Raw genomic sequence first — 60,948 nt, 5'->3', positions numbered from 1 at the left:
AAATACCCAAAGAAGATGGTACTCTGGCCGTAGCTACAGATGGATATGACTCAGCAGAAGTATTGGTTGTTTCTAAAGGTGATCAGAACCACGAATGAATATTGGATTCAGGATGCTCCTTTCACATGCGTCCTATAAGATCTTGGTTTGAAAAATTGGAGGAATCGGATCAGGGCATGGTACTGTTGTGGAATAATCAATCATGCAGGATAAAAGGCTCTGGAAATATTAGTATAAGGATGCATGATGGGATCGACAGAGTACTCACCAAGGTGAGGTATGTGCCCGAGTTGAAGAGAAACTTGATATCATTGGGAACACTTGATGCTCAGGGATATTCATTCAAATCAAGAGCAGACAGTATCTCAGTGTCAAAAGGATCTCTGATTGTGATGAAGGCTATCAAGAGGAACCTCCTGTATGTACTACAAGGTGAAACGATTATTGGAAGTACATCAAGTATTCAGGAACAGGAAGACAGAACCAAGCTATGGCATCTGAGGCTTGGACATGTAAGTGAGAAGGAATTACATGAGCTGTCTAAAAAGGGTCTGTTAGGTGGAGATAAGATTGAATCACTGGAGTTATGTGATAGTTGTGCTCTTGGGAAATCAAAAAGAGTATCGTTTGGTCAAGGAAGTCACACAACTGAGCAACCATTGGCCTACATTCAATCAGATCTATGGGGTCCTTCTCGGACAGAAACTCATGGTGGAGGCAGATACTTCATGTCTTTGATAGATGATTACTCAAGGAGAGTATGGATATTCATCTTAAAGACTAAGGATGAAGCATATGACAAGTTTAGAGAATGGCTGCTGGCAGTTGAGAACAAGAGTGATCGAAGAATTAAACACCTGAGAACAGATAATGGGCTGGAATACTTATCAGATAAGTTTTTCAAGCTATGCAAGGAAAAAGGCATTACCAGACACAGAACAGTGGCAGGAACGCCACAGCAAAATGGCCTGGCAGAGAGAATGAACAAAAATCTTCTGGAAAGGGTCAGATGTATGTTGATCAATGCTTCTCTTCCTAAGTCCTTCTGAGAAGAAGCATTATCTACTGCGTGCTATTTGGTCAATAGGTGTCCATCCAGTGCGATTGGTTTCAAGACACCAATGGAAAAGTGGAGTGGAACACCTGCAGACTACTCAAACTTGAGGGTATTCGGATGTCTTGCATATGCTCATATGAAACAGGACAAGTTGGAAGCAAGGGCGGTCATATGTATATTCATTGGGTATCCGGATGGTGTGAAGTGTTATAAGGTTTGGAACCTGGAATCAAGAGGCCCAAAGTGCTTCAACACCAGGGATGTGAAGTTTGATGAATCCAAACTGGGATATAAAATGAATACAGAGGAAAGGACAGTCAGATCAGTGTGAATGATAAACTACCGATTGAGGTGGAGTCTTCTGTGCCAGATGAAGGGTCAGAAGAGATGCAAGATGAGATTGTGACAGCAAGAGATCAAACAGAGGATTTGAGCACTTACAATCTTACAAGGGACATAACCAGAAGGGAGATCAGAGCTTCTAAGAGGTTTGGTGAAGCTGATCTGGCTTGGTATGCAATTACAGTAGCTGAGGAGGTGGAGCTGTAGTGACCCTTACCTGGATCACCTACTAAATAGAACTTAGGCATGCAATTAACTTAATTAAACAGATATCAGAATAATCTTGCGGAAACCATAAACATAAACAATCCCAAGGAAAGGAATCTGTAATTTATCCAAATATTATAAACCCAAATCGAATAGCTGTATCAACCCAAAACAACAGAAATAAAACCTAGACGAAGCTCCAGCTGGCCAACCACTGCCTAGCCCCTCTTGGATCCACCCGCCTCGTCCAATCGCAAACCTGCCCCATGGAATAGGGTTTCCAGAAACACAGAGTACGAGACGTGAACATAAAACGCTCAGTACGAGAGTATGAGTATACATGCATGCAAAGTGAACTCCCTATAAACTCGAGGTCAAGGATCAGATAAAGAGATAGACCGGGCCCTGGTATGTAGCACGCTGTGCCGTCGCTTCAGGAGGTGGCTCTCATACCATAATTGTAGTAGCCCGTAACCAAAATCAGCAATTAAGGAATTAATCATAATTACTTGAATAGAGTTCGGAAGCTCCGAAGGTAGGTTCGGAAGTTCCAAACAGGATCGGAAGCTCCGATGCAGGATCGGAAGCTCCGATCATATTACGTCAGGCATGACGATTGGCTAGATCAGAAGCTCCGATCAGGATCGGAAGCTCCGATCACCCCTATCCGAAGTCAACAAGTGATATTTTGACACGTGACAGATCAGGATCTTCGAAAGCTCCGATGGCAGGATCGGACGTTCCGATCGAGGATCGGAAGTTTCGATCATTGTTTATAAATAGAAGGCCGAGAATTCATTTTCAATTGCCAATTTCGGATTTTCTCTCTACTCTAGTCGTATTCGAGTTTGTTCTAGCCTTCCTAGGCTTGACCCGGGAGTCGTCGAGGCGTTCGATAGTCGTAGCGGAGTTGTGCCCAAGTTTTGAAGGCATCGACATCAAAGGGCTAACGACAGACGAAGGTATAGCTTTTGCTTCCTATAAATATTTAGGAGTATGCAATAGCTTAGTTAAGGCTTTTAGAGCACTTTAATGATAGTAGTATCATTTGGCAGTGTAGAGCAGACTATAGGCGTGGACCTAGAGTTGGTAGAGCTTGCACTTTTTTGAGGTACGGAAGTACTGTTCGAGATATCCTGACTGAGTATGCATGTATTATGTGACTGCATGGTTTATATGTCATTGATTTATGTTGCATTCATTTGCATACTGAGCTATCTCCTTCGAGATGTCTGTTAGTAGGGTTTTTCCCTATCCTGTTAGTGGTTGGACTTCCATCGATTTGGGTCCGGCATATCCACTTGTATTATGGTATGGGAGCCACCTCCTGAAGCGACGGCACAGCGTGCTACATACCAGGGCCCGGTCTGTCTCTGTTATCTGATCCTTGACCTCGAGTTTATAGGGAGTTCACTTTGCATGCATGTATACTCATACTCTCGTACTGAGCGTTTTATGCTCACGTATCGTACTCTGTGTTTTTGGACACCATATTCCATGGGGCAGGTTTGCGATTGGACGAGGCGGATGGATCCAAGAGGGGCTAGTCAGTGGTTGACCGGCTGGAGCTTCGTTTAAGTTTTATTTCTGTTGTTTTGAGGTTGATACAGCTATTCAATTTGGTTGTATATTATTTGGATAAATTACAGATTCCTTTACTTGGGATTGTTTAATGTTTATGGTTTCCGCAGTTTATTCTGATATCTGTTTTATTAAGTTAATTGCATGCCTAAGCTCTGTTAGTAGGTGATCCGGGTAAGGGTCACTACATTTATGGTATCAGAGCATGCATAGTATTCATGGGATTTAGACTCTGCATAAGGTAACCGTGAGGTACTTTTGTAGATGGCAGATCGTGACGACCGGAGTTCTCATGGCAGTATTGGTGGGCGTTGGGGTGATGCCGACCGGGAGCCTCATCGAGAACGGCGTCATCGTCATCATGACGACGAGCGTTTCACTGTGCGTCGATTCTTAGCTATGGGTCCTAAGCCCTTAGTTGGAGGGGAGTCTCCGGAGGATGCGGAGAACTGGTTAGACCGCATGGAGACGACTTTTCAGACTTTTCAATGCACCGAGGAGAAGAAGATGGAGACCCTGGGTTATCTTCTAGATGGACGTGCGCGCAGGTGGTGGAGGTTTACTTCTGCACCTTTTGTGGCGGCGAGAGGAGTGGCCACCTGGGCCGATTTCCGCACAGCTTTTCAGAAGGTGTATTTTCCTCCTGCACTCCGACAGTCGAAGGAAGGCGAGCTATTGAGTCTGCGACAGGGAGCCATGTATATCGATGAGTATCAGCAGAAGTTCTTTGATCTGCTATCCTATTGCCCCGAGATTGCTGACAGCTCTGGGATGAAGTATAATCTGTTCCTTCAGGGCCTTAACCTTGAGATCCATGACCGTGTGACAGTTGGCGACGACATGTCCTACGAGGGTTTGGTGAGCCGTTGTCACCAGGCGGAGGACAGCATTCGACGGAACAGGTCTTTCCCTCAGTCGAGGCCTGCTAGTTCTTTGGGTCCCCGTGCCCAAACTTTCAAGAGTTCTGGATCTACTTCTTCCTCTGGTTCTGGAGGTGTTGTCCATTTCGGTAAGAAGGACAAGTGTGATCACTGTGGGAAGAACCATCCATCCGACAAGTGCCATAGAGTTTCTGGAGCTTATTTCCGTTGTGGAGAGACTGGTCATATCCGGAGAGATTGTCCACTATCTGGGGGAGGTGATTCTGGTTCTGGTTTAGGATCTGGTTCTCAGGCCACCATTCAGCAGAGGTCGCAGGGACAGCCTGTTGGGAGTTCTCATTTGAGACCACGAGCTTCTGGCCAGGTGTTTGCCCTGAGACATGATCAGACAGTGGAGGAGAATGAGAAAGTCATCGCAGGTACATTTTTGCTTTATGGTATACCTGCTCTTGTACACTGGTGCATCTCATTCCTTCATTTCTGCACGTTTTGTTAAGAGGCATAAGTTACCATGCATTGCACTAGACGTAGTGATGTCTGTTTCTACTCCGACGGGCCAATCTGCTTTGGCTAAGCGTCTAGTGATGGGTTGCCCTTTAGAGTTCAAAGGAAACATTCTGTTAGCGAATCTCATGGTCCTGGCGATGGACGACTTTGATTGCATTCTGGGAATAGATATGTTGACTACCTATCGAGCTTCAGTGGACTGCTATAAGAGATTAGTACGCTTTCATCCGGAGGGGAGTGAGAGCTGGTTTTTCTATGGTAAGGGAGCGCGACCTCCGATGCCTTTGGTATCAGCTTTGAGAACCTGTCGAGCTCTAGAGTCTGACGGGGAAGGCTACCTTATCTATGCAGTTGATTTGTCCGCTGAGAGTATTGGGATAGAGAGCATTCCTGTTGTGGATGAATTTCCAGATGTATTTCCTGATGAGATTTCGGGTTTTCCTCCTGCTAGGGAATTCGAGTTTGGCATAGAGTTGATGCCGGGTACTTCGCCTATTTCTAGAGCACCGTATCGTCTGGCTCCGTCAGAGATGCGTGAGTTGAAGAATCAGCTACAGGATCTTTTGGACAAGGGGTACATTCGTCCTAGTGTATCTCCTTGGGGAGCTCCTGTTCTTTTTGTAAAGAAGAAGGATGGGTCGATGCGGCTGTACATTGACTATCGGCAGCTGAATCGAGTCACTGTGAAGAACAAGTATCCATTGCCTCGTATTGATGACTTGTTTGATCAGCTGCAGGGCACGTCAGTTTACTCCAAGATTGACTTGAGATCTGGGTATCATCAGTTGAGAGTCCGTGATCAGGACGTAGCCAAGACTGCATTCCGTATTCGCTATGGGCATTACGAGTTTCTAGTAATGCCATTTGGTTTGACTAATGCGCCGGCTGTATTCATGGATCTGATGAACCGTGTTTTCAGGGAGTATTTGGACAAGTTTTTCATGGTATTCATTGACGACATCTTGGTGTATTCGCGTAATACGGAAGAGCATGTTTCTCACTTGCGGTTGGTACTGCAGACTCTTCGAGATGAGCAGTTGTACGCCAAGCTGAGCAAGTGTGAGTTCTGGATAGATAGAGTGGTCTTTCTTGGCCATATCATATCCAGGGAGGGGATTTCTATTGATCCAAGCAAGATTGAAGCGGTACTTAATTGGTCGCGTCCGACGACAGTTGCTGAGATCCGTAGTTTTCTGGGTCTAGCAAGGTATTATCGTCTCTTCATTCTGAACTTCTCTCAACTAGCTCGACCTTTGACGCAGCTTACCCGCAAGGGTGTGGATTTTGAGTGGTCCTCCGAGTGTGAGGAGAATTTCTGTGAGCTTCGACGGCGGTTGACTTCTGCGCCGGTGTTGGCATTACCGTCAGGATCTGGAGGGTATGTGGTATACACGGATGCTTCTCTTCAGGTGTTAGGTTGTGTTCTGACTCAGAATGGGCATGTGATCGCATATGCTTCTAGACAGTTGAAGCTTCACGAGGACAACTATCCAGTCCATGATTTGGAATTGGCAGCCATTGTGTTCGCTTTGAAGATCTGGCATCATTATCTGTATGGCGAGAAATTTGAGATCTTCACCGACCATAAGAGTCTCAAATATTTTTTCACTCAGGCGGAGTTGAACATGAGGCAGAGACGTTGGATGGACTTGCTTAAAGACTATGATTGCGAGATTAAGTACCATCTGAGAGCTGCTAATCTCACCGCTGATGCTTTGAGTCGCAAGGTGCGACTATCCGCACTTCAGACTTGTTCGATGCCTAGTGCGATCAGTGACTGTTGTACTTCAGGTTATACCTTCAAGCATAAGAAAGGTATGCAGAGTATCCAGATGTTTGCGATATTATCTGAACCAGCCTTGTATTCGCGGATCCGAGATGCTCAGATGTCTGATTCGAAGACCCAACGTTTAGCTCGTCTAGCTAATGAGGGTAGCTCGTCTGGATTTCATTATCAGTCAGATGGCTTTCTGTGTTTGTCTGGTAGGCTTGTGATTCCGCAGGATGAAGAGTTGCGAGAGGAGATTTTGTCTCCGGCACATCGCACTAAGTTGGGTATTCATCCTGGGAGCAACAAGATGTACAAGGATCTACGTACTCGTTTCTGGTGGAAGGGTATGAAACGCAGTGTTTATCAGTTTGTTTCGAGATGTTTGGTGTGTCAACAGGTCAAGACAGAGCACCGACAACCTGGAGGATTGCTTCACAGTCTGCCTATTCCTGAATGGAAATGAGAGTTTATCACAATGGACTTTGTGACCCATTTGCCGGTATCCCCGAGGAACTGTGATGCTATCTGGGTTGTAGTGGACCGACTCACCAAGTCAGCGCATTTCATTGCCTATAGCCGAGAGTACTCTGTGGATCGCATGACACGGATGTACATTCAGGAGATCGTTCGACTTCATGGAGTGTCTGTAAGCATTGTCAGCGATCGGGACCCCAGGTTCACTTCTAGATTCTGGGGGAGTGTTCAGCGTGCGATGGGTACTACTCTCAGTTTGAGTACTGCCTATCATCCGGAGACTGATGGTCAGTCAGAGCGCACTATCCGTACTTTGGAGGATATGCTTAGAGCATGCGTCATGGATTTTGGTTCAGCCTGGCAGGATCATTTGCCGTTGATCGAGTTCGCGTACAACAACAGCTATCATACTAGTATTGGGATGACACCTTTTGAGGCGTTGTACGGGCAACGTTGTCGTACTCCACTCTTCTGGGAAGAAGTGGGGGAGAGACAGGCTGAGGGACCGGAGTTTATCCAGCAGGCGATAAACATTGTTGATCAGATCAAGAAACGGATTAAGACTGCACAGGATCGTCAGGCCAGCTATGCTAATATCAAGCGTAGGCCTTTGCAGTTCGATATCGGGGTGAAAGTGTTTCTGAGAGTGTCACCTTTCCGCAAGATTCTCAGATTTGGCCTTAAGGGCAAGTTGTCTCCCAGGTTTATCGGTCCGTTTGAGATCTTGGTGAGCATTGGCGATTTGTCTTATCGACTAGCTTTGCCACCGCATCTATCCAGTATTCACGACGTGTTCCACGTATCTCTGTTGCGACGGTATGCGGCGGATGAATCTCATATTCTGCAGCGGTTTGAGGTTCAGGTGAACAAGGATTTGACTTATGTTGAGAAACCTATTCGTATCCTGGATTTTAAGGATAAGGTTTTGCGGAACAAAGTCATTCCTCTGGTTTTAGTTCAGTGGCAGCGCCGAGGCACTGAGGAAGCTACTTGGGAGCTTGAGGACAGGATGTGTGAAGACCATCCTGAGTTGTTTTGATTTCATTCTTAAGTTGTATTCAGTTGCAAACTCTGTAAATGTTTGATTTGAATAAAGAATGTTTCTGATTTCTGTATTACATTCAGTACTTAAGATCTGATTTCGAGGACGAAATATCTTAAGTGGGGGAGAATGTAGTAGCCCGTAACCAAAATCAGAAATTAAAAAATTAATCATAATTACTTGAATAGAGTTCGGAAGCTCCGAAGGTAGGTTCGGAAGTTCCGAACAGGATCGGAAGCTCCGATGCAGGATCGGAAGCTCCGATCATATTACGTCAGGCATGACGATTGGCTAGATCGGAAGCTCCGATCAGGATCGGAAGCTCCGATCACCCCTATCCGAAGTCAACAAGTGATATTTTGACACATGGAAGATCAGGATCTTTGGAAGCTCCGATGGCAGGATCGGATGTTCCGATCGAGGTTCGGACGTTCCGATCGAGGATCGAAAGTTCCGATCGTTGTCTATAAATAGAAGGCCGAGAATTCATTTTCAATTGCCAATTCCAGATTTCCTCTCTACTCTAGTCGTATTCGAGTTTGTTCTAGCCTTCCTAGGCTTGACCCAGGAGTCGTCGAGGCGTTCGATAGTCGTAGCAGAGTTGTGCCCAAGTTCTGGAGGTATCGATATCAAAGGGCTAACGACGAACGAAGGTATAGCTTTTGCTTCCTATAAATATTTAGGAGTATGCAATAGCTTAGTTAAGGCTTTTAGAGCACTTTAATAATAGTAGTATCATTTGGCAGTGTAGAGCAGACTATAGGCGTGGACCTAGAGTTGGTAGAGCTTGCACTGTTTTGAGGTACGGAAGTACTGTTCGAGATATCCTGACTGAGTATGCATGTATTATGTGACTGCATGGTTTATATGTCATTGATTTATGCTGCATTCATTTGCATACTGAGCTATCTCTTTCGAGATGTCTGTTAGTAGGGTTTTTCCCTATCCTGTTAGTGGTTGAACTTCCATCGATTTGGGTCCGGCATATCCACTTGTATTATGGTATGGGAGCCACCTCTTGAAGCGACGGCACAACGTGCTACATACCAGGGCCCGGTCTGTCTCTGTTATCTGATCCTTGACCTCGAGTTTATAGGGAGTTCACTTTGCATGCATGTATACTCATACTCTCGTACTGAGCGTTTTATGCTCACGTCTCATACTCTGTGTTTCTGAACACCCTATTCCATGGGGCAGGTTTGCGATTGGATGAGGCGGGTGGATCCAAGAGGGGGTAGTCAGTGGTTGACCAGCTGGAGCTTCGTCTAGGTTTTATTTCTGTTGTTTTGAGGTTGATAGAGCTATTCGATTTGGTTGTATATTATTTGGATAAATTACAGATTCCTTTACTTGGGATTGTTTAATGTTTATGGTTTCCGCAGTTTATTTTGATATCTGTTTTATTAAGTTAATTGCATGCCTAAGCTCTGTTAGTAGGTGATCCGGGTAAGGGTCACTACAATAATACCAGTAGATATGCCGGACCCAAATCGATGGAAGTCCAACCACTAACAGGATAGGGAAAAACCCTACTAACAGACATCTCGAAGGAGATAGCTCAGTATGCAAATGAATGCAGCATAAATCAATGACATATAAACCATGCAGTCACATAATACATGCATACTCAGTCAGGATATCTCGAACAGTACTTTCGTACCTCAAATACTAGGCAAGTGCTATCAGCCCTAGATCCACGCCTATAATCTGCTCTACACTGCCAAATGATACTACTATCATTATAGCGCTCTAAAAGCCTTAACTAAGCTAAAGCATACTCCTAAATATTTTTAGGAAGCAAAAGCTATACCTTCGTCCGTCGTTAGCCCTTTGCTGTCAAGTGCCTCAAAACTAGGCCACAGCTCCGCTACGACGCCTGGATCGCTATGCCACTACCAGATTCTCGATGGGACGCCTGGAATTCCCTAGATCGGAGTTAGAAGGCTAAGGAATCGAGAGAGAAGAGGTGATTGGTGCGTCTAAATCTGAATCTCGGCCCTCCTATTTATAGACGGAGTTCGGATCGTCCGAACTGGACTTCGGGTCGTCCGAATACGTTCGGGTCGTCCGAACTGAGCTTAAGGTCATCCGAACCCGATATTACGTCATTGCTTATGTCAGCATGATGACATCATCCATGACGACTGTCGGCAGGACGTTCGGAGCGTCCGAACCACTCTTCGGATTGTTCGAACCCTGACTTCGGACCGTCCGAACCTTGACTTTGGAGCCTCCGAACTCGATGACCCTAAAACCATTTTCAAGTGTTCTGAATCCAATTCCGGACTCCGTTAACCCATTAAGAGTTCCCTTAATCACGTTTACTCTTAATTTGTAGGATTAATGAATTGATTAACATTTAATCACTGATTTCGGGTACGAGCTACTACATTCTCCCTCACTTAAGATGTTTCGTCCTCGAAAACGGATCTTAAGTACTGAATGTAAAACAGAAATCAGAAAATTCTTTATTCAAATCAAACGTTTACAGAGTTTGCAACTGAATACAACTAAAAGAATGAAATCAAAACAACTCAGGATGGTCTTCACGCATCCTGTCTTCAAGCTCCCAAGTAGCTTCCTCAGTGCCTCGGCGCTGCCACTGAACTAAAACCAAAAGAATGACTTTGTTCCGCAAAACCTTATCCTTATAATCCAGGATACGAATAGGTTTCTCAACATAGGTCAAATCCTTGCTCACCTGAACCTTAGACCGTTGCAAAATATGGGACTCATCCGCCACATACCATCACAACAGAGATACATGGAACACGTCGTGAATACTGGATAGATGCGGTGACAAAGCTAGTCGATAAGCCAAATCGCCAATGCTCTCCAAGATCTCAAACGGACCGATAAATCTGGGAGACAACTTGCCCTTAAGGCCAAATCTGAGAATCTTGCGGAAAGGTGACACTCTCAGAAACACTTTCTCCCCGACATCGAACTGCAAAGGCCTACGCTTGGTATTAGCATAGCTGGCCTGACGATCCTGTGCAGTCTTAATCCGTTTCTTGATCTGATCAACAATGTCTATCGCCTGCTGGATAAACTCTGGTCCCTCAGCCTGTCTCTCCCCCACTTCTTCCCAGAAGAGTGGAGTACGACAACGTCGCCCGTACAACGCCTCAAAAGGTGCCATCCCAATACTAGTATGATAGCTGTTGTTGTACGCGAACTCGATCAACGGAAAATGATCCTGCCAGGCTGAACCAAAATCCATGACGCACGCTCTAAGCATATCCTCCAAAGTACGGATAGTGCGCTCTGACTGACCATCAGTTTCCGGATGATAGGCAGTACTCAAACTAAGAGTAGTACCCATCGCACGAACACTCCCCCAGAATCTAGAAGTGAACCTGGGGTCACGATCGCTGACAATGCTCACAGGCACTCCATGAAGTCGAACGATCTCCTGAATGTACAACCGAGCCATACGATCCACATTGTACTCCCGGCTATAGGCAATGATATGCGCTGACTTGGTGAGTCGGTCCACCACAACCCATATAGCATCACAGTTTCTCGGGGATAACGGCAAATGGGTCACAAAGTCCATTGTGATAAACTTCCATTTCCATTCAGGAATAGGCAGACTATGAGCAATCCTCCAGGTCGTCGGTGCTCTGCCTTGACCTGTTGACACACCAAAAATCTCGAAACAAACTGATAAACACTGCGTTTCATTACCTTCCACCAGAAACGAGTACGTAGATCCTTGTACATCTTATTGCTCCCAGGATGAATACTCAACTTAGTGCGATGTGCCTGAGACAAAATCTCCTCTCGCAACTCTTCATCCTGCGAAATCACAAGCCTACCAGACAAACACAGAAAGCCATCTGACTGATAATGAAATCCAGACGAGCTACCCTCGTTAGCTAGATGAGCTAAACGCTGGGTCTTCGAATCAGACATCTGAGCATCTCGAATACGCGAATACAAAGCTGGCTCAGATAGTATCGCAAACATCTGGATACTCTGCATATCTTTCTTATGCTTGAAGGTATATCCTGAAGTACAACAGTCACTGATCGCACTAGACATCGAACAAGTCTGAAGTGCGGATAGTCGCACCTTGCGACTCAAAGCATCAACAGTGAGATTAGCAGCTCCCGGATGGTACTTAATCTCGCAATCATAGTCCTTAAGCAAGTCCATCCAACATCTCTGCCTCATGTTTAACTCCGCCTGAGTGAATAAATACTTGAGACTCTTATGGTCGGTGAATATCTCAAATTTCTCGCCATACAGATAATGACGCCAGATCTTCAAAGCGAACACAATGGCTGCTAACTCCAAATCATGGACTGGGTAGTTGTCCTCGTGAAGCTTCAGCTATCTAGAAGCGTATGCGATCACATGCCCATTCTGAGTCAGGACACAACCTAACCCCTGAAGAGAAGCATCAGTGTACACCACATACCCTCCAGATCCTGACGGTAATGCCAACACCGGCGCAGAAGTCAACCGCCGTCGAAACTCACAGAAATTCTCCTCACACTCGGAGGACCACTCGAAATCCACACCCTTGCGGGTAAGCTACGTCAAAGGTCGAGCTAGCTGAGAGAAGTTCAGAATGAAGCGACGATAATAACCTGCTAGACCCAAAAAACTACGGATCTCAGCAACCGTCATCGGACGCAACCAATTAAGCACCGCCTCAATCTTGCTTGGATCAACAGAAATCCCCTCCCTGGATATGATATGGCCAAGAAAGACCACTCGATCCATCCAGAACTCACACTTGCTCAGCTTGGCGTACAACTGCTCATCTCGAATAGTGTCTGCAGTACCAACCGCAAGTGAGAAACATGCTCTTCCGTATTACGCAAATACACCAAGATGTCGTCAATGAAGACCACGACAAACTTGTTCAAATACTCCCTGAAGACACGGTTCATCAGATCCATGAACATAGCCGGCGCATTAGTCAAACCAAATGGCATCACTAGGAACTCGTAATGCCCATAGCGAGTACGGAATGCAGTCTTGGCTACGTCCTGATCACGGACTCTCAACTGATGATACCCAGATCTCAAGTCAATCTTGGAGTAAACTGACGTGCCCTGCAGCTGATCAAACAAGTCATCAATACGAGGCAACGGATACTTGTTCTTTACAGTGACTCGATTCAGCTGCCGATAGTCAATGCACAGCCGCATCGACCCATCCTTCTTCTTTACAAAAAGAAAGGAGCTCCCCAAGGAGATACACTAGGACGAATGTACCCCTTGTCCAAAAGATCTTGTAGCTGATTCTTCAATTCACGCATCTCTGATGGAGCCAGACGATACGGTGCTCGAGAAATAGGTGAAGTACCCGGCATCAACTCTATGCCAAACTCGACTTCTCTAGCAGGAGGAAAACCCGGAATCTCATCAGGAAATACATCTTGAAATTCATCCACGACCGGAATGCTCTCTATCCCAACGCTCTCAGCGGACAAATCAACTGCATAGATAAGGTAGCCTTCCCCGCCAGACTCTACAGCTCTACAGGCTTTCAAAGCTGATACCAAAGGCATCGGGGGTCGCGCTCCCTCACCATAGAAAAACCAGCTCTCACTCCCTTTCGGATGAAAGCGTACTAATCTCTGATAGCAGTCCACTGAAGCTCGATAGGTAGTCAACATATCTATTCCCAGAATGCAATCAAAGTCGTCCATCGCCAGGACCATGAGATTCGCAATCAAAATGTTACCCTCGAACTCTAAAGGGCAACCCATCACTAGACGCTTAGCCAAAGCAGATTGGCCCGTCGGAGTAGAAACAAACATCACTACATCTAGTGCAATGCATGGTAACTTATGCCTCTTAACAAAACGTGCATAAATAAAGGAATGAGATGCACCAGTGTCAATAAGTACAAGAGCAGGTATACCATAAAGCAGAAATGTACCTGCAATGACTTTCTCATTTTCCTCCACTGCCTGATCATGTCTCAGGGCAAACACCTGGCCAGAAGCTCGTGGCCTCAAATGAGAACTCCCAGCAGGCTGTCCCTGCGACCTTTGCTGAACGGTGGCCTGAGAACCAGATCCTGAACCAGAACCAGAACCTCCTCCCCCAGATAGTGGACAATCCCTCCGGATATGACCAGTCTCTCCACAGCGGAAACATGCTCCAGAAGCTCTACGGCACTTGTCGGATGGATGGTTCTTCCCACAGTGATCACACCTGTCCTTCTTACCGAAACGGACAACACCAGTAGAGCCAGAGGAAGAAGAATTAGATCCATACTTCTTGAAAGATTGGGCATGGGGACCCAAAGAACTAGCAGGTCTCGACTGAGAGAAAGACCTGTTCCGCCGAATGCTGTCCTCCGCCTGGTGAAAATGGCTCACCAAACCCTCGTAGGACATGTCGTCGCCAACCGCCACACGGTCATGGATCTCAGGGTTAAGGCCCTGAAGGAACAGATTATACTTCATCTCGAAGCTGTCGGAAATCTCGGGGCAATAGGATAGCAGATCAAAGAACTTCTACTGATACTCATCAATAGACATGGCTCCCTGTCGCAGACTCAGTAGCTCGCCTGCCTTCGACTGATGGAGTGCAGGAGGAAAATACAGCTTCTGAAAAGCTGTGCGGAACTCGGCCCAGGTGGCCACTCCTCTCGCCGCAACAAAAGGTGCAGAAGTAAACCTCCACCACCTGCGCGCACGTCCATCCAGAAGATAACCTAGGGTCTCCATCTTCTGCTCCTCGGTGCAGTGGAAAGTCTGAAAAATCGTCTCCATGCGGTCTAACCAATTCTCCGCATCCTCCGGAGACTCACCTCCAACTAAGGGCTTAGGACCCATAGCTAAGAATCGACGCACAGTGAAATGCTCGTCGTCATGATGACGATGACGCCGTTCTCGACGACGCTCTCGGTCGGCATCGCCCCAACGACCGCCTCCACTACTGTGGCTACTCTCATCATCGTAGTTTGCCATCTACAAAAAATACCTCATGATGAGACTAAATCCCAAGAATACTTTTGCATGATCTGATACCATAAATGTAGTGACCCTTACCTGGATCACCTACTAAACAGAACTTAGGCATGCAATTAACTTAATTAAACAGATATCAGAATAATCTTGCGGAAACCATAAACATAAACAATCTCAAGGAAAGGAATCTGTAATTTATCCAAATATTATACAACCAAATCGAATAGCTGTATCAACCCAAAACAACAGAAATAAAACCTAGACGAAGCTCCAGCTGGCCAACCACTGCCTAGCCCCTCTTGGATCCACCCGCCTCGTCCAATCGCAAACCTGTCCCATGAAATAGGATGTCCAAAAACACAGAGTACGAGACGTGAGCATAAAACGCTCAGTACGAGAGTATGAGTATACATGCATGCAAAGTGAACTCCCTATAAACTCGAGGTCAAGGATCAGATAACAGAGACAGACCGGGCCCTGATATGTAGCACGCTATGCCGTCGCTTCAGGAGGTGGCTCCCATACCATAATACCAATGGATATGCCGGACCCAAATCAATGGAAGTCCAACCACTAACAGGATAGGGAAAAACCCTACTAACAGACATTTCGAAGGAGATAGCTCAGTATGCAAATGAATGCAGCATAAATCAATGACATATAAACCATGCAGTCACATAATACATGCATACTCAGTCAGGATATCTCGAACAGTACTTCCGTACCTCAAATACTAGGCAAGTGCTATCAGCCCTAGATCCACGCCTATAATCTGCTCTACACTGCCAAATGATACTACTATCATTATAGCGCTCTAAAAGCCTTAGCTAAGCTAAAGCATACTACTAAATATTTTTAGGAAGCAAAAGCTATACCTTTGTCCGTCGTTAGCCCTTTGCTGTCGAGTGCCTCAAAACTAGGCCACAGCTCCGCTACGATGCCTGGATCGCTATGCCACTACCGGATTCCCGATGGGACGCCTGGAATTCCCTAGATCGGAGTTATAAGGCTAAGAAATCGAGAGAGAAAAGGTGATTGGTGCGTCTAAATCTGAATCTCGGCCCTCCTATTTATAGACGGAGTTCGGATCGTCCGAACTGGACTTCGGGTCGTCCTAACACGTTCGGGTCGTCCAAACCCAATATTACGTCATTTCTTACGTTAGCATGATGACATCATCCATGACGACTGTCGGCAGGACGTTCGGAGCGTCCGAACCACTCTTCGGATCGTCCGAACCCTGACTTCGGACCGTCCGAACCTTGACTTCGGAGCCTCCGAACTCGATGAACCTCAAACCATTTTCAAGTGTTCTGAATCCAATTCCGGACTCCATTAACCCATTAAGAGTTTCTTTAATCACGTTTACTCTTAATTTGTAGGATTAATGAATTGATTAACACTTAATCACTGATTTCGGGTACGGGCTACTACAGGAGCATTCAGAGCCAAATACTTATGATGAAGCTATGGCGAGTAAACAGAAAAACAAGTGGATTGAAGCTATGAATGAAGAGATGAACTCACTTGAGAAGAATCAAACCTGGAAGCTAGTAGACAGACCGAAGTATCAAAAGACATTGGGATACAAGTGGATCTATAAACAGAAGGAAGGAGCTCCTGGTACAGATCAGATCAAGTATAAAGCAAGATTGGTTGCAAAGGGTTTTGGTCAAGTAGAAGGGATAGATTTTAATGAGTTCTATTCTCCAGTGGTCAAACATTGTTCCATCCGGATTATGTTAGCACTGGTGAACCAGCTCGATTTGGAGCTTGAGCAGATGGATGTGAAAAATGCGTTTCTACACGGTGACCTGGAAGAAACCATTTATATGGAACAACCAAAGGGCTTCATACATAAGAAAACCCAGAACAAGGTCTGCTTATTGAGAAAATCATTGTATGGGCTGAAGTAGAGTCCAAGGCAGTGGAACAAGAGGTTTGATGAGTTCATGATTGATATTGGTTTTGTGAGAAGCCAATATGATAGATGTGTCTATCTGAAGAACGATGAAAGGCAGGTTATCTTGTACCTACTGATTTACGTTGATGATATATTGATTGCAAGTAAAAGTAGAACAGAGATATCATCCTTGAAACAATAGCTCAATACAGAGTTTGAGATGAAAGATCTGGGCGAAGCGAAGAGAATTCTGGGCATGGACATAGTGAGAAACAGGAAAAGGCAGGAGATTCATCTGAGTCAGAAGAAATATTTGAAGAAGGTTGTTCTGCGGTATAACATGAATCAAGCAAAATCTGTCTTGACCCTTCTGGGACAGCATTTGAAGCTATCTGCGAATCAGTCACCTGAATGTGAGGAAGACAAGATAAAGATGACTGGTATACCATATGCTAGTAGAGTGGGGAGTCTCATATATGGAATGGTGTGTAGTAGGCCTGATCTGGCATACGAAATCAGTGTGGTGTCAAGATTCATGGCTAATCCGGGAACATATCATTGGGAAGCTCTGAAGTGGATTCTTCGATATCTTATAAACACAACTGGGTTGGGGTTGAAGTTTGAAAAACAGCAAGATGGGATTGATCCGGTAGTTGGATATGTGGATTCAGATTTTGCTGGGAACTTAGACACGAGAAAGTCGTTGACTTTGGCACAGCGATCACCTGGAAGTCAAATTTACAGTCAGTGGTTGCCCTTTCTACCACTGAGGCAGAATTCACAGCTGTTACCGATGTCATAAAGGAAGGATTGTGGTTAAAAGGGATGATAGCGGAGTTCGGTGTAAAACAAGATCAAGTTGTAGTATACTGTGACAACCAAAGTGCAATACACTTGACGAAACACCAAGTCTATCATGAACGATCGAAACACATAGATGTGAAGATACATTTCGTGAGAGATGTGATTGAAAAAGGAGATGTGATCCTTGTGAAGATAGCATCAGAAGAAAACCCTGCAGATGCTATGACAAAGTCACTGCCGTATGCTAAGTTCAAGAAATGTTTGGACTTAGTTAATGCGGTGATTGGAAATTAGCCAAGGAGGCTAGGATGGAGATCAGCATTCAACCTGAAAGAATCAAGGTGGAGATTGTTGAAGTATGCTTCTATCATATTGAATGGGAATAGAAAAGAGATTGGATCGAATAGTACAGATCAGATGAGCTCGGTGTTCAGATGAGTTCATGGCCCAGATCGTATACTGGGATCAGATCGATGTGATGGTCAGATGAGTCTTCGGATGAGTTCATGCAGATAGATTGCTCGAGTATTGTGACTTGGTTAGAAGTCAGATGAAGTGTCCGAGAAGCTATACGCTTGCAGGCAGATCGATGCAGATCGAAATACGAGGGCAGATCAGACTGATGAATGAAAGCTTATCGGGCTGGACCAGGTTGACTTTATATTTGGGTCGTAAGTTACTGTTGACCTAAAGCCCAAGATGAAAGTCGGTCTAATTCTCTATATAAGCAGATGGAAGCTGGCCGCAACGAGAATAACAGAAAATCAAAATTCTTCAGAATATATTGTGAGAGAAGAAGGAGAGATTTCGGAGGAGAAAACTAAGCGTAGATTGTGACGGGAAGATTCAAGTATCAATATCTTAAATCGTGTCTGTATCTAGCTTGATAGTTTGTCTGAGTCTATCTCTGTAATAAGCTCTGTTCTTGAGCTTGGGTTGTTCTGTTGGTGATTAATAAAAGTGTTGTGTTGCTCTCCCGTGGACGGACGTAGGCAAATTCATTGCCGAACCACGTAAATACTTGCGTCGTTTAATCGCTTACGCGTGAGTTGGTTGATTGATCTGTGTGCGTTGGTTTTATCTGCTTTCTGGGATTATTGTTCTTATCTATGTATTTCGTTTGCTTGGTGAATTCTCGATAACCAAATTTCGGATTGATTCCTAACAGTGATGAATTTAAAATTCAAACCCAGTTTTATTTTTTGGTGATCCTGAAATTTGAAAAGTGTTATTTTTGGTTGACTATATTTTTGTGATATATTTTTATGATATATTTTGGTTCAAGAAAATTAAAAATATTTGATTATAATATTTTTGTAGGATTGCGAAAAGATTTATCATTACTTGTTGAAAGTATTTGAAGATTGTCGAGTTTGGCAGGGTCGATGAGCTCTCGTTGTCAAATATTTCAAAGTGTATTTGGGTGTTGATTGGTGGTCGTTTCTTGTTGTTTTTATGCAGTACTGCATTCATTTAGACATTCTTCAGACATATATTATGTTGTTAACTTGCCAGGTTGTATATGGGCAAATTTTTTGGAGAAAAACATATATTTTCGTGAGACAAAGTTTCATTTTCGAGCCACGAGATCATATTCAATATGTGTTTATGAGCAATATGTATCCAGTGGTGGTACAAAACTTAGATTTGTAACATCTTGATTCATTTTTTTATGATGTGATTTATAAAATTGTTTTCTTGACGTTATATATGCAATTGGTCAAACGTTACTTATGAATACATGGCATTGGGATCTCTCGGCGACCATATATACACTCGATCAATAAATAGAAAATGCATGTTTTTTATACGACAAATTAAAGACAGATACTAAATTATTATAGAACTTCGATTTCATTCAATGTATTAAATATAAAAATGAAGTTAATGAAAATAAATGTATTCGATCGATCGTTCTACATAACAAGAATGAATATAACAATCAAAAGGTGGATCATAAGATACTATTTTAAAGATAGCTTCGAAGAACATATATGAATCACGAAGTGCCAACAATTCATTTGAATCTTGTAAATCAATCGTCAGGGGCAAAATGTCGGAGTCCCATCACCAGTTTTCTTTGAGTCATAACAAGGGCAACATTCACGGTCGTGTCCGATAGATCCCGGCGGCACACACTTGCATTCATTACAACATTTGACACAGCTATCTATACAAACCTGCATATGGTTTTGTGCATATATGCATCTCCACTGGCATTTGAAGTTGCATTCTGAATAATAATCACCTTTTTCATCAGATTATTAGGGGGAAAAAATCAAATATCTAACATTTTACATATCTTCCATCCCATATATAATTATTTATTGATAATTGGGGAATTAAAAAAATGGATGAAAAACTCACGATCTGGATGCGCGAATCCACATGCACTGTTAACCTGATTTACGTACATAATATAAAACTAGAGTTAGTAAATATATTTAAAAACCAAATTAAACACGTAAAAAAAACGGGAGATAGAATTAAGCATGAAATTATGGATGTAATTAAATATATACGTACAAGTAAAATTCGACATGAAGAAACGCACAAGAGAAGTAAAATAAATTGAAATCTTAAAGAAAAAGCCATTCTTAGATATGAAAATTATTAAGTGAATATTCAAATAGCGAGCTTATATAATATATATAGAGGACACAGGTCAAAACTATCGTTGACTAAATATCAATCTAATTACTGTTATCGAATTTAAGGATTAGTTATTCAAGGAAAGAAATTCATTCATTGATGTAACATGCATGGAATATTTTTACATGCATAATTTTGTTACAAAATATATTTTTCCGTTGTTCAAAGATTCACTGTGTCTAATGAATATATATTATTTTTAGGTATTTTCATTATTGGTAGCTTCGTTTAAAATAGGGGTGGGATCGGATCGGGACCCGTCCCGTAACCCCCTTACCCGATTCCCGTCCCGATAAAAATTGAAATTATTTTTTTCATCCCGATCCTGCACCCGAAAAATATCGGAACCTTTATGTTCGGGATCCCGTCGGATCGGGAAGCTAAATCCCGAATAAATATTTTTTCATAATTTTTTAAGACTCTCAAACAAATTATTAGTACATTATAAATAAATAAAAAAAGTCATTAAAAACTAAAACATCTTAAGTACATTACAAATAAACCAAACATAATATATTTTTTAGAAATAAAATATCTCGGTACATTACAAATATCTTAGTACATTACATCAACGAGCTATTCTTCCACCATGAAACCATTTGAGCATGCATTTGAGGATGATGGATTACTTTTCCTTGTGCATAAGGGTACCTACAAAGAACAAATTAATATCAAGTAATCATAAATCATAATCTTTAACAAGATTAAAATTTACAAATATATACTTGCATCTGAAACTACATCTTTCAATAAAAAACATCTACATTAAATTTTGAAATTTTAGAATTGAACCCAACATTTTCACTCTTAAAAAACAAGTCATATATAGGTAAAGTGACAAGTTTCATACTAGATTATTTTGTAATAATACATCAGCTTATTTTTGAGTTGGGGCTTAACTCCTAGAATGAAACCCCATAAGAAATCCTTCCTCAAAATCTTAACTAAAAAAAACAGATAGGAAATCAAATGACCCACAAACTTATAGCAACAGAAAAATATTAAAAAAAGAAACACAACGACAAATATTTAGTTATCTAGGACTGTGTTATGAGTAGCTATAAATGCAACCATTACATAAAACTATAATTATATTAACCATTACATAAAAACATAAATATATATCAGACAACAACTTACCCAACTCCAACTTATTGAGTCACATTCTTTCCCATGAACATCGATGACTAAAATAAATACACGCACTTTGGTTAAAAAAATCCTCATTTTGTAAAAATTAATTTTTCTTTTGATACATAAAGAATGATACACAAAATTCAAAGTATTCATAAAAATTACTAAATAAATTATATATTAACTTACTTGTGACAATTCTTCACAATCCTTATAAAAGTTGAATTCTTCTTCCGTCGGCTCCTTGTATAAATTAATTTCTTCACCTCTAAGCCAGTCACTAGTACACACAAGTGCCTCCACCATTTTAGGATGCAATGATGCCCTAAATGAATCCACAACCCTCCTACCCAAGGCTAAAATCATTCTCACTAGCAATAGTAGATGCAGGGATTGAAAAGACATCCTTGGCAATCTTTGAAAAGACTGGAAATGTCGTTGTATTCCCTTTCCAGTACCACTCCAAAACATCAAAGCTTGAGCTCCATTTCACAAAAGGATCTGACAAGTACTTGTCCACTTCATTGGTTATTTCAACTTGATTCTGAGCTTTTCTTACTTGAGCCGTTTTCAAGACAATCATATATTGAATAAAAAACATATTGAATAAATACAATTTAGTGTATTTAGTAGCACAGAGAATGAGCATATAATTAGATTGCATGAAAAGAGTCGAGAAATTGGTGTAATTTTGTTTTCTCTTTAACTAATTTTCTTGTGAATCAAACATGCATATATAAATTTGAACCGAGCATATACCACATATCAATGAGTCTTCGTATTTCTATTATTTTTTTCAATACAATTGTAAATTTATCTATTATTACTAGATTATATATATATATATATATATATATATATATGATAAAGGTTAAAAATGCCTAATTAATTAATTTGATCTCCAAAGACCAAATACACCATTTTTGTAACCTAAAAAATTCATAAGCATCCACCGTAATGTGTTAATTGACCAACTTTAAAAAGAAATAAATTCCAATAAATTCAAATGTAAGAATATAACGAAAATATATCCATAATTGTATTATGTAATCAAAGAAATAGTTTTCAAACAATATCATCTTTCACTTTCAGTCAATACAAAATCAACAGATAGTAGTCTAATAGATAAATACCCAAAACATGTAAATTTAAATCTCAAAATAATCAAAACAGTGAGTGTACAACTAGATGACAATTAAAAAAAAAAATCATCTACACGCAATTTATAATGTACATTTAACTTATAAAGAGAGATTTTGCAAATTCATGAAAGTATTGTTTGTGTCGATGCGTGTAACTAGAAATTAAAGACCGTATAGTGCAATATAATCTCAATCCTAAATGACTCGGGAGAATGGCAAATTTTTACAACACATGGCTTTCGAAAAACAAACAAGAATAACCAAAAATCCCCTAAAAAAATTCACCCATGAAAATTGAAAAACACCGATTCAAAATATATATATAATCACGTACCTCAACTATGACTTGCTTCGCTTCAATCAAGAATTGTTGTAATTCTTGAGGAATATACCTCGAAACAGGCTGCAGAATCACTCAAAAGAAAACAAGAGAATCAATCGTAATCCCAATTGAATAAATGTATGATTTGCAACCCCATTAAAATTTAAATAAGCAAAAAAAGAGAAAAGCTTAATAGATGGATTACCTAAAAGTCTGGAACCAACAAGATTTTCAACCGTGAAACCATTAGCTGAAGGCGGCGAAAGATTTAGATTTGAAAGTGGAAACAAGAAAGAGGTAAGGTAACCCTAATTTGACTAATAAAAAAATTAAAAATAATATTATTAATATAAAAAATAATATTATTAATATTATCGGGTCGGGTCAGGATTCCCGTCGGGTGATATTTATTTTCCCGATCCCTCTCCCGATTAGTATCGGGACGGGAGAAATCCCGACATTTCGGGTCGGGACATTTTTGGGTCGGAAAATTTTCAGGTAGGGTTCGGGATGGGAAGCGGGAAGGGTCGGGATTTTTTGTGTTTTTTCCAGCCCTAGTTTAAAATTCAAATCTAGTACTTTTATTTTGGTGATCTTCAAATCTTTCAATTAGTTTTAATTACAAATTATTTTTTTTTTTCTGTAAAAGTAAGATTTTTTCAAATAATTAATCATGGAAATAACTTCAAATTCAATATTCTTAACGACTTCTCCAACAAAAAATTCCAATGCATGTAATTCAATGCCAGCTTCAGGTCGTACGCTGTTTAGAGATATTTCAAATTCTGTATTCAAATATATTTAAGAAGTGTTTGAGATAAATTTTAATTAAAAAATAGTACTTCTTTCTAATTTGATGAATATTTTCGATTTAACTCTATTAATTTTAACCAAAAGCTTAACTTGAGTCAATGTTGTTATGTTTTCTTTCTTTTTTTCTTTTTTTTTAGCCGCGTGTATGTGTCTATATGTGTGTATGTATATGTCTAGTACATGTTAGCATAGACGGATCTAATAATTTTATTGAGGGAGAGCAAAATTAGAAAGAAGAACACACATATATGTTATATATATATATATGATTATATATAATCATTGATAAAAAAAATTCAAATATAATAAAAAAAATTCAAATCTAACTAAGAATGTATCTTACGATGACATGAAATTTTTCGAAAATAATTACTACTAACTATATCAGACATGATACAAAAAAAAAAATTATGAATAATTACATTATCGATCATTCAAATATTCATTTTTTGTTCGATTGGTCGATGAAAACTTTGGCTGGAGTAACAGTAAAATGAATTAAATGAATGACGATGAAAAAATTTATTGTCACTCTTCAAACACAGGTTATTGGTTAATTGTATAAAGTTTTGAACAATATTTTAATGGCTTATTAATAATAATTTATGTGTACGATTTTTAAAAAAACTAAGGAAACATGGAGCCACCCGTTTGTGTGTGTGTGTCCGTCTTGGAAAAGTTTTTGTGAAATTTATATAGATATATCTGTGAAACTATGCCACAAAAGGCCTAGTACTATACACACACATACATGTGTATATATATATATATATATGTATGCGTGTATGTGTCTACATGTGTGTATGTTTCTGTGTACTATATATATGTGTGTGTGTCTATATGTGTGTATGTACATGTGTAGTATGTAGAACTGTCAAACGGGCCAACCCATGGCGGGGCGCACCGACCCACCATCCTGGCGGGCTAAAAATCCTCAACCCAACCCAACCCAAGGTGGGTTGCGGGATAAGCGGATCGGCCCGCGTGTTGGCTCATGACAAATAAAAATAAATAAAAAATATTATAATTAATTATAAATACCATTTCATAAATAAATATTAATAGAAACATATTAATAAAAATTTTAATTATTGATTCATGTGTGCAAATTTTATGTAAAGTAATTAATACAAAAAAAAATTCACAATTTTTATTAAAAAATACATATATCACAATAAAAATAAAAATAAATTATTAATTCTCCAGGCCCGCGGGCCAACCCGCGCGGGTCGCGGGCCTAGGCGGGTTGGCTCATATAGGCCCACCTTTTGTTGGGTTGAAAAAATATCAACTCAACCCACTTAAATTATGCGGCGGGTCGGACCGACCCGACGGGCCTAACCCAAATTGACGGCTTTAGTAGTATGTGTGTGTGTGTCTCCATCTTGAAAATGTTTTTGTGAAAACGTGTGTGTGTATAGGTCTCTTTTGTGTGTGTGTGTGTGTGTCTATATGTGTGTATGTATATGTGTAGTATGTGTGTGTGTATCCGTCTTGCAAAAGTTTTTGTGAAATTTCATATAGATATATCTGTGAAAATACGTCACAAGAGACCTACTATACACACACACACACGTGTATATATATATATATGTATATATATATGTGTGTGTATCTATATGTCATGTGTGTATGTATATATATGTGTACTATATGTGGTTTCCTCTTTGTCTTGAAGTGGATTAATCTATGGCAGATTTAAATGTCGTTGAGGTAAATACGACTAGTTGGGAGTTTAGTCACATTCTTATCCGTATTCAACATATTCTTCATGCATTTAATGCACGCAAATCTCATGTTTTCTCATGATTTCAGAGCGGCGAATGCGGCGACGGATGAATTGGCGAATCGAGGTGTCACGCCCCAGGCCCGCGCGACTGCACACGATGGGCCCCTATAGCAAATAATTCGTATTCGTCCTCGCTTTACGAAAATGATTAACTCAAGTTGCTATAGAAGTCCATTGTAGCCCATTATAACCTTATTTTAACTCCTTCATTTTTTCCATTTAGGACAGGGGTATCATAATTACCACTATTTCAGAATGTGACGTGCTTGTCGCGACCTGAACTCTCGATCCACCAGCAACGAAAATCTAGAGGTGGCTCCTACGGGTTCAAGAAGTGGCTCTCATCATGTTGCACTTTCTCTTGTAGGTTCAAGAGGTGGCTCTCACGCACGTAACACTTTGCCCCGTATATACTTATTTCCCGAGGTCTGTCGGCTGGTGACCGTCTCTGATACCATTCTGTCACGCCCGAGGCGCAGGTCCACGCCTATGCAAATTCACACAATGGGCTCCTATAGCAAGTAATTCGTATTCGTCCTCTCTTTACGAAAATGATTACCCCAAGTTATTATAGAAGTCCATTGAGCCGATTATAAACTCATTTGAAATCCTTCATTTTTTTCCATATGAGACAGGGGTATCACACAAGATCTTGAACTTGGGACTGCGAGCCTCAAGAATTCCAGAGACAACTAAAAGGGATATGTCGGTTTGATAGAATGATTTACCTTATATTAGAAGCAGTTGGAAAAGTTTGTAATTGAATATTTCCTGTTTAAGGTTCTTGTTATTTATTCTTGTAATTTTTCCGAGACGTTTTGGTTTGGTCTTTCTCTCATGTAAGTTTATTTTCTTTTAATAAGCGGGTAGGGATATGCCTAATCCCGCCACAACAGGTGAATTCTTGGGAAAAAAAAAGAAAAAGTTTGTATGTGTCTGTAATTTGTGTACTATATGTGTGTGTTCATTCACTTACAAGCAATACTTCAACAATCAACAATGAAGCAACAAAAAAAAGAGTACAAGGGAGAAAAATCTTAGAGAGGAAGCCATTGTCAAAGTTTCAATTCCTCTTACAAATTGTATAGATTTTTCCTAATTATATGTAGAGAAATCTATGTCCAAAAGTTATTTCTTATGCTTATAATCTATTCCTATACTTAAAGCCAGAATAACTCAAATTGGGCCTGTTTTCTTCCGGTATCCGGTAACCCAACATACACGCGTTTCATTTTGACTCAAGAAGAGGATACGTGTTCATTGCATATGAGTTGAGGCTGTCGGTTGTTATCTCTTTCCAATCTTATTTGTTTTCCTTTCGGTTTTGCACGTTCATTTATTTACCTTTCTCTACTCCTCCTTCACTGTTCTTCCGATCTCTCCAACTTGTTATGTTTTTTGGCTTTTTTTTTATCCCGGTTGCTTCTGTTGCCGTTTTTCTTATCGTTTCTGGCTGATCGATCCCTGTTCCATCGGTTTCCCGATTCGGAAATTGCAAAAGGTATCGATTTTGTGTCTGTTTTTTTCCCTTATTTAGTTTCTGATTTGTTTTCATTTATTTTTCTCTTTGTTTTGCTTACATATATTTCAAAATATTTTCAGATCTGTTTTGTGTTTGGTATATTCACTGGTTTCCAGATCTTCGACTGCTTTCGCTACAGGTTTGGGCTACTCAACTTTTTTTAAAAAAACTTTTCTTTGTTGTTTTCAGATGCGATACGTAGATCTTCTTCTTGTGTTTGTAGATCTGAGTTTTGGCTTGTGTAAGAAAAAAATAACGGCGGGAGAAAAAATGTTATTTGGCTTTGCTACTATGCAGCGTTCTTTTTCATCAAGGATGGTCATTTGATGCAGCTACTTAATTGTATGCATTTTTCAGCTCGAAGTTTAAATGTTCATCGTAATTTTGTTCTGTGAATATGTTAAGACTATCATTTTTGCTTTAAGATTACATTGAACTTGGTTATTCTGTTTTTTTTTTTTTTTTTTTAGTTTTCAGTTCTTCACTTGCTGCTATAAAAGATGGAGGCTTGTGTTTTGATTAAAATAATGTCTTGAAATATATTAGTTTATGGTTTTAGGTGTTTTCTGGATTCCTGTTTACTTACTTTCCTTTTTGCTTTCTTTTTTTTTTCCTATATGCTATACATAGATTTATTGTTCAGTTTCCACATCTCCTTTTTTTGACACGAACAGAGAAGATGTTTCATATAGATCTGTGTTTTTATTTTCATTTATTTTTATATCTGTTTGTTTTTGTCCCACTTTTCTGCTTTTTCCTTCTTGTATTTACTTCACCTGACATTGATTTTTTCTGTCTTCCTTGTTTTGTGGAAAATTGATCTAACGGGTATAGCCAGCCTTTTATCATTTCAAATGAGCTTTGATTATGCTTTTTTCTTTTTAGTAGGTTTTCCCCCATGTGAGATTTTCTTATACCTGCCTCATTTTCCTCTGTCTCTCTCTATGTGCTTTACATAAATATATATGTTTTTTTTTAAAAATCTAACCTAACAGTAATAGGAACTGATTTAACTAAATAAAATTAATATTTCTTTATTTTTATGAATTTGTTTTAGCTGCTTAATTTATCACTTCACTGAGGTTTATTTTCAATCGGATTCTTTTGATACAACCGAACCTCATTTTGAATTTATTTTGAATTTTCTAAGTTTTTTTGAATCTACTAATTTTATTATAGTTAATGTCTAAAAAGATTAAAAATAATATTTTTTTTATTCTCGATGTATATCGAATTAAATAAAATAAACTCATAATTCCGACACTCAACGAAAAAAAAAACGTTTATTTGAATGTTACTGATATACGAAATAAACAATTTGTGAATATTATTTGTGCATACTATAGATATTAGAATCCTAGAAGAATAAACAATGCATATTAGATATTTATTTATAGCTATTCTTTGAATATGAAGTATGTATTTTGAATTTGATGTGTCGTCAATTTGTTTAGTTAATATGCCAGGTTATTGTTTCTGATTTAAGCTTCTGTTCAACTTTATGGTTTTGTTTTAGTCTTTAAGTTTTTCACTTGCTTGCTCATTTTTATGAAGCTTAATAATGGAAATGAAATATAAGGTTTTTCCAGTGTGTATATGTACCTTTTTAACATATAATTTATGAAAACTTTTGCAATTATTTCTCTTCATGCAAAAAATGGTGTAATTATATTTTCAAAGAAACTATTAATAGATATGCAAATTCTTCATTCTCTGCTTCATGACTTACTGTCAATGTGCTACTGCTACTAATTTAACTCTTAGGTAATATTTTCTATTTTATGTTTTTTTCAAAAATCTAACCTAACAGTAATAGGAACTGATTTAACTGAATAAAATTAATATTTCTTACTTTTTATGAATTTGTTTTAGCTTCTTACTTTATCACTTCGCTGAGGTTTATTTTCAATCTGCTTCTTTTGATACAACCAAACCTCATTTTGAATTTATTTTGAATTTCCTAAGTTTTTTTGAATCTACTGATTTTATTATAGTTAATGTCTAAAACGATTAAAATAATAATTTTTTTATTCTCGATGTATATCGAATTAAATAAAATAAACTCATAATTCCGACACTCAACGAAAAAAAAAACGTTTATTTGAATGTTACTGATATATGAAATAAACAATTTGTGAATATTATTTGCGCATATTGTAGATATTAGAATCCTTGAAGAATAAACAATGCATATTAGATATTTATTTATAGCTATCCTTTGAATATGAAGTATGTACTTTGAATTTGATGTGAGTTAGGTAGAACTATTTGTCGTCAACTTGTTTAGTTAATATGTCAGGTAATTGTTTCTGATTTAAGCTTCTGTTCAACTTTATTGTTTTATTTTAGTCCTTAAGTTTTTCACTTGCTGCTCATTTTTATGAAGCTTAATAATGAAAATGAAATATAAGGTTTTTTCAGTGTGTATATGTACCTTTTTAACATATAATTTATGAAAACTTTTGCAATTTTTTTCTCTTCATGCAAAAAAGGGTGTAATTATATTTTCAAAGAAACTATTAATAGATATAAAAATTCTTCATTCTGCTTTATGACTTACTGTCCATGTGCTACTGCTACTAATTTAACTCTTACGTAATTTTTTCTATTTTTTTTAATATTTGTGTGCTCTTTGTTTTATCTTCTGAAAATTTTACTCTTATCTTTGCACTTTACAAACTTTGAAAAAATGTTATTTGACTTTGCTACTATGCATCGTTCTTTTTCATCAAGGATGGTCATTTGATGCAGCTACTTAATTGTATGCATTTTTAAGCTCGAAGTTTAAATGTTCATCGTAATTTTGTTCTGTGAATATGTTAAATCTATTGTTTTTGCTTTAAGATTACATTGAACTTGGTTATTCTGTTTTATTTTTGTTTTAGTTTTAAGTTCTTCACTTGCTGCTATAAACGATGGAGGCTTGTGTTTTGATCAAAATAATGTCTTGAAATATATTAGTTTATGGTTTTAGGTGTTTTCTGGATTCCTGTTTACCCACTTTCCATTTTGCTTTCTTTTTTTTCCCCATATGCTATACATAGATTTATTGTTCAGTTTCCACATCTCTTTTTTGACACGAACAGAGAAGATGTTGCATATACATCTATGTTTTTATTTTCATTTATTTTTATATCTGTTTGTTTTTGTCCCACTTTTCTGCTTTTTCCTTCTTGTACTTACTTCACCTGACATTGATTTTTTCTGTCTTCCTTGTTTTGTGGAAAATATATTGAACGGGTATAGCTAGCCTTTTATCATTTCAGATGAGCTTTGATTATGCTTTTTTCTTTTTCGTAGGTTTCCCCCCATGTGAGATTTTCTTATACCTGCCTCATTTTCCTCTGTCTCTCTCTATTTGCTTTACATAAATATATATGTTTTTTTTAAAAAATCTAACCTAACAGTAATAGGAACTGATTTAACTGAATAAAATTAATATTTCTTACTTTTTATGAATTTGTTTTAGCTTCTTACTTTATCACTTTGCTGAGGTTTATTTTCAATCTGCTTCTTTTGATACAACCAAATCTCATTTTGAATTTATTTTGAATTTCCTAAGTTTTTTTGAATCTACTGATTTTATTATAGTTAATGTCTAAAACGATGCAAATAATAATTTTTTTTATTCTCGATATATATCGAATTAAATAAAATAAACTCATAATTCCGACACTCAACGAAAAAAAAAAGTTTATTTGAATGTTACTGATATACGAAATAAACAATTTGTGAATATTATTTCTGCATACTGTAGATATTAGAATCCTTGAAGAATAAACAATGCATATTAGATATTTATTTATAGCTATCCTTTGAATATGAAGTATGTACTTTGAATTTGATGTGACTTAGGTAGAAATATTTGTCGTCAACTTGTTTAGTTAATATGCCAGGTAATAGTTTCTGATTTAAGCTTCTGTTCAACTTTATGGTTTTGTTTTAGTCTTTTAAGTTTTTCACTTGCTGCTCATTTTTATGAAGCTTAATAATGGAAATGAAATATAAGGTTTTTCCAGTGTGTATATGTACCTTTTTAACATATAATTTATGAAAACTTTTGCAATTATTTCTCTTCATGCAAAAAAGGGTGTAATTATATTTTCAAATAAACTATTAATAGATAGACTTACTGTCCATGTGCTACTGCTACTAATTTAACTCTTACGTAATTTTTTCTATTTTTTTGTCTCATATTTGTGTGCTCTTTGTTTTATCTTCTGAAAATTTTACCCTTGTCTTTGCACTTCACAAACTTTAAAAATATAGATATAAATATACGCATACTAGAAACACATATATTGTATTAGAATCTTCTTTTGAAGTAAATGCTTTGCATATTAGATTTCAACTGTTCACAAATTTTTGACCTTATTTAATTTATTTAATACTAAATCTTTTGAATGAAATGCTTTGCATATTAGATTACAACTGTTAACAAATTCTTGACCTTATTTAATTTATTTATTGCCAATTTAGTATTTCATTTTTCAAACCAAAAAAATGTGGATTTTATTCGGCCTATCTTTTGTTCCTACCTTTCTCTTTTTTCTCAATCACATTCATTATGATTCTGCTTGCACAGGTCATACTTCAGTTTTCACACCGATACATATACAACTTTATATATATGTACACACATTATAATCTTATAATATTTCGTTTTTGTAATATTATTTTTAATAATATCTTCAATGTTTTCTCAGGTATCCTTTGTGAAAGGGATTACAAAGCTTTGAGTAGGTACATTAACTTTTTCTATTCCCATTTTACATTATAGTATGTGTGCTGCCTAAAGTCTTTTAATACAATTAGAAAACTTAAAAAAAAAGATAGTAACTAGGCATTTCAATGTGCCTCACCTTTTTTTCTCTCTATGCAATGCATTTATGTTTCAAATCTATGTGTTTTGTTTTGTTTACACTAAAAAAGTTTGTACGTGTTTCAACATATATTCTATATTTTCTAACAGGTATTAAATAAAAAAATGTTCAGATTTTCAACTCGCCCACAACATAGGTTTGTCTCTCTTTGAAAATTAATTTATTTTAATTTGTTATATGTTTGCATGTTCTTGTTATTATTATTATTTATCTCGGTCCAAGCTAGTTCATAGTTAAATTATATGGTTAGTTTGAATGAAAATGTGTCATATACTTTTTAATATAACATAGCACTTGTCTGTATTTAGGTTTGCCAGTTTCTACCTAGCTTTTACACCTTAGATTAACCATTTCTGTGATGATGTCAAAAAGACAAATAAACGCTGTCTCACAAGTTAGTAACGTAACAAACTCTCACAAAAGGAAGTATACTTGTTTTGAAGATCGCAAGAGGGCAACAAATGTAAGTCGAATAGAGAAAAAACAAATGTCATGTTTAAATACTACTGAAAGTGTTTCAATCGATCCTTTAAAAAATATAGCAAGTACTCCATATGTATTACCTGATGTCGAAAATTGTCAATTTTGTAATGCCAAACGTATTTATTTAGAACCACCAAGTTTCTGTTGTTCATCAGGAGAAGTAAATCTTTCATGTTCAGAAATGCCTTCTGAATTAGTTCATTTATATCTTGGAAACAGCGAAGATGCTAAAGAATTCAAAACTTGTATTCGGAGTTACAATAATATGTTTGCTTTCACATCAATGGGTGTACATTGTGATAAATCTTTAGCTTCAAGAAATGTTGGAATTTATACATTTCGTGTCCAAGGGCAACTGTACCATTTCTTGGATCAATTAATACCATCCAAAAATGAGAATCCAAGAAATCTCCAATTATACTTTTTTGACACTGAACATGAGATCTTGAATCGGATGTCTATTAGTTCAAAATTTAAAAAAACTCTTGTAGAAACAATAATTCAAATTCTAGCAATAAATCCATATTCAAAATTCTTCCGTAGCCTAAATAAAATCCAAAATCTGAACGAGTATAAATTTGTTTTATAAGCCAATCCGACTACTGATCAACATATTTTTAATAAACCCACTGTCTCCCAAATTGCTGCATTATGGCTAGAATTTGATGAACCAAATAATTGTACAACTCAACAAATACAAGTATATCCAAAAGATAGTGCACCTCAATTAATCAAACATTATTTTGCTTGCTATGATCCTATGCAATATCCACTTATATTTCCAAATGGAGAATCTGGTTGGCATCCAAACATTGAAAGATTAAATCAAAAACAAAAACAACTTACACCCAAACCAAAATGTCATGGTGAAACCATTACTGATATCAGGAATTGTACACATGCAAATGATTTTATAAACCCTGAAAACCAAGGTAATTTTATATTATGATGACTATAATAATAATTTTTTAAATTTTTTTACCAATTCTTAAAATTAAATTATATTTATTAACTAACTTTGATGTTTATATAGGTTGTCAAATTACAAATAAGAAACGACGTACAATATCATGCCGTGAGTATTATTGTTATAAGTTACAAATAAGGGATCATGATAAATCATTTTTGCTACATATTGGTAGACTTATTCAACAATATATAGTTGACATGTACATTAAAATAGAAACTTCAAGATTGGAATTTTTCAGAACAAAAGATATGCAAAATCGTTTGCGAAATTAAATGTACAACGGTTTATTAGAAAGCATTAAACAAAGTTGTGAAAAAGGTACTGACATTGGAAAACGTATTATATTACCTGCATCTTTTATTGGAGGACCTAGAGACATGCGTAAAAGATATATGGATGCTATAACTTTAGTACAAAGTTATGGAAAACCTGATATTTTTCTAACAATTACAGCAAATCCATCTGGCCCGAAATCAAATCTCTATGTTCACCTTTTGATGAAATACAAAATAGGCCCGACTTAATTGCAAGAATATTTCGTTCGAAACTCCAAGTTCTAAAAACTGAATTACTCAAAAATAAAATTTTTGGTCATGTTATTGCCTATACTTATGTAATAGAATTCCAAAAAAGAGGTTTTCCACATGCTCATTTTTTGCTAATTTTAAATCACGCTTCAAAAATTTTCCACCCAGAAGCATTTGATAGAATTGTTTCAGCAGAGCTACCCGATCCACATACTCAACCTCATTTATTCTCACTGGTAGTCAAACATATGATGCATGGACCTTGTGGTATACTAAATCCAATGTGTCCTTGTATGAAAAAAGGATTTTGTAAATTTAGTTATCCTAAAGAGTTCTCAGAAATAACTAAATATGAAACCAATTCATACCCAATATATCGACGTACAAACAATAACAATGTTATTACCATTAGGGGTTCAAAACTTGACAATCGGTGGGTTGTGCCTTACAATAAATATCTTCTTGCTAAATTTAATTGTAACATTAACGTTGAAATATGTTATACTATTCAAACTATAAAATACATTTACAAATACATTTATAAAAGGCATGATAAAATATCGTATACATTAGTTGGAGATGAACAAGCCTTCACAATTGACGAAATTAAAAACTTTCAATGTGCAAGATGGATTTCTACTCCTGAAGCAATTTGGCGAATATTCCAATTTAATCTCAATGAAATACATCCTTCTGTGACATGTTTACCAATTCACCTAGAAAACGAACAAATGATAACATTTCTACCTAATCAATCATTAGCTAGCATTGCTAATAACCCTGCAAATAAGAAAACAATGTGAACACAATTCTTTTACATGAACAAATACAATGACTATGCTAAAAAAATGAATTGCTTATATTCTAAATTTCCTGAATATTTCACTTGGCATAATGACTCAAAAGAATGAGAACCACGTAAAAAATAAGAAGTCATAGGTCTAATTTACAACTGTGCTCCATCAGATGGCGAAAATTTTTTCCTAAAGTTATTGCTAATGCACATCAGAAAACCAACTTCTTTTACAGATTTACGAACTGTCAAAGATAAATATTGTACAATATTTAGAGAAGCTGTGCAAACATTAGGATTAATGGAAGATGACAGTACTGCAGAAATGTGTATTACAGAGGCTGCCTCTTACTTAATGCCCGCTGCTTTACGTCAACTATTTGCCACTGTACTTGTTTATTGTAACCACAAGAATCCAAAACAATTATGGCTAAAATATGAGAATTTTTTGTCCCAAAATTTTGAACATAACAAAACTATTACTCCATATGAAGTTAAAAACAAAGTTTTAAACATTATTGCTTATTGTCTTGATTCAATGGGAAAAAAATTACAAGATTTTTTTTCTGTCGATGACGACAACATGATAAACTCTCAAGACAGTATAACTAAAGAAACACAAACTGAACAAGATATAATAATACCTGCTGAAGATCTTCTTTCTATGCAAAAATTGAATGAAGAACAAAAAGAAGCCTACAATTTGATCTTATATCATGTACACAATAATCTACCAAATGTTTTTTTCATTGATGGCCCTGGTGGTACCGGAAAATTTTTTTTATACAAAGCACTTCTTGCAATAATTCGTTCAGGTGGTCATATAGCACTTGCTACAGCCACTTCAGGAGTAGCAGCATCATTACTCCCAGGAGGGCGAACATCACATTCAAGATTTAAAATCCCTATTGGAGAAAATAATTCAAAACCTTGTAGCATTAGTAAACAAAGTAGTCTAGCTTACCTAATAAAATCAGCAAAATTAATTATTTGGGATGAAGCTACCATGGCTAAACGTGATGTGATTGAAAATTTCGACAGAATGTTAAGAGATATAATGAGTTCAAATACAATTTTCGGTGGAAAAATTGTTGTATTTGGTGGAGATTTTAGACAAACGCTGCCAGTAATGCTAAAAGGAACAAAAGACGAAATTATAGATTCTTCGATTGTAATGTCCCCTTTATGGAACCAGTTTCATAAATTAAAACTTCAGAAAAATATGCGAGCATTACTTGATCCTCAATTCTCTTCTTATTTGCTGAAAATTGGTGATGGCATCGAACATACTAATGAAAAAGATGAAATTCAAATACTTTCTCAAACAAACCTTCCATTTATAGATGATATAACGACATTAAATACATTAATAGACATAGTCTTCCCAAATATTAGCGATGTGAATCTGGATTTTTCTATATTTGTCAATCGTGTCATACTTACTACAAGAAATGATTTTGTACATGAAATAAATGATGTACTAATCAATAAATTCCCTGGTGAAGAAATAACTTATTTTAGTTTTGATGAGAACACAGGTAATTGTGCCATACCAGATCAGGAAGAATTATTCCACTCTTTAACTCCTCAAGGTCTTCCTCCTCATAAATTAACATTAAAAATGAATGCTCCAATCATATTATTAAGAAATATTAATCCATACGAAGGTCTTTGTAATGGTACTCGACTTCTTTGCAAAGGTTTCACAACAAATATTATTTATGCTGAAATTTCAGTTGGCTTTCATGCCCACAAAGCTGTATTTATTCCTCGCATAACTCTAGAGGCTCCACTTGATAATTTTTCATCTATTCCATTCAAAAGAAAACAATTTCCAGTAAGATTATGCTATGCAATGACAATCAATAAAGAACAAGGCCAGACCCTAGATTTTGTTGGTGTCTATCTCAAAGAACCTGTATTTTCACATGGTCAACTTTATGTTGCACTATCAAGAGAAAAAAATATTGCGCAACTAAAAGTTCTTATTAGACCATTAACACCATTAATAAAAAGTACTAATTACACAAAAAATATCGTATACCATGAGATTCTGAAGGCTTTCAATACTCAGTAACATAGGTATTTATGTATTATTTCTTTGTTTATTCTATGCATTTAATTCTGTAATATTAATGTTTTTATAATTCAAAATAGACCATTAGTCTCCTCTCATACTTCAATTTGTCCTCTTATTTTTTTCTAGGTCAATTGAAGACAGATGCACAACTCTTCTTAATCTAAAACCAAAAATACAAAACTGGTTCGTGAAGGTTCTCGTTTCTGAAAAAACCCCTATTCGATTTACCAAATGGGGAAGGCAGCTAAAATTGGTTTTTGTTGACAAAGAGGTAAAATACTTTGAATTGAGTCAATTAAATTATCATTAGCACATCGTTTCTGATATTACTATTTAATTTACCAGAATACTACCATGCAATGTATTGTTTACGAACAAGACGTTGATCAGCTGAATACATTGCTTGACTTGTACGAAACCTACTACGTTGGAAATGGGAAAATTAAAACGATAACCGGCAGCATGCCAATTCTAGCGGATTCAAAACACCAAATAATCCTTAGTCGAAGCACTTATATTAAAATTGTAGATCCACAAGAAAAGCTCTCGGTTGAACATATCTACCGGCTGACACCATTTCTCCAATGTCCAGAACTAGCAGATGCGTCAAACAAACAATTCAGCTAAATTCTCCAAATTGTCTTTTTATTTCCTATCTTTTGTGTATCACATATTCTTTGATTATTTCACTCTTGAATTTTCTTTAATTCTCAGATCTCCTATGTGCTGTTGTCCATGTTTTTCCCCCACGATTAGTTCAGAGAACTCAAAAACATTTACAAGAATTTGTAATCGTCAATGAAGAGTAAAGTATTTTGTACAAAAATTAACTTTTTAAATGCACAACTTTTAGTTCATTTTAAATGTATTTATTTTGGCTGCTCTTTTCATTATGTACACAGACGCAAACCTTTAATTCTCACATTGTGGGAAGAATTCTCAAGGACCGAAGCATCTTATATGACTGAAAATGTTCATAACGTGCCTATAATATTAGGAATGAGACTTTCAGTCAATACTTTCTATGATATGATATTTCTTACCTATTTTTATTGAGTGATATTTTTTTAATTATATCCCATAACACATTGTAATTAAATCCATCCATTATTATTATTACTAACAAAAATATATGTGAACAGGGCTATCAGTTGCAACTGTGCCAAACAGTACTATTCTTTTTCATCCGCCCATTCCACAAACAGAAGAACTAAAACTATGGTAATTTATAGCCTCATTATTTATTTCCCTCATTTTTAAAATTTTTAATAATCGTTTTCCTTTGGTTTTTACAACTGATCAAATCTACGTGCAAATTTATTTATATAAATGGAATCTTTTTTCATTGTTGATCAACACTTATCTTAAGCAAGAAAGTAACCAAGTAAAAACATTATTTAGTATTCATATTAATAATTCAATTTATTTCATTAATTATGCTTAATTTTAAGTTGAAAATAAACTTCTTATAACATTCATTGAATCAATCAACATCAATGTCCAATTGTTTATTTCGTAATATTGATACATTAAATGTTAAAATATTATTTGATATTTACTTATGTTTAAGTATGTTTGCTGTTTTTTTCATTATATTGTACTTTATCAATTAATAATTGGATATCCTTGTAAAATTTAATGATATTAACTAGGTTTGTACTTCTAGAATAACCAGGTATTTTACTCTCATCCATTGTGTTTACCACAAGAAATATGTCATTTCTTGTTAATATTTCATATTTGTTTCAATTTTTTCTTAACATACCATTCTCTTATGTGTTTAGTTGCTTTCATGATACCATAGTAGTTCTCTTACTCTTTTATACCTCTAAATCTACGTATTTGTTCTTTTTCCAATTGAGATTAGATATCTAATCTACAAGTTTACTACATTGCATTATATTATTTATAGACGGAAATAACTATCATATTTTATCTAATCATATTATATATTTATTCGAATAAATTATGTTAAATTTTGGATGCATATCATATTATATGTTTATTCTAGCACATTATGTTAAGTTTCCGATGATAATGCAATCCTACAATGTATTCCTCTCTATTTTTATTTTATACGAACACTTTTGTACGTAAACTAATTATTTATAATCTCTTTTTCAATGACTACCAATCTTCTTATATTTGTAAAATATATGTAACAAGAAACGTGTTTCAATGTTGACAACCTGAACCAGAAATTCAAAGATATGTCATTCTTTTTTCAAATTCGTACGTCAACATATGAAATGCGCGTGACAACATTTACACGAAATACTATCATATCGTGTCTTCCACCCTCAGAATCATCATCAGCATCTCGCAGTTCAGAAGAAAAAAACTCTTCCTTACATGGTGAGGCCGATGTGCCCATGACGTACGAATCCCAGGAAAGCACTTCGCAAGTGGAGGAGAACTTACCAATAAATCCAGTTCAACGTCAACTTACTTCAACAACTAAAAGGAACCTTGATTGGGAAGAAGATTTAGGACACAAAGCAACGAAACATGCCAAATAAGACTAAGGTACTTTTATATGTACAATTTGAATATTACTCTTTAAGTTTTTTTAATGATCAAAATAGTGTCACCTGAACATACCAAAGACAAATTATATCAAAATTATAATGTCCACTGTTCATGTTTCCATATTAGTTTCAGTTAACTTTACTACAGCACATACATTCGTCACTGATAATGATCGTAGTCTTGTTTTATTCACACATACTGTTTCATGCACTAATAATATAATTATATCCCTTCCATTTTGCTTCTATCATAGTTTAAAAACAATATGCTTTCAGTAGGTTAACTTCTCACATTATTTTACTCTACTTTTACACATCAACTAACTTAATTATCTGGTTTTAGTTTCATTTATCATCTTGTTGTTGTGACATGTTAAATAAAATTTTATTTCCTAATGCTTCAGCAGTACATTTATGGGAAACAAAAAAGTGGAAAAATGTTAACGTCTTTGCAAGAGCCATGGAGGTTGCTCAGGAAGGGAACATGTACACGCTACATTTTAAGTTTTTAACAAATCGTGCAGATGATTTTGCATGCATAATCTGCTACGATTAGCGTCTGTAGAAGATAAATAAACTGGTTTGATGTAAATTGGTTTGTTTTCCAAGTGTTTTTCCATCTTGTTGAATTTCACAACTCATACTTGGCTAATACTGATGTAAAGTATAATTAGGTTTTGTTTTCTTAATGTTTAAGGATTCTGTAAGCTTTTTATACGAAAACAAATCATTAAAAAGAAAGCTCTTCATAAGAGAGGTAATTAGCTCATATTTTTTTCATATAAATCTTAGGCACTGAGTATTTTTTATTCTTGTATTTTTTCTTTTGTTTTACCCTTCTCTGCTTTTTTCCCTCTTGTACTTGCTTTAGTGCCCAGATACCCCCAGCAGAAAACACAGCTTATATCAGTGCTCAACTTGGTTTATTTATACTTATCTCCCTTATATACGGTTTTTGTCAATATTATTCGTTCATTTCTGTCTCTTTCCTATGCTAATTTATTTTGACTTGTAATTTTTATGATATTAACAATAGATAATATCAACCACCATAAAACTCATTTAAATTTTACAAATCTTTGAATAGTTAATATATTATAAACTCAAAATTAATATGTCTCGTTTTTTTAGCCAAGATACTTTGAAACTATACAAATAAAAATAATCCCACAAGTACAATTTTTCTTTTAAAATTTTAAATAAAATAACTATCCAACACTTGTCATGATGACTAATTTATTAATATACAAAAAGACAAAATAAGTTAAACACTTGTCACAAATACTCAATGACTAAGCCTATTTTTAATATACTATATAAGCACACATATCAGATACAAATTTAGACAAATTGAATTTACAGAGCTGAGTGAAATGGAAAATAATACTCACTGCTTATGTTGTACCAATTGCACACAATGTTATTACAATTACATATTCCAAAAAGAAGTCGACGAACTTTTTAAAAGATTTCATTCCAATCCAGTGTGGACCATCATCTTTCAAAGAGTGTTGCAGATTGAACCAAAGCTTATTGTTCTGTTAGATTATGATAATATGTAAGTTATTATATGTATGTATGTATGTATCTACTCATTCTGTTAAAATATGATATATCTTAGTATACTAAGATCTAAGCAGATTATATTGTAAGCAATCGTATGTATGTACATAAATATGATAAGATGTAAGCAATCGTATGTATAGTAATGTGTAAGCAATCCTATTATTGTTATAACATATCAATATTTCCTTTTATTACATCGAATTTCACTGGAAAATCTAAATTTTTTTTCTATTCATCTTGAGCATATAAATTACATAAATACACAGATTCAAACGGAATTAATCAGAAATAATATATGTAAGTCGTCACACGCACAATATATTCAATCTACCTTCACTAAAAACTGGGTAAACACCTCAAGTATTGAGGTGCCATCACCTAGTAATTAGTAATGCATAAATAAAGCCAAACCATGAAGCGAATCAATTTTTATTATAACTAATCTTTCATTAATTGGTAAGATATCTTGAATTTTAATTTTGAAATATATGTACAAGAACAATTTTACCTACTTTTATTGAAATTCTCACAAAAAAATTTAGATTTGTACTTTTTGAGTTAGGAGTGGAGTTTGTTAAAATTGAGCCTTAGATCAGAGACCTCATGTCTTACCCCAAACTTGAGATCTTAATTAGGGTATGATTAATACGTTGGAAATAAATAAGGTATGAATAATGAAATAAACTTTAGAATGAAATAAGATTGAGAATGAAATTGCTGTTATATTTTATTATTCCAACAATTGGTACGTACTAGTAGAAATCAAAAGAAAATAGAATAAAATTATCTTTAATAATAAATCATATTTTAGTTATATATATCAAAATAATAATTATTCATACACTTATTATTATTATTATTATTATTATTATTATTATTATTATTATTGATGATGCATTAATTATTATAAAATTATCATTCTGAAATTTAACTAATATCCTAATTTATATTTTTATAATTATTGTTTTATTAAAATAATACGATATAATTATAATAATATTTTTTTAATAATAATAATAGTTAAATATTATTATTATTTATTATTTTAAAAATTATAATAAATAATAATAATATTTTTATAATAAATAATAATAACAACAATTTTGATTAATACTATTATAAATAATAATAATAATAAATAAATAAATAAATCATAATACTAATAATTAATATTAAAAAATTTATTATTAATATAATAAGCTAATAATAATAAAATATATTCATATATATATTATTATAATAATTATTATAATTACATAGGTTAAGATTAGTTCAAATAATCTAAAAACGAAAAAAAAAATTGTATATAAAAATAGAAATAGAAGGTGGGATTAATGACTATTTCCATCCAAAACCTATAAATAATTAATAATAATAATAATAATAATAATAATAATAATAATATACGAGGGTGTTAACCGCTTTTGGTCTATTTAATAGTCATACCAAATTATCCCTACTATTATTCACTAAGGATGCGTTTACTTTAAATGATGTGATTGAGTAAGAGTAGATTAAAATATGATTATTAAGATAATTTGATAGATATAGAGTGGTTATGAATAATTAATAATATGTTTAGTTGGATGGATTAATACTCATTTTCAATTTTGCGAGTAAACATAGGATTAGTCGATATTAATTATGTAATCCTTGGTAAGTAAACGCATCCTAAAGATATATCAAACGAAACATATGTATATGAAATGAGATGATAATTCTTATTCCATTCTAGCTCACATCATTCTCTTACCAAATATGCACTTAGTGTTAAATGCTTGTGAGTTTAAATCATACATGATTTGTATTAGCCCGTACCCAAAATCAGTGATTAAGGATTAATCAATGCTAATTAAATAGATTGGGTACCGGACGGATCGGAAGCTTCGATGTAGGATCGGACGTTTCGATCGAGATCGGAAGCTCCGATCACCCCTATCCGAAGTCAACCAGTGATATTTTGACACGTGGCAGATAAGGATCTTCGAAAGCTCCGATGGCAGGATCAGAGGTTTCGATCGAAGATCGAAAGTTCCGATCGATGTCTATAAATAGAAAGCCAAGGCTTTACTTTCATTTGCCAATTCCGAGAATCCCTCTCTATTCCAGGCATATTTGAGTAGTTCTAGTCTTCATAGGCTTGACCCGGGGGTTGGCGAGGCATTCGATAGTCATAGCGGAGTTGTGCCCAAGTTCTGGAGGCATCGACATCAAAGGGCTAACGACGGACGAAGGTATAGCTTTTGCTTCCTATAAATATTTAGGAGTATGCAATAGCTTAGTTAAGGCTTTTAGAGCACTATAATGATAGTAATATCATTTGGCAGTGTAGAGCAGACTATAGGCGTGGACCTAGAGTTGGTAGAGCTTGCACTGAATTGAGGTACGAAAGTACTGTTCGAGATATCCTGACTGAGTATGCATGTATTATGTGACTGCATGATTTATATGTCATGATTTATGCTGCATTCATTTGCATATTGAGCTATCACCTTCGAGATGTCTATTAGTAGGGTTGTACCCTATCCTGTTAGTGGATGGACTTCCATGGCTTTGGGTCCGGTAAATCCACTGGTATTATGGTATGGGAGCCACCTCCTGAAGCGACGGCACATCGTGCTACATACCAGGGCCCGGTCTGTCTCTGTTATCTGATCCTTGACCTCGAGTTTATAGAGAGTTCACTTTGCATGCATGTATACTCATACTCTCGTACTGAGCGTTTTATGCTCACGTCTCGTACTCTGTGTTTTTGGACACCCTATTCCATGGGGCAGGTTTGCGATTGGATGAGGCGGGTGGATCCAAGAGGGGCTAGACAGTTGTTGGCCAGCTGGAGCTTCGCCTAGGTTTTATTCTGTTGTTATTTGGATTGATACAGCTGCTCGATCTGGTTATATAATATTTGGGTATTTACAGATTCCTTACCTTGGGATTGTATATGTTTATGGTTTCCGTAGTTGTATTCTGATATCCGTTTAATTGAGTTAATTGCATGCCTAAGTTCTGTTTAGTAGGTGATCCAGGTAAGGGTCACTACATTTATGGTATCAGAGCATGCAAAGTATTCTTGGGATTTAGATTCTACATAAGATAACAGTTAGGTTAATATTGTAGATGGCAGATCGTGACGACCAGAGTTCTCATGGCAGTATTGGTGGGCGTTGGGGTGATGCCGACCGGGAGCCTCGTCGGGAACGCCGCCATCGTCATCGATATGAGGACCGTTTCAGTGTACGTCGATTCTTGCAGATGGGGCCTAAGTCCTTGGTTGGAGGTGAGTCTTCGGAGGATGCGGAGGACTGGTTAGACCGCATGGAGACGACTTTTCAGACTTTCCAATGCACCGAGGAGCAGAAGATGGACACCCTTGGTTATCTTCTGGATGGACGTGCGCGCAGGTGGTGGAGGTTTACTTCTGCACCTTTTGTTGCGGCGAGAGGAGTGGCCACCTGGGCCGAGTTCCGCACAGCTTTTCAGAAGCTGTATTTTCCTCCTGCACTCCGTCAGTCGAAGGTGGGCGAGCTACTGAGTCTGCGACAGGGAGCCATGTCTATTGATGAGTATCAGCAGAAGTTCTTTGATCTGCTATCCTATTGCCCTGAGATTGTTGACAGATCTGGGATGAAGTATAATCTGTTCCTTCAGGGCCTTAACCCTGAGATCCACGAGCGTGTGGCGGTCGGCGACGACATGTCCTACAAGGGTTTGGTGAGCCGTTGTCACCAGGCGGAGGACAGCATTCGACGGAACAGGTCTTTCTCTCAGTCGAGACCTGCTAGTTCTTTGGGTCCCCGTGCCCAATCTTTCAAGAAGTCTGGATCTACTTCTTCTTCCTCTGGCTCTGCTGGTGTTGTCCGTTTCGGAAAGAAGGACAAGTGTGATCACTGTGGGAAGAACCATCCATCCGACAAGTGCCGTAGAGCTTCTGGAGCTTGTTTCTGTTGTGGAAAGACTGGTAATATCCGAAGGGATTGTCCACTATCTGGGGGAGGCGGTTCTGGTTCTGGTTCAGGAACTGGTTCTTAGGCCACCGTTCAGCAGAGGTCGCAGGGACAGCCTGCTGGAAGTTCTCATTTGAGGCCACGAGCTTTTGGCCAGGTGTTTGCCCTGAGACATGATCAGGCAGTGGAGGAGAATGAGAAAGTCATCGCAGGTACATTTCTGCTTTATGGTATACCTGCTCTTGTACTTATTGACACTGGTGAATCTCATTCCTTCATTTCTGCATGTTTTGTTAAGAGGCATAAGTTACCATGCATTGCACTAGACGTAGTGATGTCTGTTTCTACTCCGACGGGCCAATCTGCTTTGGCTAAGAGTCTAGTGATGGGTTGCCCTTTAGAGTTCGAGGGAAACATTCTGTTAGCGAATCTCATGGTTCTTGCGATGGACGACTTTGATTGCATTCTGGGAATAGATATGTTGACTACCTATCGAGCTTCAGTGGACTGCTACCAGAGATTAGTACGCTTTCATCCGAAGGGGAGTGATAGCTGGTTTTTCTATGGAGAGGGAGCGCGACCCCCGATGCCTTTGGTATCAGCTTTGTGAAAGAGTGGGTGCCCGGTGAGCCAACTTGTGGCTAAGGGCTTTGATGACTCTTTGTATAAACAATCTTTTGTTTAATATAATTTACACTTTTATAATGGCAATGACTTTATCTTTCTTCATATTGTTATATTGTGATATACTATTGTTGTTTTGATAAAGACCTTGAATATACTATAGTGTATGTAAGATGTGGTAGTGCATGAGGATGACTATCATGAAACACATCTTATAGTCACTGTATATTCTAAACAGTTCCTAGTCGATTGAGCCGTCCGTTAATAAGGATAAGGATCGCTCGAGATTGAGACTAGCATTTGCGATGCCGAGTACCACGTTTCATTGGTATGGAACATAGAGATGTTCAAAGCATGCAAATGGATATTCATACGATGAATGATCGAACTACCCTATCCGGACTTTCCAAGTGGTTATCACTTATCGAGTGGATAAAGTACGCGGTTTTGGTTGTACACCATTAGTCCTTACTACTTGAAACATCATTGAGACTCTATATGCTAGTACTGTACTTTGACTCGTTTACCGACTCTATTGGGGTCATCAGGTGTCGGGATTGGGTACAGTTACGAGACATATAGGAGTCGATGCTTTGTTGTCAAGGATTCACCACATACTTGCTAGTGTGGATATCCTATGCAATCTGAGGAGATATTAGTGTGACGAATCTCTGGCCAGAGTACATGATGTGTTTTAAGAAATGGTTTCTTAGTAGCACATGCGATGTCACTATTTGATCTTCAAGATGTATTGCATAGTTATCGAATCTCGAACGACTCTCGATTTACCAATGGTTGTTGATTCGATCGGGATATATGGATGAAGGGACCGTACTGTACGCTAACCAAAATCTATTGGTTCTTGCAGGCACTATCAGTGATACCTAGGAAATCATGGGGCGATGTTGCTAGGCGCTCTTACCATGATTCGATGGGCAAGTCGGAAATTGTTGTTCCGAGTCACAAGGAGTTGTGAGCCCACAGCTAGCTGTATCCCTGAACCATTGAGGGTCACACAGAGTAATGGATTTTTAATCCCCGTTGAGATAGTTAAATTTAAAGAGTTAAATTTAATGAACAAAGAAGTGGGACTTCTTATTTAAGAGTAGAGGAGTAAGATTTCCTAAAATGACATAGGGATGGGCATTTTTGGAAATCACTGAATTCGGATTCAGAAAATTTATCTTGACTTTAAAAGGTGCAGAAATGGTTTCTGTGCACATTGGTGAAATCGGTTTATCAATCAGAGTCATGATGAATTTTATATTAATTTCTGAACATGCGGGCTTTGCTTGTCAGGCTTGAACTTATGACTAATGGGCCCTAAGCTGTTAGCAGCCCACATTATAAATAAGTTATTGCAGTACAGAAATTAAAAAAACAGAGGTCACAAAATATTTTCGAAAACCCTAGCTGTGTTTTTAAAAGTGGCCGCGCCCCCTCCCTCTCTGTTCTGAAAAATTCCAGCCTGTGAATTTTGAATTTGCAGTCTGGTTTAACGGATCAAATTCGTTAATTCTCTTCGTAGAAACTTCTGATAGATTTTCTAGTGCAATCTATCAGAGGGATTAAATTTCCGTTCATGGACCTGATTGAAGAATTGTTCGTCCATCAGTTCCTGGGATATACAACAAGAGCAGATTAATCTGTTGGTGTCCATAATCTCGATTCGAGATTGGAGGTAAAATTTAAATTGTTATTTAATTTTTACACGCACAATTTAATCGTAAAGTTTTGATACCCATTATGGAATCGTTCCATATAAAATTTTTAAACTTCCGCTGCACCGGGTATCAATCCTGATTGATCTGATCACGGTTCTCCAATAGTGGTATCAGAGACAGGTTGCTCAGATCAAGCGATTAAATTAATCGATTGTACAAAAATTTTTTAAGCCACGGTTTTTGAAACAAAATAAATTTTTTAAAATAAATTTTTTTTTTCGGGCAAAACACGGGCAGCGAGGGTCGCTGCCCATGGGCGGCGACGTGATCGCTGCCCTAGGGGCAGCGACGGGCTGCCCGGCCCGAGCCCCTTTGGGGCGCGGGCAGCCCGTGAGCGTCCCAGGCCGCCCGGGAAAAATTAATTTTTTTATTTTAAATTAAAATTTTAATATGTTAAAATTCTATTTTGGTCCGATTTAAAATTGTTTTTGATTGGTCCACGAGGCGTCGGATCGAATTGTTCGAGTCCAAAAATTTTAAAATTGATTTTTGGATAAATTTGAATTTTTGGAAAATTTATAGATTTTATCCGTTAAATCAGATTTTATGAAATTAATTATTTTTGGTACAATTGATGATAAGATATGATCTTATGGAAATAGTGAGTAAAATATGATTTTATGTATAAAATTGGATTTTATATGTAAAATATGATTTTATTTTATAAAAAGATAAAATATGATTTTGTATGTAAAATAAGATTTTATATATGGAATATGATTTTATCCTTTTAATTTAATTGCCATTGCATGTTATCCAATAAATTAATTTTGAATTAAATATTATTGGATAAAGATGATCGATTGCCATGACCAATTTTGTAGGTGTATGTTAGGAATTTACATTTGTTTTTATTGTTGTTGGATTTATTAATGGGCCAGGTTTATGGCCCAATATGAATTGTCATATGTAATAAAAGTGGGCTTGGTTTATGGCCCGTTCCCACCCCTTAAAATGTATCCCCTACTTGTCATAGTTATTTATTGTAAATACATTAAACTTAGTGGGAGATGAAGATTTGAAGACGGAGGTGGGCCCAGCAGACAATAAAGACTGAAGAAATGTAAATTGGAAGCTCAATGTAATAGGATTGCATTGCATACCTGCATATTACCTAGGATTGGACTTAGACTCGTGATTGGCAACCACGGGTCGATTAGAAATGGAATCGATCATCCTATATAATATATGATATTATCGTTGTATGCATGTTTTAGACTAAATTGTATGAATCCCGCAAGCATACAAATTTTAAATGATGAGACAAATTTTCAAAATTAAAATTCCTCATTTTAAATATGATTTAAAATTGATATCAAGATAAATAAAGGAAATTTAAATATTGTTTAAATGTTCCTACTTTTCATCAACGATCAATGTATGAGATGCTACCCGCGGATACGGTCCGGCTCATATTATTGGGGGGGGCCCATTTGTCGGAAAGCTGTACATTGGATCGACACATGTTGTAAGTTGGGTGGAACTCCCATGAGATCGGCTCATATTATTGGGGGATCCACATGAGGACCGTCCATCACAATTTAATATTGATGGGTCATCTTGACATATCACAATAAACGACGTCATATTATTGGGCCCTTATTGGACATGAGGTAAAAACGTGGAGGTTGCTTTGAAAGCAATTGGGCTCTACCTTTTGAAAATTATGGTTGGCTGATATTATTCGGGACCATAGTTTGTCAATTGGACTCCATGTTCCCACTAAGAAAAACAGTTTCCCGTTTTCACTAGAGGGTAGTGAAATCGTTAAAATAGTGGGAGTGAGATTCATAAAATAAATTTCGCCTATTTTATGTCTTAGTAAATTAATTAAACAATCACTGATAATTGTCTGTTTCTTTTCAGTATTTCATAAAGATGAATTCGCGCAATCCACTATTCTCTATTCTCGAACAAAATAAACTGATTGGCGCAAACTATACGGAATGGTTCCGTAAGTTGAAGATTGTCTTGACCTCGGAGAAGATGCTCTACGTGTTAGAAAAATCTCCTCCGAAGGAAACACCAGCTGATATAAGTCCGAAAGAGTTGGCCAAACTTGATACATGGTGGGACCATGATATCAAGGCCAAATGCTATATGCAAGCCTCAATGTCTGATGAACTCCAGAGGCGATTTGAGGATACCGTGAATGCTGCTGACATTCACGTACAACTCAAGGAACTTTTTGGGGCTCAATCGAGAGCTAGGTTCGCTACTGTAAAAGAGCTAATGACGTGTCACATGCGTGAAGGGACTTCGGTCCGTGATCATGGGGTACGAGTGATTTGGCTCATACAGAAGTTAGTAACGCTTGATTTGGTGTTGGAGCATGAACTCAACGTGGACTTATTACTTCTCTCTCTTCCTTCTTCGTTTGACGGATTTGTGGTGAATTTCAATATGAACAAGATAGAGGCCTCCCTTGAAGAGATGGTCAATATGCTTGTAACATATGAAGCCACTTTAAAGAAGGATAAACCGGTTCTCTTGGTGGGCTCCTCTTCCTCTGCTAAGAAGGGGCCAAGTACAAAGGGTAAGAAACGTTCTGCCCCACCCAAGAAAACCGGACCCGAGAAGAAGAACAAGACAAAGGCTTCAAACATGGAAAAGTCCAAGGATGTTTGCCATCACTGCAGGAAACCCGGTCATTGGAAACGTAACTGCAAGGAATATCTAGAGCAGTTACGAACTGCGAAGGGTATGTTCTATATTGAAATAAACGTTTCACTTAATACTACTTCTTGGGTATTGGATACCGGATGTGGATCTCACATTTGCAATGATTTGCAGGTGATGACAAGAAGTCGCAAGCTTAGAATGGGTGAGACCCAGCTGAGGCTCGGAAATGTTTCTAGAGTTGAAGCCAAAGCTGTAGGAGACGTTTATTTAATTTTGCAGAACGATTTTAAGTTACTTTTGAGAGATGTTTTATTTGTTCCAGATTTTATTAAAAACATTATTTCTGTTTCTATGCTTGATAGAGATGGTTTTTCTTGCAATTTTGTGAATGGGATTTGCAATATTTACAAGAATGAATGTTTGATTGGAAATGGACAACTTGAAAACGATCTATATAACTTAAAATTAAAAGACGTTCCAATAAATTAGGTTGATAAACCGGTAACAACAAACAAAAGGAAAATCGATAGTCAAAACCCGGCAAACCTTTGGCATGCTAGGCTAGGTCATATTTCCTCAAGGAGGATGAACAAGCTAGTGGGAGAGGGCATGTTTGATATGTCTGATATTAACTCTTTATCTACTTGTGAGTCCTGCCTGAAAGGAAAAATGACTAAATCTCCTTTTAAGGGGAAACCTGAGCGTAGTCAAAATCTGTTGGATTTGATCCATACAGATGTTTGTGGTCCATTTAGAATATGTACTCAATTTGGCCACACCTACTTCATTACCTTTACTGATGATTATTCTAGGTATGGGTATTTATATTTAATGAAATATAAGTCTGAAGCATTTGAAAAGTTCAAATAATTCAAGGCTGAAGTAGAAAACAAGCTAGGTAAAAGTATTAAAGCACTTTGATCGGATCGAGGTGGAGAATACTTAAGTACCGAGTTTTTGGACTATCTGAAAGAGAATGGGATTCTCTCTCAGTGGACTCCTCCTATGACACCTCAGCTAAATGGTGTATCGGAGCGTCGTAATCGAACTTTGTTGGACATGGTTCGATCCATGATGAGCTTCACTGAGCTTCCACCTTCGTTTTGGGGCTATGCGCTTGAAACGGCGGTGTTGTTGTTGAACAACGTCCACACCAAAGCAGTGGACAAAACACCATACGAGTTATGGAATGGCAAAGCTCCTAAGTATTCGTACTTGAGGATTTGGGGATGTCCTGCTTACGTGAAGCAGACAGTGGGAGATAAGTTGGATAGTCGATCCACCTTATGTTATTTTGTAGGGTATCCGAAGAATTCAATCGGATATTATTTCTATCATCCTACTGAAACAAAAGTGTTTGTTTCAAGGAATGCCACCTTCTTAGAGAAGGAGTTCTTATTGGATAAGAAAGGCGAGATGATGGAACTCGAAGAAATTCGAGAAGAACCCGAAATACAAAATAATGATCCTACACCTCAGGAACCAATGATGGACACGCCTATACATAGAAGATCCGAGAGGACTTCTAGACCTCCTATTCGATATGGTCTTCTTCTTGAAGGGGATCAAGATGAACCCGATGTTGGATGTGATCCAAGAAACTTCAAGGAAGCAATTTCTGATGCGGATTCAAATTTATGGCTTGAAGCTATGCAGTCGGAAATAGATTCGATGCATACAAACCAAGTTTGGTCTTTAGTAGATCCTCCCGATGGAATTGTTCCAATAGGGTGTAAATGGATCTACAAGAGAAATCTTGGGCCTGATGGTAAGGTATTGACCTACAAGGCGCGATTGGTGGCGAAAGGTTATACTCAAAGACAAGGAGTTGACTATGATGAAACCTTTTCACCAGTTGCAATGTTCAAGTCCATAAGAATCCTTATTGCCATAGCTGCTTGGTATGACTATGAGATATGGCAAATGGATGTGAAGACTGCATTTCTTAATGGAAACATTAAGGAAGAGATCTATATGATGCAGACTGAGGGATACACATCCATGGGAAGCGAGCATAAGGTATGCAAGCTTCAGAGATCAATCTATGGTCTCAAACAAGCATCAAGAAGTTGGAACCAGAAATTTGATGAAACAATAAAGGATTTTGGTTTCATCAAGAACCCGGAGGAACCATGCGTGTACAAGAAAGTAGTTAAGGATGCTGTGACATTCTTAGTACTTTATGTTGATGACATCCTACTCATTGGGAATGATGTAGGGATGTTGCAGTCAACAAAGATATGGTTATCAGGTAGATTCTCGATGAAGGATTTGGGTGAGGCATCCTATATTCTAGGGATACAGATCTATAGAGATAGATCTAAGAGAATGATAGGACTCACTCAATCAACTTACATCAAAACCATATTGAAAAGGTTTTCAATGGATGGGTCCAAGAGAGGACATCTACCTATGTGTCATGGAGTTTCTCTATCCAAGTCCATGTGTCCCAAGACTGATGAAGAGATAGAGAAAATGACACATGTACCATATGCGTCAGCCATAGGTAGTATCATGTATGGGATGATATCTACCAGACCGGATGTAGCATTTGCTCTGAGTGTCACGAGCAGATATCAAGCTAATCCCGGTCAAATGCATTGGAAAGCCGTGAAGGACATTCTTAAGTACTTACGAAGGACTAAGAATATGTTCATGGTATATGGAGGAAGAGAACTGAAATTGGAAGGCTATACCGACTCTAGCTTCCAAAGTGACGTGGATGACTCGAAATCAACCTCTGGATTTGTGTTCATGCTCAATGGCGGTGCTGTCTCTTGGAAGAGTTCCAAGAAGGACACCACAGCGGATTCCACCACTGAGGCAGAATACATTGCGGCATCAGCTGCTGCTAAAGAGGCCGTTTGGATGAGGAATTTCGTCCAAGAGTTGGGCGTTATTCCGGAAGTTGTTGGTCCAGTCCCGGTGTACTGTGACAACACGGGTGCCGTTACTCAGGCAAAGGAACCAAGGTCTCATCAAAGATCCAAACACGTACTGAGAAAATACCACATCATCCGGGAGATCGTGGAAAGAGGAGACATCACTGTCGAGAGAGTGGCCTCTGCAGACAATATCGCTGATCCACTTACTAAGCCTTTGCCAGGACCATTATTTGACAAACATCGCGAAGCAATGGGTCTACGTAGTATGACTAGTTGGCTTTAGGGCAAGTGGGAGATTGAAAGAGTGGGTGCCCGGTGAGCCAACTTGTGGCTAAGGGCTTTGATGACTCTTTGTATAAACAATCTTTTGTTTAATATAATTTACACTTTTATAATGGCAATGACTTTATCTTTCTTCATATTGTTATATTGTGATATACTATTGTTGTTTTGATAAAGACCTTGAATATACTATAGTGTATGTAAGATGTGGTAGTGCATGGGGATGACTATCATGAAACACATCTTATAGTCACTGTATATTCTAAACAGTTCCTAGTCGATTGAGCCGTCCGTTAATAAGGATAAGGATCGCTCGAGATTGAGACTAGCATTTGCGATGCCGAGTACCACGTTTCATTGGTATGGAACATAGAGATGTTCAAAGCATGCAAATGGATATTCATACGATGAATGATCGAACTACCCTATCCGGACTTTCCAAGTGGTTATCACTTATCGAGTGGATAAAGTACGCGGTTTTGGTTGTACACCATTAGTCCTTACTACTTGAAACATCATTGAGACTCTATATGCTAGTACTGTACTTTGACTCGTTTACCGACTCTATTGGGGTCATCAGGTGTCGGGATTGGGTACAGTTACGACACATATAGGAGTCGATGCTTTGTTGTCAAGGATTCACCACATACTTGCTAGTGTGGATATCCTATGCAATCTGAGGAGATATTAGTGTGACGAATCTCTGGCCAGAGTACATGATGTGTTTTAAGAAATGGTTTCTTAGTAGCACATGCGTTGTCACTATTTGATCTTCAAGATGTATTGCATAGTTATCGAATCTCGAACGACTCTCGATTTACCAATGGTTGTTGATTCGATCGGGATATATGGATGAAGGGACCGTATTGTACGCTAACCAAAATCTATTGGTTCTTGCAGGCACTATCAGTGATACCTAGGGAATCATGGGGCGATGTTGCTAGGCGCTCTTACCATGATTCGATGGGCAAGTCGGAAATTGTTGTTCCGAGTCACAAGGAGTTGTGAGCCCACGGCTAGCTGTATCCCTGAACCATTGAGGGTCACACAGAGTAATGGATTTTTAATCCCCGTTGAGATAGTTAAATTTAAAGAGTTAAATTTAATGAACAAAGAAGTGGGACTTCTTATTTAAGAGTAGAGGAGTAAGATTTCCTAAAATGACATAGGGATGGGCATTTTTGGAAATCACTGAATTCGGATTCAGAAAATTTATCTTGACTTTAAAAGGTGCAGAAATGGTTTCTGTGCACATTGGTGAAATCGGTTTATCAATCAGAGTCATGATGAATTTTATATTAATTTCTGAACATGCGGGCTTTGCTTGTCAGGCTTGAACTTATGACTAATGGGCCCTAAGCTGTTAGCAGCCCACATTATAAATAAGTTATTGCAGTACAGAAATTAAAAAAACAGAGGTCACAAAATATTTTCGAAAACCCTAGCTGTGTTTTTAAAAGTGGCCGCGCCCCCTCCCTCTCTGTTCTGAAAAATTCCAGCCTGTGAATTTTGAATTTGCAGTCTGGTTTAACGGATCAAATTCGTTAATTCTCTTCGTAGAAACTTCTGATAGATTTTCTAGTGCAATCTATCAGAGGGATTAAATTTCCGTTCGTGGACCTGATTGAAGAATTGTTCGTCCATCAGTTCCTGGGATATACAACAAGAGCAGAGTAATCTGTTGGTGTCCATAATCTCGATTCGAGATTGGAGGTAAAATTTAAATTGTTATTTAATTTTTACACGCACAATTTAATCGTAAAGTTTTGATACCCATTATGGAATCGTTCCATATAAAATTTTTAAACTTCCGCTGCACTGGGTATCAATCCTGATTGATCTGATCACGGTTCTCCAACACTTTGAGAGTCTGTCGAGCTCTAGAGTCTGGCGGGGAAGGCTACCTTATCTATGCAGTTAATTTGTCCGCTGAGAGAATTGGGATAAAGAGTATTCCTGTTGTGGATGAATTCCCAGATGTATTTTCTGATGAGATTCCGGGTTTTCCTCCTGCTAGGGAAGTCGAGTTTGGCATAGAGTTGATGCCGGGTACTTCGCCTATTTCTCGAGCATCGTATCGTCTGGCTCCGTCAGAGATGCGTGAGTTGAAGAATCAGCTACAGGATCTTTTGGACAAGGGGTACATTCGTCCTAGTGTATCTCCTTGGGGAGCTCCTGTTCTTTTTGTAAAAAAAGAAGGATGGGTCGATGCGGCTGTGCATTGACTATCGGCAGCTGAATCGAGTCACTGTGAAGAACAAGTATTCTTTGCCTCGTATTGATGACTTGTTTGATCAGCTGTAGGGCACTTCAGTTTACTCCAAGATTGACTTGAGATCTGGGTATCATCAGTTGAGAGTCCGAGATCAGGACGTATCCAAGACTACATTCCGTACTCGCTATGGGCATTACGAGTTTCTAGTGATGCCATTTGGTTTGACTAATGCGCCGGCTATATTTATGGATCTGATGAACCGTGTCTTCAGGGAGTATTTGGAAAAGTTTGTCGTGGTCTTCATTGACGACATCTTGGTGCATTCGCATAATACGGAAGAGCATGTTTCTCACTTGCGGTTGGTACTGCAGACTCTTCGAGACGAGCAGTTATACGCCAAGCTGAGCAAGTGTGAGTTCTGGATGGATCGAGTGGTCTTTCTTGGCCATATCATATCCAGGGAGGGGATTTCTGTTGATCCAAGCAAGATTGAGGCGGTGCTTAATTGGTCGCGTCCGACGACAGTTGCTGAGATCCGTAGTTTTCTTGGTCTAGCAGGGTATTATCGTCGCTTCATTCTGAACTTCTCTCAGTTAGCTCAACCTTTGACGCAGCTTACCCGCAAGGGTGTGGATTTCAAGTGGTCCCCCGAGTATGAGGAGAACTTCTGTGAGCTTCGACGGCGGTTGACTTCTGCGCCGGTGTTGGCATTACCGTCAGGAATTGGAGGGTATGTGGTGTACACTGATGTTTCTCTGCAGGGGTAAGGTTGTGTCCTGACTCAAAATGGGCATGTGATCGCATACGCTTCTAGACAGCTGAAGCTTCACGAGGGCAACTACCCAGTCCATGATTTGGAGTTAGCAGCCATTGTGTTCACTTTGAAGATCTGGCGTCATTATCTGTATGGCGAGAAATTTGAGATCTTCACCGACCATAAGAGTCTCAAGTATTTGTTCACTCAGGCGGAGTTGAACATGAGGCAAAGACATTGGATGGACTTGCTTAAGGACTATGATTGCGAGATTAAGTACCATCCGGGGGATGCTAATCTTACCGCTGATGCATTGAGTCGCAAGGTGCGACTATCCGCACTCCAAACTTGTTCTATGTCTAGTGCGATCAGTGACTGTTGTACTTCAGGATATACTTTCAAGCATAAGAAAGGTATGCAGAGTATCCAGACGTTTGCGATACTATCTGAGCCAGCGTTGTATTTGCGGATTCGAGATGCTCAGATGTCTGATTCGAAGACCCAGCGTTTAGCTCGTCTAGCTAACGAGGGTAGCTCGTCTAGATTTCATTATCAGTCAGATGGCTTTCTGTGTTTGTCTGGTAGGCTTGTGATTCCGCAGGATGTAGAGTTGCGAGAGGAGATTTTGTCTCAAGCGCATCGCACTAAGTTGAGTATTCATCCTGGGAGCAACAAGATGTACAAGGATCTACGTACTCGTTTCTGGTGGAAGGGAATGAAATGCAGTGTTTATCAGTTTGTTTCGAGATGTTTGGTGTGTCAACAGGTCAAGGCAGAGCACCGAAGACCTGGAGGATTGCTTCACAGTCTGCCTATTCCTGAATGGAAATGGGAGTTTATCACAATGGACTTTGTGACCTATTTGTCAGTATCCCCGAGGAACTGTGATGCTATTTGGGTTGTGGTGGACCGACTAACCAAGTTAGCGCATTTCATTGCCTATAGCCGGGAGTACAATGTGGATTGTATGGCTCGGTTGTACATTCAGGAGATTGTTCGACTTCATGAAGTACCTGTGAGCATTGTCAGCGATCGGGACCCCAGGTTTACTTCTAGATTCTGGGGGAGTGTTCAGCGTGCGATGGGTACTACTCTCAGTTTGAGTACTGCCTATCATCCGAAGACTGATGGTCAGTCAGAGCGCACTATCCGTACTTTGGAGGATATGCTTAGAGCGTGAGTCATGGATTTTGGTTCAGCCTGGCAGGATCATTTGCCATTGATCGAGTTCGCGTACAACAACAGCTATCATACTAGTATTGGGATGACACCTTTTGAGGCGTTTTACGGGCGACGTTGTCGTACTCCACTCTTCTGGGAAGAAATGGGGGAGAGACAGGCTGAGAGACCGGAGTTTATCCAGCAGGCGGTAGACATTGTTGATCAGATCAAGAAATGGATTAAAACTGCACAGGATCGTCAGGCCAGCTATGCTAACACCAAGCGTAGACCTTTGCAGTTCGATATCGGGGAGAAAGTGTTTCTGAGAGTGTCACCTTTTCGCAAAATTCTCAGATTTGGCCTTAAGGGCAAGTTGTCTCCCAGGTTTATCGGTCCGTTTGAGATCTTGGAGAGCATTGGCGATTTGGCTTATCGACTAGCTTTTCCACCGCATCTTTCCAGTATTCATGATGTGTTCCACGTATCTCTGTTGCGACGATATGTGGCGGATGAGTCCCATATTCTGTAGCGGTCTGAGGTTCAGGTGAGCAAGGATTTGACCTATGTTGAGAAACCTATTCGTATCCTGGATCATAAGGATAAGGTTTTGCGGAACAAAGTCATTCCTCTGGTTTTAGTTCAGTGGAAGCGCCGAGGCACTGAGGAAGCTACTTGGGAGCTTGAGGACAGGATGCGTGAAGACCATCCTGAGTTGTTTTGATTTCATTCTTATAGTTGTATTCAGTTGCAAACTCTGTAAACGTTTGATTTGAATAAAAAATGTTTCTGATTTCTGTATTACATTCGGTACTTAAGATCTGATTTCGAGGACGAAACATCTTAAGTGGGGGAGAATGTAGTAGCCCGTACCCAAAATCAGTGATTAAGGATTAATCAACGCTAATTAAATAGATTGGGTACCGGACGGATCGGAAGCTCCGATGTAGGATCGGACGTTCCGATCGAGATCGGAAGCTCCGATGCAGGATCGAAAGCTTCGATGGTATTACGTCAGGCATGACGTGTGGCAGGATCGGAAGATCCGATCAGGATCGGAAGCTCCGATCACCCCTATCCGAAGTCAACTAGTGATATTTTGACACGTGGCAGATAAGGATCTTCGGAAGCTCCGATGGCAGGATCGGACATTCCGATTGAGGATCGGAGGTTTCGATCGAGGATCGGAGGTTCCGATCGATGTCTATAAATAGAAGGCCAAGGCTTCACTTTCATTTGCCAATTCCGAGAATCCCTCTCTATTCCAGGCATATTTGAGTAGTTCTAGTCTTCATAGGCTTGACCCGGGGGTTGGCGAGGCGTTCGATAGTCGTAGCGGAGTTGTGCCCAAGTTCTGGAGGCATCGACTTCAAAGGGTTAATGACGGACGAAGGTATAGCTTTTGCTTCCTATAAATATTTATGAGTATGCAATAGCTTAGTTAAGGCTTTTAGAGCACTATAATGATAGTAGTATCATTTGGCAGTGTAGAGCAGACTATAGGCGTGGACCTAGAGTTGGTAGAGCTTGCACTGAATTGAGGTACGAAAGTACTGTTCGAGATATCTTGACTGAGTATGCATGTCTTATGTGACTGCATGATTTATATGTCATGATTTATGCTGCATTCATTTGCATATTGAGCTATCACCTTCGAGATGTCTATTAGTAGGGTTGTACCCTATCCTATTAGTGGATGGACTTCCATGGCTTTGGGTCCGGTAAATCCATTGGTATTATGGTATGGGAGCCACCTCCTAAAGCGACGGCACAACGTGCTACATACCAGGGCCCGATCTGTCTCTGTTATCTGATCCTTGACCTCGAGTTTATAGGGAGTTCACTTTGCATGCATGCATACTCATACTCTCGTACTGAGCATTTTATGCTCACGTCTCGTACTCTGTATTTCTGGACACTCTATTCCATGGGGCAGGTTTGCGATTGGAAGGCGGGTGGATCCAAGAGCTAGGCAGTTGTTGGCCAGCTGGAGGTTCGCCTAGGTTTTATTCTGTTGTTATTTGGATTGATACAGCTGTTCGATCTGGTTGTATAATATTTGGGTATTTATAAATTTCTTGCCTTGGGATTGTATATGTTTATGGTTTCCGCAGTTTTATTCTGATATCCGTTTAATTGAGTTAATTGCATGCCTAAGTTCTGTTTAGTAGGTGATCCAGGTAAGGGTCACTACATGATTTTATTTCTAGTTATGTTTAAATTACTATTAATGTGACATAAAGCTTTTGGTGTATATTTCCATGAAATAACCCCGGGATTTTAATTTGAAAGAAACGGTGTACGTGGTTGGTTATGTAAAATAGGCAGTGTTGTCATTTGTGTTGTAACACCACAGACAACACAGTGCAGAGGAAATTTAAAGCGTAAATAAAATACAAGTAAATAATTTTGCACGAGTATAAAAACTCGTGCGGGTGCCTTAGGGCTAAATATTACTAGTAAACGTAAGATCAGTCTTACAAAGCAATCCTAGTAATTTTATGAAAAGTCATTAAATCCTAAATTCTCAACAAGTTGAGAAATCAAACTTGCATCCTAAAATACAACAGAGTATAAAAGAAATTGGATGCAACTCCCGTAGCCTAAATTGAAGAGATAGAAAAGATCTTCAACTACACAGTTTCCACAGTGTTGTCTCTGATGTCTTCAACACGAACGGCAACACGGGGACATGCAACAACGATGGTTGCAAACTGATAAGTGCATTTTATGCACTTAATTTATATATGATTTGACTTGGATTTTGTGATGTATCGAGTGAATATTATGCGTATTTGTTGTTGTTTTTGTGAGTTGCAAGGATTTGAAGAAAAGTAGCAAGAAGAAGCGGAAAGCCGAATTACGGGATAGCAAACTTCAGAAAACTACTGGGAATGTTACATACACTTAAATCCAATCTCCACCGTTCAAATTGAATTTTTGGATGTTTTAAAGTTTCTGCCAAAATTTCAGCTCGATCCGACGACTAGAACTTAAGTTATGATTTTTACAAAACTGCTGCGCAGATGGTGAAATGGAAGAACAAGTAGCACCCCAGCTCTAGTTTTCCAGCACTCCAGCGCCCGTAAATTCATGTCCAGAGCGCCTCAGCACCGTCGTTTGAGCGCTCCAGCGCTAGACGTCCATCATTGAAAAATAAAATACGAAACTTGAGTGCCCCAGCGCCAAATTATTAGCGCTCCAGCGCTGCGTAGTCTCCAAAAATATGGAAAGTCTTAAATCGAGTTTTAAAAGGGATTTTCTGACTTATTCTGGGGGATACGAGGTTTTAGAGAGTTTTCAAGAGCATAAGACGGCTATTGAGAATTTTTGAAGTGCACAAGAGCTCGAGATTCTGGTACGAAGACTGAAGACGGCGGCATCCGGCGACGGAGAAGCTTCATTCTAATTCGTTCTAGTTTCTCTTTGAACTCTATTTTTCTTAGTTTATGGATTGTTGGAAAAACATGAGTTATTTGATTTTGAATTGCGTTATGAACTAATTTCTTAGTCTAGAGGTAGACGGATCTTGACTGAAAACCATGATTGACATATTTTGATTTAGATATTTAAATTTTTTCGCACAGTTTATTTGTGTTTTCCTGATTTTAATGCTTTCAATTTACTGGCCATAGATTGAATGATATTTTATTTAGAATCTATCACTCGAGAGAGGAGATTTTGAATACGACATAGGAAAATACATCTTTGATGTTTATATTATTCGAGAGGCATATAACTTCATAGAAGTCATTAGAAGAATTCTTGTGCTATTTACCGGATTTAATAGTTGAACTTAGATAGAGATATTGAGTTTGCTATTGAATACGAATTTCTGCTTGACACTCGAGAGAGGTAGTAGAAAATAATAGGGATTCTTGGCTAATAAACTAGAAGAATTGATAATTAAACAATCATTATAAATAAATTGTGGTGGACAGTCAAGTGAAGTCGAACCTCTAGCATTCATCGCTTATTGAACTTTCATCTCGTGAACTCGTGGTTATTTAGTTTTGTTTCTTGCAAA

General features: G+C 37.9%; 2 long non-coding RNA genes across 9 annotated transcripts; one reads left to right on the top strand and one right to left on the bottom strand.

Annotated features, from left to right (window-relative positions):
- Nucleotides 1-20,659: 20,659 nt before the first annotated feature.
- LOC140892739 (uncharacterized) lies at nt 20,660-23,066 on the bottom strand. 2 transcript variants are annotated; one of them, XR_012152895.1, is made up of 5 exons: nt 22,965-23,066; nt 22,772-22,840; nt 21,485-21,853; nt 21,302-21,348; nt 20,660-20,812 (listed from the first exon to the last, which is right to left on the bottom strand). It is a non-coding gene; the product is annotated as an uncharacterized lncRNA (long non-coding RNA). The 2 variants fall into 2 exon arrangements; XR_012152894.1 differs by lacking the exon at nt 21,302-21,348.
- Nucleotides 23,067-26,658: 3,592 nt separating this feature from the next.
- On the top strand, nt 26,659-39,916 carry LOC140891870 (uncharacterized). 7 transcript variants are annotated; one of them, XR_012152640.1, is made up of 8 exons: nt 26,659-26,862; nt 26,964-27,022; nt 31,590-31,626; nt 31,856-31,902; nt 36,746-36,890; nt 37,762-37,840; nt 38,818-39,145; nt 39,555-39,916. It is a non-coding gene; the product is annotated as an uncharacterized lncRNA (long non-coding RNA). The 7 variants fall into 7 exon arrangements; XR_012152639.1 differs by having other exon boundaries at nt 36,965-37,840; nt 38,946-39,145; XR_012152638.1 differs by having other exon boundaries at nt 36,965-37,840; nt 38,924-39,145.
- Nucleotides 39,917-60,948: the final 21,032 nt, after the last annotated feature.

Source organism: Henckelia pumila, chromosome 3, assembly GCF_033568475.1.
Source record: "Henckelia pumila isolate YLH828 chromosome 3, ASM3356847v2, whole genome shotgun sequence".
Lineage (NCBI taxonomy): Eukaryota > Viridiplantae > Streptophyta > Magnoliopsida > Lamiales > Gesneriaceae > Henckelia > Henckelia pumila.
This window is presented reverse-complemented; position numbering and strand designations above follow the sequence as displayed.